General features: G+C 36.5%; 2 protein-coding genes and 1 long non-coding RNA gene across 3 annotated transcripts; 1 reads left to right on the top strand and 2 right to left on the bottom strand.

Moving 5' to 3' along the window:
* Window positions 1-27490: 27490 nt before the first annotated feature.
* On the bottom strand, window positions 27491-30043 carry LOC125229306. The gene is made up of 3 exons (XM_048134107.1): window positions 29400-30043; window positions 28723-29043; window positions 27491-27882 (listed from the first exon to the last, which is right to left on the bottom strand). The coding sequence occupies exons 1-3, from the start codon at window positions 29987-29989 to the stop codon at window positions 27702-27704; spliced, it is 1092 nt and encodes a 363-aa protein (XP_047990064.1). The 5' UTR covers window positions 29990-30043; the 3' UTR covers window positions 27491-27701.
* A 126-nt stretch (window positions 30044-30169) lies between these two features.
* LOC125229832 lies at window positions 30170-51217 on the bottom strand. Its single transcript, XM_048134774.1, has 5 exons — window positions 51205-51217; window positions 32898-33267; window positions 32205-32443; window positions 31421-31493; window positions 30170-30467 (listed from the first exon to the last, which is right to left on the bottom strand). The coding sequence occupies exons 1-5, from the start codon at window positions 51215-51217 to the stop codon at window positions 30170-30172; spliced, it is 993 nt and encodes a 330-aa protein (XP_047990731.1).
* Window positions 51218-67751: 16534 nt separating this feature from the next.
* On the top strand, window positions 67752-69438 carry LOC125229687. The gene is made up of 2 exons (XR_007177439.1): window positions 67752-68055; window positions 68385-69438. It is a non-coding gene; the product is annotated as an uncharacterized LOC125229687 (long non-coding RNA).
* Window positions 69439-72089: the final 2651 nt, after the last annotated feature.

The raw sequence follows: 72089 nt of genomic DNA on the forward strand, positions 1-72089 counted from the left end.
ATTTATTATTGAATATCATTTTAGGTTACTGACTCGTCTCAACAAAATCTTTGACAATAGATGGTACTCAGGATCTGATGATGAAGTCAGATGGTAGTCATGAGTTCTCATCAACCAGGTCTTGAAACCATTTCGTTTTTGGGCTCGTTTGATTCACCTCAACAAGATCTTTGACAAGAGGTGATGGTACCCAGGATCTGATGATGAAGCCGGAAGGTAGTCATGAGTTCTCATCAACCAGGTCTTGAAACCATTTCGTGTTTGGGCTCGTTTGGTTCGTCTCAACAAGATCTTTGACAAGAGATGGTACCCAGGATCTGATGATGAAGCTGGAAGGTAGTCAAGGGAATTCATCAACCAGGTCTTGAAACCACTCCGTGTTTGGGCTCGTTTGGTTCGTCTCAACAAGATCTTTGACAAGAGGTGATGGTACCCAGGATCTGATGATGAAGCCGGAAGGTAGTCATGAGTTCTCATCAACCAGGTCTTGAAACCATTTCGTGTTTGGGCTCGTTTGGTTCGTCTCAACAAGATCTTTGACAAGAGATGGTACCCAGGATCTGATGGTGAAGCCGGAAGGTAGTCAAGAGTATTCAATAACCAGGTCTTGAAACTCTTCTGTGGTTGGGCTCGTTTGATTCGTCTCAACAAGATCTTTGACAAGAGATGGTACCCAGGATCTGATGATGAAGCTGGAAGGTAGTCAAGAGTATTCCACGACCAGGTCTTGAAACCACTTCGTGTTTGGGTTCGTTTGATTCGTCTCAACAAGATCTTTGACAAGAGATGGTAATCACTCTTTTATACTCTGGCGCATCCACTGTCTCAGTGTGTCAACAGTCAACTAAAGCAGGTAGGCGTAGCGTAGAGTTGTATTTCCTTACAAAAAACTAATACCTATATGTGGACCTTCCTGTGCTCCATGCAATTAAAACAACATAATATTTAAAAACCGGCCGAGAGCGTGTCGAGTCACGCTCAGTGCCTACACTGAGCGTGGCCCGACACGCTCTCGGCCGGTTTTTAAAGCCGCGTTAGTAAATAGTCGCTCGGCTCTTCCGTAGTTTTCCATATTTTTCAAAAACTACAGAACCTATCAAGTTCAAAACAGTTTTCCTAGAAAGTTTATAAAGTTCTACTTTTGTGATTTTTAAATATTTTTTAAATATATGGTTAAAAAGTTAGAGGGGGGAGACACACTTTTTTTCCTTTAGGAGCGATTATTCCCGAAAATATTAATATTATCAAAAAACGATTTCAGTAATTCATTTTTAAATACCTATCCAACAATAAATCATACGTTAGGGTTGAAATGAAAAAAAAATCACTTCCTACTTTACGTGTAGGGGGGGTACCCTAATAAAACATTTTTCCACTTTTTATTTTTGCACTTTGTCGGCGTGACTGATATACATATTGGTACCAAATTTCAGCTCTCTAGTTCTAACGGTCACTGAGATTATCCGCGGACGGACGGACGGACGGAGGGACAGACAGACAGACATGGCGAAACTATAAGGGTTCCTAGTTGACTACGAAACCCTAAAAACACATTTTAAATATAAAAAAAACTACTTAAAATTAAAGAAAACCGATCTTAGTTCCATTATATATATGTACCTAGAAAACATCATCATCTTCCTTGCGTTATCCCGGCATTTGCCACGGCTCATGGAAGCCTGCGGTCCACTTTGACAACTAATCCCAAGATTTGGCGTAGGCACTAGTTTTTACGAAAGCGACTGCCATCTGACCTTTCAACCCAAAGGGTAAACTAGACCTTATTGGAATAAGTCCGGTTTCCTCACGATGTTTTCCTTCACCGAAAAGAACCTAGAAAACATATCATATACAAAATGAAATAAAACTAAGAAAACGGATTATATTCATTATACGCGATATAATCTGATTCCATAAATTTATTTCATGAGTAACTATCGCGGTGACAGAAGACAATATTATATACACAATTTATTATATTATAAAAGTTTTTTAATTTATTTCTTCCAAGGCTACACACGTTTTAATAAAAAAAACTGTGATAAGTTTAATAATTAAACTAAAAGGTCAAGTATTTATGCACGAAATCATGTATGCAAATATGTAATATATATGGTGGTGTTTTTACGCAAGTATCAATAATGGTTAGTCCGCAACGCTACTGACGGCGTGGCGGTACCGACCATGAATGCTATCCCTTTCGCTCTAGCCGCACGTAAGGTTGGTTCGAAGAGGATCGCACGCTATGTCTGTACCGCAGGCTACAATCGTTATGCTTCTGGTTATAGTGTGCGTCTGCACACAGGCGCACGCCAGCGCCGCCGGCGTCGAAATGCGAGCAAGCAGATTTTTTGAAAGCGCTCTTAAGAACTTTTTTATATTTTTTGTATTTCAGTCGCTCATACCGCATTGCATACAAGATAAAATTGCTGTAAAACTTATTTCTTATCGTACAGAAACGACTGCTAGAGATACTATGTAGGTATATATTTTTAAATTAAAAGAAAAATTGAAAAATTCACACCTCCGGTAGGACTTGAACCTGTGATCTGCTCAGTCGGTTAGACCTGCTGCAGTATAGTAGATTGCAGGTTCAAATCTACCGGAAATAGGATTTTTTGTAATTTTTCCTTCTGTAAAAAATTAAAATTTTTGGGATGATCTCTATTCTGTTGACAATAATTAAAAATCCTGGGTCACTACATAACGTTCCACATAAAACTAAAAAGATACGATGTCAGCAGTTAATTTTTACTAAGCGCAACAATGTCTAACACAAGTGGCATGCATAAACTAGCTGGCATAAAACTTGCGATACCCGGTATTCACAACAGCGACAGGTGTTTTTTATGGCGTCCGGTGATTTAGCGCTTCCAAATTCACATTAATCCGACTTGGACGTGAATAGAAAACGACCAAAAGTAAACATTGCGTTACACTTTTTAGTGTTCCCGAAACTAGTACCTACATGGAAAATAGGTCAGTGACGAGGTGTCAATCATTTTTGTGAGTAGGGTAGAACAAATGGAGTCTAATCATGACTGAAAATCTGTCGATATTTAATTTACAACGATGTCACCAGCTCCCTTGGTACAATGCCTCAAGGATCTATTAGTCTTAGTTTCTATCTGATGACGACTTTGCTGGCCCGCACTGCTGTGCCAGAATGACTGACCGATATACAACTAATATTGCAGCTTGGGATTGGAATAGGGATAGGGATAGGGATATGGATATGGATAGGGATAGGCATAGGCATTGGGATTGGGATTGGGATTGGGATAGGGATAGGGATAGGGATAGGGATAGGGATAGGGTTAGGGATAGGGATAGGGATAGGGATAGGGATAGGGATAGGGATTGGAATTGGAATTGGGATTGGGATAGGGATAGGGATAGGGATAGGGATAGGGATAGGGATAGGGTTAGGGATAGGCATTGGGATTGGGATTGGGATTGGGATTGGGATAGGGATAGGGATAGGGATAGGGATAGGGATAGGGATAGGGATAGGGATTGGGATTGGGATAGGGATAGGGATAGGGATATGGATAGGGATAGGGATAGGGATATGGATAGGGATAGGGATAGGGATCCCTATATGGATAGGGATAGGGATAGGGATAGGGATAGGGATAGGGATAGGGATAGGGATAGGGAATATAGGGATAGCGATAGGGATAGGGATAGGGATATGGATAGGGATAGGGATAGGGATAGGGATTGGGATTGGGATAAGGATAGGGGTAGGGGTAGGGGTAGGGGTAGGGGTAGGGGTAGGGGTAGGGGTAGGGGTGGGGATAGGGATAGGGATCGGGATCGGGATCGGGATCGGGATAGGGATAGGGATAGAAATAGGGATAAAAATAGGGGACGGGGACGGGGATAGGGATAGGGGAGGGACGGGGACAGGGACGGAACGGGGACGGGGACAAAGATAGAGACAGGGACGGGGATAAGAATAGGGATTGGGGTCGGAATAATCGGTCGGCAATCGATATTTAGGCAGTGTAAAATGCAGGTGGCCCAGTGGGAAGGTATTAGTAAGTAGGCATCGGCGAGTATCCTGCATCCGTAAACTATTACATTTAATGTGCTGTAAGAAGATCGTTGTTTGCTTGCCTTTTATATGTTTACGTTTGCAATAAGTATAAGCAAAATGGAAAAAATTGTAAGCGATAATGCAAGGAAGTACTTTTTACCCTACCGACCATAGCGTCGAGATACTGGCTATGTGGGTTGTATGAAGTTTCCCCAGTATAAATATTTATATAGGTAAAATACATACATATTCGCACCTACGCTGTGGTCGCTGTGTAACAATTCTACAATCATTGCAAGAATTTCTTTTAAAACAATATTAATATGTGTAAGGTACAGTCAGCCAAAACCGGACCGTACAGCAAATGATATTTAAAACATCAGGCCGTCGCACTTACAAATAGCGCGAAAAGGACAGCCTAATGTTTTATCGCTTATTGCGCGACCATGCTATCGGTACAGGCTCAATTTACAGTACCTTATTAAATTCTATATTTAGTATGTTGTGATCTAAATAAAAATAGTAATGGTGGAAGTGACCGTTTTATATGAATCGTTTACACCGGTCATTGAGAAACGCCCGCTCGCTATCGCATATTGCGTGTCGGTGCGTAGCTATAGAAGGGCTATTTATTAAGCCGTTAACGTGAAAAATCGCTCCCGGGTGCGCAATGATGGATTAAACTTTTGGCGTTATTCGTATGTTTCGTGCTCCGAGTTTGGAGTTGTAGAAGACACTGTTACTGTAGGCGTTATCTCAAACAAACGTGTTTTACGACGTATACTGCGCGGCTGTTCAATGTTTGTTTCGTGCGAAATTAAGGGCAAAATTATAGCTATTACGCATGAACTAAATAGCATTGTTTTATTATTACTGAGTGAAATATATATAACATGACGGAAATTTAAACAAATGGAGAAGAAACTAAATTCCAATGCATTCCTTTCCAAAAAAGGAGAAAGTTCAAGATTTTAATCACAATGTAAAATGCGTTACTTTTTAAATCGAATTGCTCGTGATAAACCGGCACTGAATCCTAATCATGTGCTGGGCCGGACTACTTATGATGTATGACTCATTACAAAGTCAACACATTACTGTCCTGCGAGTCGAAAACACGTTCTTCCATAATTGAATACCCGAAGTTATCCGCTAAAAACTACTGCACTAACCACAATAACAATCAGAAAATACGTGTCCGACACACGTCCGGTATTTAATCTTTTCACACTGATTAGTTTTTGCCAGCCTTCTCCAAACCATTTAGATACTAAAAGCATTTGTTAACACCATCGCGGCTCGTCTCTGATGCGAATAAAAAGCTCTAACAGCATTCTAGTGGCTTCGCAGAGACGTCTGGGAACATTTCCTGAGCGTATCTGCATCGCCAACGCCACTCCAGACATGCGGGGATCTCTAACGAGTCGGCAACGGGAGGTTTTAAAATGTCGACGAAATATACATAAAAAAAGCCACAAGATTCGTGTCTGGAACGTGTAGCGAGTTTCGTTAGCCAACTCCGCGTGCCGCAAAAAAGTCCGACAACAAATAAGGGGAATTTTAATAAAACCCGCTGATGCGAATCGAAACAATCACACTTCGAATTTCATTGTTAAGGCGACAGGACGATAAACATCTCGAGAACAATAGCTTGCTCCTATACAGGTTGTAAATGAAACACCAGCTGTTTTCAGGGTGGCAAGCTCGTCAATGCGAATAAGATTTTGTTCAATACGGAATTTATGAAAAAGCTGTCGAATGCTTTCTGAATTCAACATTCAATTGAGAACGAAATGTCAGTGCATTGTTTTTATGATTGAAAAGCTGATACGTACAGCTTTGTCATCATTCATCTTGTTAACTTTTTGTTACCGCGATATTATGTTGTACTGTTCCGAAAAATATTGGATTTAAACAACTAAATGATTTTCTTAAGTCGGACAAATCTCGAGCATTAGAAAAAGCTTTGAAAATCTCTTCACCCTTTAAACACATGTCTTTAAGCCTATAGACAAGCAGATTCCGGTGTCCGGTTCTAAATTAGTTACAAAAATACACATTTCGGTGTTGGGCGCGCAAAGGAAGTAAAAAGGGCGCCGGGAGACGGCGGCGTCCATAATTGTCTCGTGTTTTGCTCGTTTTGCGCGCGAAGTGTCGGAATGATTGTTGTTTCCCTATGGGCGCTGACCGCAGTCCTGCATCGATTGGGATGGTATTTATCGGTTTGCGTTTTATAAACAAAAATAAAATAAATATCTAAAAAAGTTTACTGAGTAAACACAAAAAACTTTATTACAACTACTGGGCTGGTGCCTCTTTTAATCCATACTAATCCATACTTAATATTATAAATGGGAAAGTGTGTGTGTCTGTTTGTTTGTCCGTCTTTCACGGCAAAACGGAGCGACGAATTGTCGTGATTTTTTAAGTGGAGATAGTTGAAGGGATGGAGAGTGACATAGGCTACTTTTTGTCTCTTTCTAACGCGAGCGAAGCCGCGGGCAAAAGCTAGTCATACATACATGACACTTGTGTCAAGAGACACCTCTCTCCACCTAATTAATCGTGATAGTTGCGTTTGGTGGGTTAAATGCGTCTATAGATGATGCAATAATTTCTAAAGCTAAAATTTTGGAACTAATGCAACCTTCTGTGTTCGAAGTATGATCACTATACTTTAAATTTATATGGTTATCATTATTTCTAGTACATTCCGTTCAGAATTATTTTGAAAATAACCCCGATTATTCTCCGTTTACTTTGGTGATTACAATAAATAGGAAAGTATAATATTCAATAAAGAAAAATTGTAACCATTTTCTTCCACAGATGCAGTACTACTATGCAGTCCAAGTCACAAGTGACAAGTGGCCAGGAGCATTAACAACTCCGCAGCCGATCGCCGCAGTCCCTTGAAAGATTCAATGCGCCGAGAAACAAGCCAGCTCACAATGGGACATCGATTATTTTGCCACCAGTAAAAGTACACTTTAGACATAAATATTGCGAAGGAAACTTCGAATTGTATCGAACATTAACTTTTTGGTGCAAAACGCGTTCGGGTTATTCAAAATAAGTACAGAAAGACCGCACCGAAACCAGTTTCTCATACAGACGTACCAATTTTCCTCCCTGAATATTATCTTTATTATTATCTTTGTTTATTTTAGTAGTTCGATAAGTAGGGTAGAGGGTATTTTTACTCATGTCTTAAGGTATTTATTCTGGGTGCGCCAAAGTTCATATAAAATTGGTATATAGATTATTGGTAGTCCGAAATAAATAAATAAAAAAAACATTAGTGTATATTTGATGACGAGACTATTCAAAAAGTTAAAAACAATTTTTTTAATTATTGAAAAACTGTTAAATATTTCACACTCATAATAATTATCTGTTTTAAACCTTCAAATGAGTAATAATAGAACATTACGATGTAAGTGCAGAAAATAGGACATTGGCAACTACTGGCCATAAATTGTTATTTAATTAGTTACACTACTGTAGGTATATAAATTATAAACTGAAATACAAATACAACATGTTTTTATAAGTACTTAACTATTTAATACTAAGTTTATAAATATACCTATACAAAATAATAATAAAAAATAAAAGAACCTTAACTATAAAAAACATTAACAAACTACCTAAATTAGTGCCGAAGGGAGTGTTTTAAAGCGACATGAGTTACTAATTTCCTTTTCTACTTTGCGCACTAGTGCGAAAAAATAGCAAGGGCTGAAAATTAGGACTAGATTTGTGTCAAGAATCAATCCTACCCCACTCTTTTAATTTTTAACTTTTAACGAAAAATTATGTTTAAATATAATGTTGCTGTTCATAAATAAAAACTTATTAAATATTTAATTCTAAGATACTTTAAACTCGGTGGGCGTAAATGCACTATTACTCAGAATTATGAAGCACTTTTTACTCACTATTATTGTGCGTGAGAATGTACTCGTATATTGAACACATATTAATCACATATTACCAACGACCCGTTTAACTATAAAGTTATCGTCAATAATACTCATGTACAGTCGCCATCAAATATATCGGAACTGTCAAGCTCTCACAAATATCGGAACACACCTCAGGCCCCGTAGCCGAATGGCATTTCTGCGACACGAAACGCCACCGAAACGCCGCAGAAATGTAGTCTGGCTCTGTCGCGCCAATACGCAAGAGCGATAGAGATAGATTGTTACGAGAGAGATATGTCGATATTATCGAGAGCGTTTGTGCATTCGGCTACGCACACTGTTGTTAAGAGGTTAGAGTGCTTGTTTCAATATTTGTGAGAGCTTTGGCTGTTCCGATATATCTGATGACTGTATAATGCAACACAAATCTTCTAATAGGCTTAGTAAGATTACGTTTGGTCAATCCGTTTGAATCAGCAACCGTTTTCTGGCTACGCATCGAGGGTTGCCACTTATGTTATAGAGCAATTCTAATAAGTTGGCAACGATTTCGATAGCCCTGCTTCTGGAAGGGTGTAAAGTAAACGTACGTCATAATGTCGTCAATTATAAAATAACATTTGAATCGGAGAGCCTGACAAAATATTTGCCAACATATCTTGGACTGACTAGTTTAGTTGGTAACTAAACTCTACATAAACGGATAAACTTGAGGAAAAATATCTAGTAATACACAGACACGATAAAAATCTTTGCCTGTCGGCCGTAATAGTAAAACAACAGATAATTCTGGGAACAGCTTTCACTGTAAATACACAACCCTATCCACAAGTGCTGATTGATGAATCTCTTGACATTCAAGACAATACGCACAAAACATCAATAGGCACATCGATAGATCGATACCGATGACCTTACCGAGTTAAGATTGTGAGATCACTACAGTTGATGATCACTCGTTTTGAAAGCAGCAGCCCCTTTTGAAGTCTCATGTATTAATAAATCACAAGTTGAAAAGATCTTTTCCTGCGCAATCTAAGTTTAAAAATTATATGTAATTCTATAAGGTGTGTGTATTTTAAAATATGACAAACAAATTGCTGCCGTGGGCGTAACCAGGCTCAAATGGGACTGGGCTGGTCATGTCTACATGCATCCAGAGTATCCAGACAGATAGGATAGCGTAATTACCAAGTGCGTGCCGAAAGCGCAGACGCGGCAGACCTGGACGGAGATGGCGGGATGACCTGGACACCTTCTTCACATCCTGGTGTCAGTCAAAATAAAACCTAACCAGAAATATATGACTATTATCAGGATGGCACTATTATTCTGATGTATGGGGTGACCATAGGGTGACAGTTCAGAATAGTATGAAGAAAATACAATGGTTCTAATGAAACACTGATTCAAACTTTCACGATTTTTACACATATTTAAAATTGCAAACGGGACTTAATCGCGTATTTACTATGTTTTAAACACTATGTACTACTATGTTTTAAACATAGTAAATACGCGATTAAGTCCCGTTTGCAATTTTAAATATAGTTCTAATGAATTTCCGCAACATGGCGCGTAGCGCGTATATTTTTGGTCAGGCTTGGCCCAGCGCAGTAGGCCACTGTTATGAGCTATGAAAAAAAGATACTACTGGCTATAAGAAAAAAATATACGATACCTAATTGAATAAAGAACCTTAAGTTTTAACTAAACATAGTATTTTGTACGCATTGCTAATTTTGCTAATACAAAGCTTCATGACTTATAAGCTTAAAATCCTTATCTTCCACGGCCAGTAAAGGATTTTCAGATAGCCGTTTTAGCGTTACAAAGTATCCAGCGAGTGTGGTGAGGCAATCAATTAACACCTACTTGTTTTACGAGTGCCTTAGAAGGCGATCTTAACAAGCTACAATTTTGTGATTTAGACTTACTTGATTTGTGGTGTCTGGTTTTATTACGATTTATGAGATTATGGGCAGATTATCTTACAGATTATTCATATGCGCAACTTGTTTAATGTTTGGTTAGATCTGTTAGATCGGTTTTGTAAGAATTTATGGGTTGGTACTTGTAATCGTACCTACCTAAATACGTCATATTTATATATTACTGGCTTCTTCCTCCGACTTTGACTGTGTAAAAAATCATTATGATGTTGATTGATAAAAACCGGCCAAGAGCGTGTCGGGCCACGCTCAGTGTAGGGTTCCGTAGTTTTCCGTATTTTTCTCAAAAACTACTGAACCTATCAAGTTCAAAACAATTTTCCTAGAAAGTCTTTATAAAGTTCTACTTTTGTGATTTTTTTCATATTTTTTAAATATATGGTTCAAAAGTTAGAGGGGGGGGCGCACTTTTTTTTCCTTTTGGAGCGATTATTTCCGAAAATATTAATATGTATTATCAAAAAACGATCTTAGTAAACCATTATTCATATTTAAATACCTACCTATCCAACAATATATCACACGTTGGGGTTGGAATGAAAATAAATATCAGCCCCCACTTTACATGTAGGGGGGGTACCCTAATAAAACATTTTTTTCCATTTTTTATTTTTGCACTTTGTTGGCGTGATTGATATACATATTGGTACCAAATTTCAGCTTTCTAGTGCTTACGGTTACTGAGATTATCCGCGGACGGACGGACGGACGGACGGACGGACGGACGGACGGACAGACAGACATGGCGAAACTATAAGGGTTCCTAGTTGACTACGGAACCCTAAAAACTACCGTAGGTATAGGTACTCTTATTCGATGCCCAAACTATATCCTCATACAAAATTCCAATTCAAGGTAGGTAGGTGGTTAAAAGGTTAAAATTTCTTTGTCTAAAAAAGAGTTGTTTTTCATTAAGATAAAATAGAATAGCTCACATCACAAAATCTACTTATAAACTTACATCCCGTCCAATCAACTTTTATGTAACTTTAATAAAGTACAAAATCCTGAATGCCCGCAACCCTTTTATACGTTCAAATGCACCGCATTCAAAAATACATAATGAACACAGGCAACACTGGTACTATTTTATGAAGGTAAGTACAGCTAATATTGTTGATACAGTATACACGCTCTTGAAGCATGATACTCCAGCGTCGAGTTGCTCGTTGTGTAAATATACTGCACCGTTATCCAAGCCTTCATTATTTTAATTAGTAAATTTTACTTCAGATTTCACTACGAATATTTCCTGGTAACGTGAACGTAGCCTCAAGTGGACGTTGTTCATGATAAATTTTAACATTTTCACCTAAATGTGTGGTTTTTGTTTCCGTTCAGTTTTTAGTTCTCATGGCATCTGTCCATTGGGACAATTTTGCCAGTGTCAAGGTTGTGGGAAGAAAGAAATCCTTTGCAGGTCTTGATCGGTTTCTTGCGAGTTCTTGATCGGTTGAGAGAGCTATAATCCTATGGGAGAAAAAGAAGGAGAGCAGAAATTATATAGAAGGAGTGTTGGAACACTTGGAACAATAACTTAAATATTTTTAATTTTTCCATAGAGACAGGGAATTATGTAATAAAACTACGAAAACGAATTATATTGCGTTAAATTATAAGACGTATCGAAACCTTTATAGCATTTGTGGTCAACGGGTGACGAATTCATATACAACGTCCGTTTTCATAGCTTTATTTCATGAGTAACTGTCGCGCTCACCGAAAGGATAAGCGTTTAGTTAACGAAGTTTCAGCTATTTGTATCAATAATGAATTTTAAGAACAAATTAAATTATTTTCATAGAAAATATTTTAACTTGTATTTTTAAGTAGTCACACTACTATTATGTTATATGTAAACTCAGGGATGGCAGAATTTGCAGAATCGGAAATGTCATATACTTGGAAATTTCGACCCTTGCCTTCGTGTACCGATGGTCGAGTGGTTCAGGCATCCGTCCGGAATACGGAGTAAGCTGGTTCGATTCTATCTCGGAACACTTGGAGGCCTTGGTCACTTTTTCTTTGTATATGACATTTATTTAATGGCTTCGGGCACTTCCATCGCGACAGATACGGGGCCACTTTGGTGCCGTGGAAACTAGGCAGAGCCCTGGTATGGGACGCTACTTGCGTAGATACCTTCGCGCAGTCCCATATCCAGGCGACCCGCACTCAGGCCGGTGGTGCGGCTGACCAGGCCCAGATTCTCAAGCGCCGCAAATACTCGTCCTTGCTTAAGGACTACGAGTTTGCGGCGCTTGCTATGGAGACACTGGGTCCTTGGTCGGCCGACATGAAAGCCTTTGTGGGAGCTCTGTCGGCTCGGCTTATCGACTCTACTGGAGACCCTAGAGCTGGCGCGTATTTCTCGCAACGTATCGCACTGGCGATACAGCGAGGAAATGCCGCCAGCATAATGGGCACCATGCCGCAGGCGGATTTGTTAGATGGTTTTTTCTTTTTATAATTGGGTTCTTTTATTTTTATTATTATTTTCTAATTATTTCTTTAGTATTATTTATTATAAGCTTATTTTTAAGTAGTGATTTAGTTATAATTTAGTTTTATTTTATTTAATGAATTAATAATACAACCCGACGTATCGAACCCATTATCAACGTGGTCAAATTAAAAGGTGACGGTAGATAAATTAATTTCAACTTATATAATTATTCGTCACCATAGCTTTTTTCATGAATGACATTATTGACGATTGCGCAAATTGAAGGCTTTTTTCTATTTAAATAATTATGTTTCAAGTTTTTGATTGAATAACGAATATTGAACTAAGCCGGAATATATTCAATATGACAAACAAAGCTAAGCAAACATTGTCACAAAATATTATACCAAATAAACCGCCGATTCAAATAAAATGTTGATGGAATACCTGGCAACGTACTGTAGAACATAAAATAGTACCCGTGTTCCACAGGCGGCAACTTATTGACAGATGTTATTTTCTGTGATGCGGTCATAAAACGCGGGAATCCTATCTTGCTTGGTGTGGATGTATTTCAGCTAAATTATGCCTGAACTAAGGTAAGCATTATTTTAAAGGCGCTTGGAATGAGTACCTAACTATTCTTTGTGTGTTAAAGAAGTACCTGCCCGTCATTTTTTGGCTTGTATAAATGTAGCTCTCAGGTGTTATAAATGGCCTCTTGTTTTATATTTTTTTGACAAAAACACTATTAGTATCAGCAGGGCTAGCACATGATTGGCGCGTAGTATCTCATCGCGACATAGATCACTGGTCTCTTTCTAATTGTATTAATGACATAAGTACCTATGGGGTATTCTTTGAAGTACCTATAGGTAGTCTTTCTTGAGGCGACATAATCTCGCGCCAATCATCTGCTAGCCCTGCTGATTCGAGAACGGTAGGTATGTCATTGTGTTCTAAGTAATGATTATAATTATGTAGGTTACATTCTAATTTACTTTAATATCTCTGCCTAAATTTAAGTTCACTATTATTATTAAATGAAGAACTAAAAATACTGTTCTAAAATTCATTAACATATTCAACGGCATGTATAATTACTAACAGATATTTTCTATTTCAAAATTCCTAAAAGACAATAGAATTTTTCTTTCGATAGAGAATACAAGTATAAACTTCCCAAAATTGAACACCGTTTAGAATAATAGGAGGCCTTCAGACACTCGACGTTGATCGATCTGAGGCAGGCGTTATCTGGGTGAATTTTCTACATTTTTATGGCCTCTAGTTAGAAGGATCGGGCGTTGGGCGGAAACTAACTATTCAAGAAATTATCAACCCGAATCTAGAGGTTTTATGTCAGCAATATATTACTGTCGCCGCTGACACATGGGCCACATTCTAGATAATACGACGAGATTTTATAAATATTACCATAATTAACCCTGATATTGATCGGCATCCGTTTACTCATTCCTTCATCTTGTAGGTCTTCTGTTCAAATGTTTGGAATATACTCTCAACAGTATTATTTGTCTGTGTCAAAGGAAGCCCATAATTTTACTTTGGAAAAACAAACATGATACTAATACACATAAGATATCGCTGACACATGGGCCACATTCTTTATTTTTTATTACTTTTGTTGTTTTGTATAAATTTAATATTACTTTTTTTTAAGATTAACAATATTGATTTGCTGGAGTTGTTTATGATTGCTATGTTACTTTTTCAACTAACTGGCAGGGTAAACCGAACTTACATAGTTTGTAATAAATACCCCACGGGGGTAATAGTTAGATTTAAATATATATTCATATATACTTTATTTATTTATTTGTATATATTTCTATTTGTACCTACGATTGTGAGATATTATGTCAGATAATGAGTCTTACCTTTCCGATCTTTCTATTCACTTGATAGTTCGGTATGCGAGCCTGATACGCTTGGGGACCGCCTCTCACGTACTTTTAAGGACGATTGCAAACACATTAATATCTGTCACATCAACGCACAGAGTACTGTCGTCGACCTCGAGATATTCTGGTTCTATAGAGTATTTATTTATAGAAATCAATGTGAAGGGCTCACTTGCAGTCCTTGGTGCAGTCTATTGTCCTCCAAATAGTGACTACTTCTCTGACTTCGAATCAGTATTGTCGCCGATCAGCTCAGTGTACGAACATCATATATTAATGGGAGATTTTAATACCGATCTTTTGAAAATCAACTCTAGGTCACGAAAACTGCATGAAATCGTCGAATCTGCGGGTTTAAATATTCTAGCACTTAATCCTACTCACCACAACAAAGATGCTTCTGATTCATGGCTTGATCTCGTTCTCACTTCGTCCAAAGATCACGTTGACAGCGTTGGCCAGTTCACAGCGCCTGCGTTTTCTCACCACGACCTAATTTTCATCAGCTATCGTATCCGGCCTCCCAAACCACAATCAAAATTTGTACAGTTGCGTAGCTTTGCGAGACTGGATATTGAAGCCCTTAAACGTGATGCATGTGCTGTGGATTGGACGCCCGTATTCGCGGCATCCTCGGTGGATGAAGGAGTAGCTTCTCTGAATAAAGAAGTCTTAAAGCTATATGACACTCACGCACCGGTTTGCACTGTAAAAGTAAAACGACCTCCTGCGCCCTGACGAGATTTTATAAATATTACCATAATTAACCCTGATATTGATCGGCATCCGTTTACTCATTCCTTCATCTTGTAGGTCTTCCGTTCAAATGTTTGGAATATACTCTCAACAGTATTATTTGTCTGTGTCAAAGGAAGCCCATAATTTTACTTTGGAAAAACAAACATGATACTAATACACATAAGATATATCTCATCGACACAATGTTTACAACCACACGCTGGAAGATTAACCGTATCTTACCAAATAATGCAAACAAATTATACGCCTTTCGAGACTTCATAACTCCATTTAATTGAAGCACAAACATTTGCAAATTGGAGACTGCAAAAGCATAAATCAATCGTATAAAAACCGCGAAATCCGTATCGTAATTCTCTCCACTTATGGTCTGTTGTCGGTCTTATAAATGCGTCGTAAGCCGAACTATTTGTTTGTATCGGAAGGCTTGATATAAATATGGTCTAAATTGCTGCGATACATCGTTTAATTTTTCAGTGCTAAAGTTAAATTGTCCAGCGAACATTTATCGATGGGCAGCGCTGCGCGGGTGCCGCTCGTTAGTGGCTTGCTTTTTTAAATGCGTGCGTTTCACAGTCGCACGTGCTTACCCGGTCTTTTCAACTCGCAATGAAAAATACACGCTCATTGCAACTGGGGTCTACAATCGACTTTGTAACATGAATTTAAACTGTTTTTTCTCATTTTTAACTCGTCGTCATTTAGTAAATACTGCGCAAATAAACACGAAGGTTTTATCTACATTTATGCTTAGTCAGGCGGTAAATGGTCCCAGCATTACGACCAATAGAAGGCTTTTGTGTATGTCTCGGGGCTGTTATCTGTCTAAAACGTTGCAAACTCAAGAGATAAGTCTTTACTAAACCTCAGTCTATCTGTCCTATAATTTTCTCGTTTCAACCAAAAGCGCTTTATAACCAGACAAAACAGGCAAGCCATTTCGCCCTTGGCCAAATGGTATCTCGTTTGCGGCAACACGATTGCAAATCTTAAATACTTCGCATTCAGACGCGTTTGATAGCAAGCGTTAGATGAGCATTAAACACACAGTACACTACGTGTTGAAAGAAACCCGGGAGAGCCTCGAGGCATCTCAAACTAGCGTGCCTTCTGCGTTCACTACACCACTCATTACCATTTTATCTGTTCGACTTCAAAATACTGTTATTATAACCCGGTAAGGGCGCGCAATGATCGCTCCGGCGTCGAGATGTGATTATTGCGTCGACTTTTTTCTTTTGTTTCAAGTTTGAGAAGTGCTGACCGAACTCGATGAGATAAACATAAGAAGGATTACGACTGTCATTACGGGACGTAATTTAGAACATGAGTAACATGACACTTTGTTCTCAAAGAGATTATTACTCGTATACAGTGTGTTACCAGCAAGTATGCTTTTTTAAAGGAGTGTAAAGTACCTATTTGTAAGATAGTCCTCAATTTAATTTATAAATATATATATTTTTTTTACTTTAAAGACTTTTTAACAAAAAAACATTGCCAGAAATATATACAGCACAGACATCTGTCAAGTAATAAAGGCAATGACAGCTCATAAGTATTATCGATGTGAGTAATGACAATTATGAAGTGCACACATTACATTGAATGTGCGGATTTCGGTAAATTAATTTTGCAGTTAATTTAAATAAGTATGATTTGCTCATATACGCAAACCATTGATAATGGGTCATATTATTATCGGTTTTTATAAATGCCCGTATGGTGGTAACATACTGTATAACGTTACAATATCAACATTTAAGTCACATATGTTTAAAATAGTTGTAACTACCGTTGCCATCGTTGCACTGCACTGAAAACAACGCCCGTAAAAGCGAATTACTTAAATATAAAATTATCTACTCGCAGGATTTGGCTTTATCGCCAAATCTTTAGGTATAGATTATACTCGGGCAACTAATCATTTTAATAACGATATTCACTTAGACTTAAGAACATTAAAGACTCCCTTTGAAAATATATATTCTAGGAAAGTGTCATCAGAGCCAGTTCTCGCATAGCAGAGGCAAAATAGTGGTTGTTCATTAAGATATATGTGGTCATTACGCAGACATTTCTACAGTTACAGTATTACGCTAAAGGCAACATTGCTATAAGTTATTGGCCAGTATTATTGGTGAGCCTGCATTATATGTGAACTTGCAGTAGTAATGAGCGTGTGATTTTCGATGTTGTTTTATAGATGGTAAAAATAATTTAGATTTACGCTACGTGTGTTTCATATTGCGTTGAATTATTAGAACAGTTGTTTATAATACCTATAAGTATTTTTCTCAATTAATCTTTTGTTTTTTGCAGATACAATGTTATGTCAGCTACTGCAGCTAACGTCCTTAACACTATACAACCCGAAGACCCACGATCGATTCCCGAATCGGCTACCGGTGTACTAAATCGCTTTTACTTTATTGCATGATATGTATTAAAGTTTAATAATAGAAAAATAATTTCATAATCCAACGTTATTTTATTTAAAAACTATCTTCTACTAAGATGAATAATGAATGATTTATTTTCATGAAACAATCTGTCTTTTTTAATCTTGACATTATTAAAACATCAATCAATATTCAAACTTTTTCACAAATATCTATCATTTTTCTCGTCACTTCGTAACATTCTAAATTGACCTCATATTTTATTCTATTTCTTTTCTATTTTATGTTGAATACCGCAGAATTCACATGACCTATAGTTTACAAACTTGCCATTATATTTAATGATTGTTCTTTCATCCCTTTTTGAATAATGATGAACAAACGTAGCTTTCTAATACCGAAGGGTCCATTTCATTTATATGTGATACAAATTAAACCTTTCTATAACATTTTTTGTATGACGTGGGTAGAAGCCCTGTCTGCTAAGTGCTAAGCCGATGGTCCCGAGTACAGACCCGGTAAGGGCATTTAGGTTTACTGACGATTCGCCAAAAAACGTTTCCCAAAGTTTCACATCCCAAACTATTATTCCCAAATTATCATTTCCCAAATAAACGTTTGGCAAAACAACTTATCGCAAATTGACATTTAGCAAAACTTTTTTTGGCAAGTATTTGTTTCCCAAAATATTTACTTGGTCAAATCTTATTTTGCCAAATATTATTTAGTCAAATGTATTGTTAGGCAAAATTTCCATTTCCCAATATATTGTAGTTAAATGGCGCACTAGAAATTTGTTTGTTGATTTTATACTGTGTCCAAGATTTGTGTGAAATAATGTGTATGTCGTATTTTTTTTCCTTCTGCTGCAAATGTCAAGGATGACCTGGATGACATTTTCACTTACATGTCCGGATACATTTTATTAAAAAGAAACCTGACGTTTTCAAGACCATTATGTTCTATTAATTTTAATTACATTAACACGTTCACTGCGTTACGGGGGTTTTTGAACCCCGTACACTGTCATCACTCAGTGCGGGTGAGAAAAATCGTGTTCACTCCGCTGGTGCGGAAGCTGTATTTTGGTCATTTTTACAACTACGAAAATGACAAATATACATTTGGATTTCTGTTCAAAAGCATTATTTATTGATATATTAATTATATACGGGGTCTCAGGAACCCCGTACCGACCAGGGGACAAAAATGACCTTCTAGTGCGATACGGGTCTCCGTGAACCCCGTAAAAGGATTTGCTGGCCCGTACGGGGTTGTGGGCACAGTTTCGCTAGTGCAGTGCTTACTGAAATACTTGTTATCGGCAAATTAAAAATGAAGCGCTCGAACCACACGTTAGAACTACTATATTCCAAAAAAAAAGGTTATCCCACAAAATAAACGTCAGAATCACCACAAATTGACATCTAATTACAAGTAGGCAATTAAATATATGTTTTTAATATGTAAAAACGGTGGTGGTTTATCTTATTTTATGTATCTTTGTTACTTACTTATATTAACTACTTTCACAAAAATACAAGAGTGCGAAGTATCATTTTTGATGTGTAATTTTTTTATTAATACAGCATATACATCGATATTTTTATTTCCCATCACTATTAATTTATCGACCTTAATACATTACATGCGTTACGGGGTGTACTAAGCCCCGTATTTTTTCAATTTTAGTGCGATACGGGGATAATATAACCCCGTATTTTCTTTTCTATATAAGTTTGTGAGTTTTTATTGTATCCACGTGCGGGGATAATGAGACGTAGGAAATTTCATACTCTTACAGTTAGTCGAAAAAAATATTGGAAAATCTAATATTTCAGGAACTTACAGCACTTTTAACAGACTTAGGCGTACGGGGCACTTTTATACCCGTAACGCACAACGGTGTAAACTATTACGGGGCGGATTGGGCCTCGTAACGCACTAGATTTTGGGTTAAGGTTTTGGCTTGCCGCAGCGAACGTGTTAAAAAGTCATTTCCGGCGTGCTCACTGTCAACCTAACACGCTCCTCCTCGCTTCGCTCGTCGTCGCACCTAAACTGACTCTGTCACACACGAGTTTTCTGTTACAATACTAATAAAATTATTACATTACATTTATGCCTTATAATATTTATTGTCAAACGTGGTTTTGCATGGTATAATTTGAAGAAACATTTTTTGACAAAAAAAATAGTTGACAAAATAATTTTGTCCAGTAATTAATTTGACAAAAATAAAGTTGAGCAAACTTTTTTGTCCAGCTGAAGCACTTGAGAATAAAACAGAAAAAAGTTTGGGAAATTATAATTTGACAGATTTTAAGTTTGTCAAATGTTAATATGGGTAGTTGGCAAAATTTGTTTGAGAAATGAAATTTGACAAAAAAATCTTCGGTAAATTAAATGGATCCCGTAGAAATGAAAATGCAAATGCCTAAATATTTTCGAAATTTGCGATGTGATATTTTGACCAAACATGTTTTTGGGATATAAGTTTTGCCATTAAAAACGTTTGCGAAATAAAGTTTTGTCTAAATAAAATTTGACTAAGTAAAATTATTGTGCCAAATGATAATTTGACCAAACAAATTCATTGCGAAACATAGCTTTGCCAAACAATAATTTGGGAAATGAAACTTTTGCGATATGATTATTGGGAAATGAAATTTGACGAAACGTTTTTCGGCGAAACGGCAGGACACCGGGCATTTATTTGTATGATGAGCACAGATATTTGTTCCTGAGTCATGAATGTTTTCTATGTAAGGTACAGCGGGGCAAATCTCGACTGGGGGCAATTGTAACTAATCCATTTTTCCATTATTACACTATGATGTTGAGCTCTACTGTCCTCTAGTATCCACTGAACACGCCTACCATATATAACCGGTGGACACTCTATTTAATAATGCGAACATTGTAAAACATTGAAAAATGGACCAGTTACATTTGTCCCCCAGTCGAGATTTGCCCCGTTGTACCTTGTATTTATTTATTATGAATTATAGTTTTCTGACTACCACAACACTTTCTTGAGCTTACCATGGAACGTGGCGCGTGGGTCAATGGGTGTAATGATGATCGAATCGAATCGAATTTATTGCGTCTGTACAGCAAGAGCTCATGGTGTTAGGGATGTGGTGGGGGGAGGTTACCAAAACTGCCCAAGACCGGAGTCACTGGAGAAATGTGATTCGAGCCCTACTGTACATCCCAGTAGCGGGTAACCAGATTTAAAGAAAAAGTACCATAAGACCCTTTCTGTGAGGAAAGTCACATGTGGTATGCATTTATCTTCATTTGCTGTTTCAAAGACTCTAGACAATTCTAGGGTCAAGGTTCAAGTTAGGGTAACTGAATGTTTCTCGTGGCTCTTAGCCAAAACCCTAAGTCTGGGCAGTTCGCCAGGTAATGAAATTTTTTGACGTTAAAGCTCCTCGTATATTGCCTATTTCAAAACGAAAAAGTTCAATAATGAGGCAATGTACACTACATTTGCAAAGTGTGATATGTTGATGTCAACGAATACCTTAGTCAAATATAGAGACCATATTAGATAGGTAATATGATTGTCTTCGGTTAGCGCGATATTTACTCGATCATGAAATAAAACTATGCCATGTTAGAAATATATTATTTGCAAAATGTGATGTGTTCTCAGTAATATATTTCCGTTTTGTTTTCATTCACATATTATATGGAAAATTACTGACCGAAGGGTCAGAGTTTATTGGAAATACAATCAATAATACCTAAGTAACTGTTGACAAGAGTTGTTGTCGGGGCATAACTTTTGGTGGTGTTTCTTAGCGACTCGAAAATCAACATTCCTGTTATAAACAGCACTGTGGGCCCTTGAGCACTCGCAATATCTAAAGCAAGATCCTGTCAATTTTCACATACTCGTACCATCTGCTTTATTATTATTACAAAAATAAACTTAAATCCGTTCAAAATAAGGATATTTTCCGGAGCAACGAAATATGTAACAAGGAAAGAACTGCCGGTCTAGCCGAAGTGACGATCATTAACGCTATCCTGATGATCGAAATGCAACTGGCTCTGTTGCGCCACTTGCGCCATAAGGAAGAGCGATAGAGACAACTATCTCTTCTTCTTCCTCGGTCTCTCATTGCTGAGTATCGCGACCGTATGTCCAGCGTGTCCACAGTGTGCGGTCACAGTATAAGAAAGAGTACTGTCGTACAGTATGGACTCCCACTCCCCGCTGAAAGTGCTTACCTCCTGTCAAAAACGAGACCAGTCGACCTAACATATCTCACTCATACAGACATGGTACGCGTTTATCTACACAGACTGTGTGCGTAAGAACGCGCCTCTTTCATATAGTTGATCACCATTGACCAAGGTGTGGTGAGGTCATGCGTGTTGCGCGCCGCCACTAGCCACCCTCTTCGTGGGCTCATGGGCTTGCCATCCATTCGCCCCACAACGATCACCTTCTCTTGTTCATGCAACTAGCTATGATAACATGAGCGTAAGCGATTGTGACGTTGGCTAGGTACCCTGTGCGCCACTCGAGATTTCGAGCTGCGTTACTGCAACGTATTCTAAAAGGATTTTCCGAGTTAGGAAATTTTATCTTTGCACTGGTAAATTACGTGAGAGTGAAATTGAAGTAATGTAAAAACACGCGGTCAGGTGATGGTGTAGACACAAAGTTTATTATTAAAGGGTTTCCTACACACGGTACGGGTTTGCATCAGTTTGCAGCATATTAATTATATCACGACTATCTAACTACCTATTAAAATATCAACTATACAATATATTTTATATAATGTATTTTAAAATTTGAGTAAAAGATAAGACAGTGTTTTGCGGCAACGGCAAGACTATGTGTCTAGGCTAAAAAAGCCTAACCCCCTTATTCATAAACGTTCACTAAAGTTATCAAGCCGATAATAGTTATTTGTTATACAAGGGGGCAAAGTTGTATTTTAACGCCGAGTGTGGAATTAAAAAACGAGCAAGTGAAAGGATTCTATAGTTGAACCACGAGCGAAGCGAGTGGTTCGAGAATAGAATCCTGAACTTGCGAGTTTTTTAACACACGAGAAGTAAAATACATTTGCACCCGAGTGTAACACAAAACTTTTCCCCTCACTATAGCGAGGAAACTACAACGCAAAAAATGCGTTTATCACTGCTTCCAGTAGTTCCACAGGTGGTAAATCATCTTTATTACTAGATTCACCTACTTTTATCAATTTTAAAGCAGTTATTTTGACTTTATTCAAGGCCAAATTACTTTACCCACTAGTGGATAAAATGCGTTTTTACCCGCTGGTATTAAACGACAAAACACGTGTTTCCGAGCTAGTGAGGGGAAAAGTTCGTTTGTCCCTTTCCGACGTATTAGTGTGAAAGTTTATCGGCTTGATAACTTTAGTGAAAGTTCGTTTGTCCCTTTCCGACGTATTAGTGTGAAACGACGTATCAAACGACGTAAAAGTTTATCAGCTTGATAACTTTAGTGAACGTTTATGAATAAGGGGGCAAGAGTGTGTAGTTACCTAAGTCATTAATATAGCTAAAGACGCATACTAACATACTTACATACATATATACAATCACGCCTGTATCCCATAAAGGGGTAGGCAGAACACATGAAACTACTAGAGCTTCAGTGCCACTCTTGGCAAATAAGGGGTTGAAAGAAAACGAAACTGTGACATTGCAGTGACAGGTTGCCAGCCTCTCGCCTACGCCACAATTTAACCCATATCCCATAGTCGCCTTCTACGACACCCACGGAAAGAAAGGGGGTGGTGAAATTCTTAACCCGTCACCACACAGGCACACATACATACACATACTTACACTCTCTTATATACGCATTGATGCTTTGGCAGTCAAGATATAGACCAGGTACAACTTTTGAATTGTAAAATTGTCTAATTATCTGAATTGACTAAAATACGCGTTTTTATATTAAAGGAAAAAAATGGAAAAATTTACGCTTCCGGCGGGACTTGAACCCGCACCATTTTTGCAATCCGTGCAATGCTCTTACCAATTGAGCTACGGAAGCCACGCCGGACTTCGCAAATCTTTCCATGCCTTTCCTTTTGTACACACGTCTTGGGGTGACGTCTAGCGCCATCTACCCTCCTGCCTTTCCTTTAATATAAAAATGTTTAGAATCGTTAGCAGACGTTTCTGCTTAATAAAAATTAATTTAAAATACGCGTATCAAACCTTCGCTAATATTTAATTACGTCAATAACACATCACTAGGAATGCTCACAACTCATTTCACTCAATCGAGTGTATAACGATTTGCAAGATATATACATGTACTTATGTATATATAAAACATTTCCCTTTAAAATTCTGACTCCTAACTCAACCGATAGATCTTATATTCCAGATCAACGATTCATTCACCTCACTTCATCTCGTTTCCACCAGATGAAATCCTTCAAAGTATCCATAGCCGTAAAATTCATTTAGATTACGGGCAACTCTAAGTTTCGCATGGTTGAACCCGACCACTTTCAACTACGTGTTCGCGAGATAACCAGCATATGCTTTTAGCTTTGATAAGAAAATCTGTGAAAATGTCTTATGGGGAGGGAATTTTTAAGTGACTGCGATAGATCCAAGCGGTTTAAACAAGATAATATATTTGCAGTCCATGGTCCGAAACGATTTTTGTGATAGCGATATTTGTGTCGCTTAACTTCAAAGTTGGGCAAATCCATTCTGCTTTAAGGTTGATTATGTATAAAAATATATATATTCTGAAATAATCAACCTCATAGCAGAAGAGATTCTTCGCGTATGAAGTTAAACGACACATTTCAACTGTGGGCAATATCAATAGGAGACAAGTAAAATACTATCCTTTTTCAAGTAAAATAAATGGGGCACCAATACCAAGGCACACAAATTTAAGAATATACAGATACTTAATTGGGAAATTTTGTTTTCAGGCTACTGCACGCTGCGCTAAACGAAGTTGACCAGCACTATTCAACAGAAAAATAGTATACATAGACATACCTTGGCCAATAAATAAGAAAGCCTGTACCTACACAGTTTAAACAATAAATATTTCTGATTTCAGATCACATTTTTGTTGACCTCGGCTCCGCCTTACTGAGACATTTATTACTTTACTGGTCTAGGTATGAAATAGTACAATACGATATAAGTGCAAAAAAAGGACGTACGAAACGAGTGGCGATAAGTAGATAGTTTTAAATCGACACGAGTTACGAATTTCCTTTTCGCACGTGTATCGTACGACATTTTCAGTATAGATGTCCATCCGAAGTTTCGACCTGACAAGAAATGAACCATTCCCGCACTAGTGCGTAAAAAAAACACCATGTGTACTAAAAATTAATATTTCAAAACTTTATCGCTGATTTTTCCAAAAATAAATATTGGGTTGGCACAAAAGTAATGACACACTCTACAAAACTCTATACATTTCCTTTCTTAAGTTAATTGTTTTCGATAATATTCTAGTATGTTGTAGAACATTCTAGGTACTTCTAATGTGAGGGTATATAAAGCCGCCCTCGTGATTGGTTTAGTTAGATAAATAAAATGGACGAGCGACAAGTTCGAACACTTTACTTATACGAGTACTTGTTAGGCCACAGTGCGCGGGCTGCGGCTGACAATATCAACACTGCATTGGGCGCTGGAAGTACAAGCCATGCCACGGTGTCCAGATGGTTTGACCGTTTTAAATCAGGAGACAGGAGCCTTGAAAGTCAGTCACGCTCAGGGCGACCACCTGCATTCAATGATGACGATTTACGCCGCGAACTACAGTCGAATCCTGATGCTACTATTCGTGAATTAGCGGAAGCACTTAACTGCAGTCACCACGCTGTGGAATACCATCTGCATGAGCTTGGGTATCGAAAAGTTTTGGCTCGATGGGTACCGCACATCCTTACCGACGCCAGTCGTGCAGTCCGTATCGCCATCTGTTAATCACTTTTGCTGCGACCCCGACGTAAAGGATTTATTATGAGAACGATACACGTCGTGCTTTTTGGCTGCCTCGAGAAGAAACGCCACCAACTCAACCGAAGCTGAGCAAAAGAACCGCTTAAAAGTTTTGCTTTGTTGTTTCTGGGACTCGCAAGGCATTCTGTTTCATGAACTATTACACAATGAAACTGTAAACGCTAACAAATATTCAACACAGCTCACCGAACTATCTTCTGCTATCAAGAAAAAACGACGAAGACGAGCCACTGTAATTTTACTACATGATAACGCTCGACCTCATGTCGCATCTACCGTTCGCCAACAGCTGCAGAACTTGGGCTGGGAGACGATACCCCACCCACCTTATTCTCCAGACCTGGCACCATCAGACTTTCATTTAGAGCCCTGAAACGACATTTGCGGGGTAAACAATTCAATGATTTCCATGATGTACAGGTGGAGTTGAACAACTTTTTCGAGGCACATCCATCAGAGTTCTGGGCGAAAGGCATCCAAACTTTGCCGGATCGTTGGCAAGAAGTCATAGATGCTAATGGTGATTACATCATCGACTAAGCTTTTTGTATTGTAATAATAATAAAAAATATAAAACGTAAACCAAGTGTCTCATTACTTTTGTGCCAACCCAATACAAAACGTAAACTCTTAAAATAAAAAGTTGTAAGTACTGGCATAATTTTCAAATATCAAATCATTTATTTTGTAATAAAATTATTAGAGATAAGACGATAGAGAAATCGGTTTTTCATTCTTAGTCCTCATTTTTGTCTATAGGTATTGATATTATCCTCCATACTAATATTATAAATGCGAAAGTAACTCTGTCTGTCTGTCTGTCTGTCTGTCTGTCTGTCTGTCTGTCTGTCTGTTACGCTTTCCCGCTTAAACTTCGCAACCGAATTTGATGAAATTTGGAACAGACAATCTTTAGACCCTGAGACAGAACATAGGCTACTTTTTATTTCGAAAAAAAGGGATGAAGGGGTTGAAAAAGAGGTTGAAAGTTTGTATGGGATTTCTTAATTTTAAATGATAAAACCATGAAACTTTATATTTTAGCACTTGATAAGAAATCATTAAACATATATTTAAAGTCACATACCTACAGGTCGAACGCGATTAATTAACATTATTTTTACCTTTAAAATAAACATGGTGGGAAATAAACATTAACTAAAAGCGGGTAGATTATATTTATTTGTCTACCCCGAACATTTATATAAATTAATATCGGGTAGTTTTGTGTTGTTTACATCTCCGGTGACATTTTGCTAGGACGTCAGTCTGCCGCGACCACGGCCAGTGCAACCTGGCCGAAACGTTGGGAAAAAAGGTAAAAATAATGTTAATTAATCGCGTTCGACCTGTATGTGACTTTAAATATGTGTACAAAGCGCGAGAACTTAAAGTGTTATATCATTAAACATCTTGATAAGGGATAGGGATAGGGATAGGGATAGCGATAGGGAAAGCGATAGGGATAGCGATAGGGATAGCGATAGGGATAGCGATAGCGATAGCGATAGCGATAGCGTTAGCGATAGCGATAGCGATACGGATACGGATACGGATAATATGGGTATCGTTAGCGGGATACGGATAATCGGTCGGCGGTCTCTTACAATCAATGTGCTCTAAGACGATCGTTGTTTGCTTGCTTGAAGATTACGTTTGCGATAAGTATAAGCAAAATGTAAAAAATTGTAAGGGATAATAGAAAAAAGTACTTTTTACCCACCGATCATAGTGTCGAAATACGGGCTATGTGGGATGTTTATAAAGGTTTCCCCAGCGTATATAGAATTACCTACGCTGTGGTCGATGTGTAATATTTCTACAATCATTGCAAGCAAAAGTATTATGTGCAATCGAAATAATCGCAGATAAATATACCTACAGAGAAACCTACGGTCCCTACGGATCCAAATGAAAATCTTAATGAATACTTTTATTACGCGGGCGAAGCCGCGGGTAAAAGCTAGTTGGAAATATTTTTACATAATTCGATATATTATTTTAATCATAGCTAGGTTTGATTTTTTTTTCATACTTGATTACTGTAAAAGTTTATCCCAAAAATTGATTTCGTACAACCTCCAGCTCAGCCTTCAGCGCAAAAATTTACAATTGTACATAATTTGAAAATAACCACAATTATTTACATCAAATTGTGTCAAAAATTTCCATGATTTCAATGTTCTTGAAGGAAAATGAACCCTCTTTCCTCTTCAAAGCGTCAGAGACTTCATTCGATGTCAAAAAGTGACGTAGCCGCATTGAAATTACATAAATCGTTATCACAGAAATTGAATAAGTAATTATAACGAGGGAACTTGATACACCCGCGCCAAATGTACCCTTCGCTCTTGAGTGACCGTATGCCACATACTTCATCGACGTTGCAGTACTGACTTGGCAGGACCCGGCTGAAAATCAATATAATTAATTATGATACACATATTATATTATTAATATTTACTACCTATTTTTCTCGAGAGGATGGATGAGGATCGAAATGTGAAAGAGCATACCTGGGTCGCCAAGCAGGAGGACGACCTGCCGAACGCCCTAGGTATCGCTGGAGCGACATGGTGGAGGCGGATCTGTGTGAACTCCAAGTCAAGTGGCGAGAGGTAGCGCAGAACCGAGAAAAGTGGCGCTGTCTTGTATCGGAGGCCAAGTCTCATTTTGGGGCACTGAGCCAACGGAGTAAGTAAGTTTAGTAAAAAAAAAAAAAATTGAAATCAAAAACTTCCGACATAGCGGACCGATTTTCATGGATCATGGCTAAGAACACTCCCGACTAATTCAGCTTTAAACAAAAAATAGACTAGACAGACACACACACAGACAGACAGACACGTCAAACTTATTAACTTACCCGTCGTTTTTGCGTCGTGGTTAAAAACATACAAAAAGGAAAATAAAAGAGGAAATAATTACTTATCATTTAGTACAAGTTAAGGTGTCCCTTGCAATTAACTTTTTCTGGTGATGATAGAATCATTGTCAATAATATCACCAGATAAATAATTAGGCATTTTCAAATTCTCATCCAGTCTCAATAAAAAAGAAAGAGAGATGGCATTGTGCGAAGAAATATTACATATTTAGATAAATAAATACATATAATTGGGAAACAAATGACTAAAGAATAAATATTTGTGTTAATCACACAAATAAATTCCTTAACCGGGATTCGAACCCAAGAGAATCGGCTTCGCAGTTTCACTGATCCTAGAAATGCGTATATTCAAAAAACTTACTATTTCCCTTCGAGACAGTTAATATCTGGTACCTCATGAACCGTTTGATTAACTTCGCAATGTATACAAGCCATTTGATTATAAACTGAATTTCTTAATCTCCTCCCATGGGTCAACTCTTGTACATTGTACAGCCATTCTGTCTTATTGGTATAGGTGTATGGTAACTCATGCATTGGTATTGAGTTGCAGAGGTTGCATGAACAGACATATGTTGTGAGGTTTGAAAGACGATTGAAGCAGCCGCGATCCACTATGCCGAAAGGTGTTTGCATTGAATAGCATCTATCGTTACCATTATTACAGCGTATCAAGGGAAGTCTGCAAAACACACAAATAAAAATCTCTCATACTTAACGTATGCGTTATATACATAGGTAAAACTGGGCGCCCTCTTAAAATAGTTGGGCGAAATCCGACGCACGCGGTCCAAAGCCGGTCCAAAATATTATAGAAAAAAAAACCTCAAGATACAAAACAAAAATATTTTACATAATGTCAGTAAGTTATATAGTACAGGAATAGTAGGAATTAAAAAGAGGCAACATCGTAGTGGCGTCCCTTTCAAAAAAGCAAATGTATTAAAATGGGACGACACTATGGTGTTGCTAGTTTCTAAATTCTACCCTCTTTTTTGAGGCTGTAGTTGTCGCATAAGAATGTAAAATGGGACTCACAATTTGCTTGATGGATTATTGCAATCCTTGTTATTCACATTATCACAAAATATGCAAGCTAATTTTCTCATTTGTTGATCCATCAAACCCACATCTCCATCAGGGTCGGACATAGCAATTGGCCCAAGGGTTTCGCTTTCTAGCTCATCTTGTTCTACTAATTTACGTTTTGGCAATGTTTGTTTTGCAAAAGATTTTCGGTCTTGTTTTTGTGTAGACGACGCTGCGCCAGAAGCAGAAGGTAGTTTAGTACTTTTTATTAACTTGTATTTCTTAATTATTTCAGGATCGGTAATTTTAAAAGTGAAATGTTTTGTTGAAGGTGATGTACTGTTTACAAACATTGCAAGAATTTTGTTTCTTTTTTTTGTAATGTGTCTAAATTTTTGTAACAACTCTTGTGCCGGGGCAACTGTCAGATTAAATTGGACGCTTTTTCCAGGTATTTCATTAGAGTTAAAGGGTACCTCATAAGGTTCAAATATTTCTTTGATATGGCCAAAAAAATCCGAAACCAAATCACTTTGCACTTCCTCAGTCACAGTGGTTGAAATCACCGTAGTGGTATCATCATCGTCTGCCATGCCCATTGGGTAAGCTAAAATAATGTCGTCATTTACATTTGAAATATTACTTATATTGCAACTTCCGTATGTTATTATAAAAAATATGTTTAAAATTGTATAACGAGTGCTTATTTTCGACATGACGCCCAACTGTGACAAGAATATAATGACATTCTTAATTGTCAAAATGATAACAAAAAGTTTTCACATGTTATAAAGGTTTATTATCAAAACAAGTAGCAGTATAGGAGTCGTTGATCGTCCTGTATTTGACCTTATTGCAGGAACTGAAACTAGACGCCGCGTCCTGTTCATTCGTTTCACATATTCAAAAGGTACATCCGTGTCCCAATAGTTTTTGTCGTTACAATCACTCTTGTTGCAAAATGTGTAGAAAGAATTGTAAACTCCTTTATCAGCACATCCTCGAGCTACTGACCCTTTAACCTTATCCAGTTGAGTGAAACATATTTGTTCATCGTCGCAAACTGTATACTCTACACTAAAAAAACGACACATGTAAGGTAAATTTTTAATGTTCGCGGGAAACGACAAAACAGTGATAAGCTTAAAGAAAAATGTACAATTAAAAACATGAATTCGGTTATTGTAATTTTATAACACCCCAAGGAGAAGGATTTTTATATCCTGCACTGTAGGGGTGTGGTGAAAATGATGTAAACTAGTGTATAGGCTAGTTTCCTATACTTAAAATAAAATATTTTATGCAGTGCACGAAATAAAGCACCACATAATTAGAAGAAAAATATGGGCAGTAGTTATGTTTAAACATAATTTTTATTTAATAAGTCAAAGAGAAAGATATAAAGTAAATGTATTGACCGTGACGTCACTCCTCAGTATTTCATAGTAATTCCATATTACCAAATCGTTTTGACAGTTCTTAAAAAGAAGCTGATTTGACTAGTAGGAAACTAGCCTATTACGGCCTCCAGTAACTATAAGAAGATCATCCCATCCCATACATTAAAATATGACCGTGTAAAAACTTGTATGGTTGTAGTATGCAAGTTCTTACACACATTAGATGGCACCACAAAAAATGCCTTGTTGCCATCGATTATTTGTAGATTGGCGTTAAGTGTCACTTTCGAGCCACAAATCTATGCCAAAAGTGACACTTAACGCCATCTACAAGTATAATCGAAAGCGGCAAGACATTTTTTTCGTGGCGCCATCTATTGGTGTAGGTTAGCGCGTTCTTAGACGGTCGCATTTTAATGTATGGGTTGGTATGATCTTCTTCTATTTAATATATGAAATAAGCTAGGCATCCTCTCCAATCGCGGCTAAAACCTAAAACTGAGATGACTGTAAGGTAAGTTGGTACCTGATTGGCTGATAGGATATTTTTTTTGCCAAAAGTTAATGCTTTTCAAATGGCAAAAAATAACATTTATAACTATAATAAAAATAAATAAATAAAAAACTTACCTAGTACCGTCCATGCAAGTTTGAAAGTAAGTTGCACCAGTCGTATTGCAATATTTACACGCTGAAACAACACCTACGAAAAGACGAAATAGGTTAAGACTCCCAAAATAAGTATGTAATATTTAATTATTTAAATTGGGTCTTCCATAAATAACCTAGGCATTTGTGTAAGTACAGCTTGACAAAAAAGAACAGAAATAGAACTAAAATGTTTTTATAATAGCAACACTTAACTGTTCTCATTGAAAATTGTCAAAGTCTGTCAAAGTAGTTGCTATATGCAAAACGATTTACATAGACATTTTCTACTTTTTATTTGCCAAACTGTAGAAAACAAAAGTCATTTATAAATTCCAAAAATAGTACATTACGATACAAGTGCGGAAAAAGGAAGTCTGAAACGAGTGGCTTAAATCAACACGAGTTACGGATTTCCTTTTCCCATGAGTATCGCTTGTGCGTGTGTATCGCAAAACATTTTTCAGTACAGATGACCCTCCGAAGTTTCGACCTGACACATAATGAACCACTTATCGCACTAGTACGTAAAAAAACCCCATCTGTACTGAAATAAAACATTATGATACAAGTGAGAAAAAAAAGAAATTCGACGATAAATTGAAACACGGCCGAAGGGAGTGTTTTAAATCGACACGGATTACGACTCCCCTTTTTGCACGTGTATCATACGACGTTTTTCAGTACAGTGGGCCCTCCGAAATTTCGACCTGACACTAACTGAACCAGAACCACTGAACTGAACAAACAGTCATATAATTAATACCTGGCAAGCCTGGTTGCTGCAATCTTCTGTTGTCGAAAGACCAATCATTTATGTTTTCATACACGAAGTACTCGCGTTTATCGGCTGGTTTGTCGTTACATAATGTGCATTTGCAATAAAATGTTACATTGAGCTGATGAGGATCATAACACCCACGCTTTATATACTTCGGGTGAAGTTCTGTGTAGCATTCGCTATGATTGCGAGTGAAAGCGGTACCGCAGTCAACGATAGGCACACTGAAACGAAAAATAATGTTTAGTGAACGGAAACTACGGAAAACTCAACACAGAGGATGTTGACATTTATTGAACGGATTAAGACACTGCTTTTCTGGCTAAAAACACAAGATCGTACCCTTATTTTATGCTACAGTCGAAAACGTGTCATATATCATTGTATTCAAATTTGTCCTGCGACATCATTGTATTTATGTAGGTATTATGTAGTTTCGAGTACGAAATATTACACGTTTAGTTATCGTGTGTTACTATTTATTACTTGCGATGTCTAGCTAGTTTATACTATTTTAAAACATAAAAGTAGCTACCTACTCTTATTTATGCACTTAGATACTCAATTATGCCATATAAAACTGTGATTTCCGGGTTCACCGATTACTACCGTACCGTGTGCAAACCTCAGTTTAATATTTGGTTTGACTTAATTACAGAATAATATATTAGAACTTACTTAAAACCACTGTAACAGTTTTCGTCATCATAAGTTATATTCACACCTGAGTTTGAGCCGTAGCAATATAGACATTGGAGTACTTCATCCAAATCAATCTTATCTGCTCTAGATTTTCTTTTTAACGCACTTGTTGTCTCATTGGATTTATTTCCTTTGTCTTCTAACAATTCTTTATACAATTTAATATTTTCCACTGGAGTTCTCCTTAGTCTATAATCATCAAAATCTTCATCGTCGTCCCCGTCAACCAGATCTGTAATTACACTTTCTCCGAAATTTTGTTCGTCCCAAAATGACACTGGGCCTGATGCAACATTCGCCTGTTGTTCATTATTATTTTCAATGTCTCCCCTGATCCCTTGAAACACTGAAAAGAAAATAAGACAACAAACAGGGTTTTGCATATTTAGCTTCATTAGTCTTTTGTAAAAATGTACAAAAATATTTTGAAGGTTGAATGTAAATTGACGTCTGTCATATTGTTAAATAACTGTGAAGGGGCTGTGATGCTGTGAGGCCATCGGGCACCCTTTAATGTAAACAACAATGCTACCAACATAATTAAAGTCAGTTTAATGAATATCGCGGTAGAGGTAGCTTGGCCTTAAAATAAAATAGTAGATTGTGTCGAGATTGTGTCACAAGGGCACAAAATGTCATATTTACGGCAAGATAGTGCACTGAAGATTGAACAAAGTCAAGGACTTTATAAGTGAATCCTCAGAGTAAGGGCCCATTTAGACGGTACGAGAACTCACATACGAGTTTTCTTACATTGCGGTATTTGATGGCTGTGCAAAATTTTATGTAACCTCAACGGTCCGCAATGTAACTAGAATCGCATGCGAGTTTGCACGCCGTCTAAATCAGGCCTAAGGCTATAAGTGAATTAACGCTCCAGGAATTTCCTAGAATTTATTTTGTTCCTCACCTAGCCAGAAGTGTTGCGTTGATCTCTCCTAGCGGGAAATATAAGTGCACTTTCCGGGTAGGTAGGTGATAGAAAAACGTTTATGAAATTTTATTTGATGAAAAGTACACAACAAAACGTATCACGCACTTCCTCGATACTCGCTTACCTATTCATACATGTCTGAGGTACAAAATTATTCAGATTATATGAATTTATTCACACGAAAATAATGCTAATATCCTAAAAGGAAGTAATAAAACGGCGTTACAAGGAAACACTTTTTTGAAATGAAAGAGTCCTAAAATTGCAGGAGGTAAATTACACGTTGTATGTTCAGGCCCATAAAACAATAAAGAAGAATGGACTATTACCTAAATTACTAAATTTTACCTACAGCGTTGATATTAACTTTGCGCAAAAAATACCGACCAAGAAAATTCAATGAGGAGGCACACTCAAAGGTTACGACAGATGGCGCCACCATATACTAATATTACCATGACACTTGCATTGCACAGATAAAGAATTTCATACGTGAGAGCGAGAAGATATGTTTTTTCTCTCTTACATATGAATGACAGTGACATGCTAATGAAATTCCGCAACATGGCGCGTAGATAGTCATATATTTCTGGTCAGGTTTTAGATCATTGATGTGTTTCATCCATTGTCTGATTGTCGGTGCCGCAATCGCATAGTTTCCTGTTCTGAATTTAGTGAACGACTGTACCCAATATATAATTATCTTAAAGGGGGTACCCCACTTTAAGATAATTATGTATTATTATAAAAAAATATGAAAAAAATATCCAAAACAAAAAGGAGGCACACTGAAAGACTAGGACATTTGGCATAACTGCAACTATTGCAGTTACGCAATGCAGTATTTGCTGCTAAGATATTGTTATATAGAATATAAAAGAATAGAAATCATTTATTCTGGCAACACATCAATAGGTGTAAATCAATCGATAAAATAGGATAAAAATTAATAATAATAGGAAATACCGTAGAAGACTATACTATTATATTTAATTTTAGCACGTTGCGTCGCGTCGCCTTAAGAGAGAAGAGAAAATAAACAGGGGGATGATAAAAAATAATATTAATAATTAAAAACAATACGATGATCTATGGCTTAAATTCATAGACATTGTTTCTACAATCTATGCTTTTATGTCAGTTTATTGTTTGACGCAAAGAGTATAATAATAGTATTGGTTTGACGTTACTATCAGCGTGTCAATTGGAAGGAATTGGGACTTTTTCTGTGATTGTGAGTTTGTTGTGATATATGTAATAATACAGTTTTTTATAAGTGCATTCTTTCTGAATATCTAACGGTAAGTATTTCTTTGCCTTACCAAATTACCAAAATAATTGAATTAATGACACTATAACTGGAAACGTAATCGATACTTCGATATCGATACTAATATTATAAATGGTAAAGTGTGTGTGTCTGTTTGTTTGTCCGTCTTTCACGGCAGAACGGAGCGACGTATTGACGTGATTTTTTAGGTGGAGATAGTTGAAGGGATGGAGAGTGACATAGGCTACTTTTTGTCTCTTTCTAACGCGAGCGAAGCCGTGGTCAAAAGCTAATTTTTAACTAAAGGTAAGGTTTACGTTGACAAATAGCATTGATAAATAGAATACCGTAAAACACAAACAAGCCACCAGAGACCAGCGAACCCTTGCAATAAACAAGACTAAAATATGCATCCAATAGCAAAGCTTAAAAGGCGTTATAGCTCGTGTTAAATCAATTACAAGTCGACACCTACCGACTGTGTCTAAATCGTAATCATAAACCCTGTGTATAAATAACTAGCCCAGTCCTCTATTAAACACCGCTGTGAGTAAAAAAACCGAATAGGCGCGAGACGCACTCGCACAACGAGGGTTCCGTACAAAACGATCGTCATAAGAGATTTGAATGATTCACGTTTGTTTTTAATTTTGCGTGATCATGAAATATGTAACTGCCTCGAAATATCAGGAGCTGGACAAACATCAAAAAGGTAATCACGGTCAATATAAGTCTAATGCATAGCTGGGCATTAACTCGTTAATCCGTTAATCGTTAATTAACGAAGTTAACATTTCGATTAACGGATTAACTTTTAAGTTAACTTTAAAAAATGTTATCGGATTCGTTAACTTCCGTTAAATTTCATCGAGTCCGTTAATCGTTAATCCAGCACCCCAAGCGGCTTATTGCGCCGCGAAAACTACGTTCTTACTGCTACTGTAAAAGCCCGTAATACGGCAAAACCTAGGTTTTATCGGTAAAAGCAGATCCGTCGGTTATAAACAGTCTAAATACCAATTGGCGACTTTGGATCACTTATTCGAGATCTTCTAAATCTTATTAGGCGTGCTAGATCGATCACTAACCTGGGAATAGAGAGCAATCATCAGGCATGACAGACAAATCGCGCAACCGACCCATCGAGTTAGAGTTCGGCGCGGGCCTTAGATTACTCTACCAAGTTATCGTGGCCTGTGGGCCATGGAGCTTAGGAGGTGGAGCATCGAGTTGTCATCTCAAATCTCAATCTGAAGAACCGACGCACCACGATCGCGACCGCATGAATGACCCAATAATTACCAATCCGAAGTAAAACCAAGTATTTAGCCAACCAACGGCGGTAAAAGCCCGAAGAGACCGTAATTATTACATTTCTGTTTTTTGCCGATTGGCGTCACAGGTTTTAATGGTTTTTGGTGGATACTTAGTAAATAGAAATACATAATACCTACAGTGGAGTCCTATTTTTAACCGACTTCAAAAAAAGGAGGAGGTTCTCAATTCGACTGAATGTTTTTTTTTGACGTGTTAACGGATTATCGATTAACTTTAACTTCCGCTAAATCTACCGAAATGTATCGCTTTAAAGATTAACGAAGTTAACTTTTTAAGTAACGGATTAACGATTATCGAAGTTAACTATTTGATTAACGGTGCCCAGCTATGCAGACATTTTCGTCATCTTTTCTGGCGCGGACTGCAAAGAAATGGAATGCGCTTCTGCCATCTTTATTCCCTGAAAAACTAAACCCCAGTTTAGACTCTGTTTCACTTTCCATCAGCATGTAACATACAGCATGACAAGGGTTTTTTATTTGGTTATTGAAAATTTATTGTTTTTGGATTGTTTTCTATACTTAAAGTAAAATATAACATTGTTTTCCAAATTTAATAGTTCTGAATAATCAGGAGGTACCAGCTATAAATGAAGATACACTGCAGTGTAAAAAAAATACACGGATCTATTTTAACGTCGAAGTTTTTTTTTCACAGTTTTTCTTCGACATTTTCAATTAAAAGGGTACTAAACTTGCCATACCTATACTTCTTACTTGACTTCCACGCGTTCTCAATATAAAGGGTTTTGACAGAACAAACAGGCGGACAAATAAACGGACAAGAAAATTGCTCTTGAGGTTCACTTTCCCTTTTCAGGCACGGATCCCTAAAAATGGCTGAACCAGAGCTAAACGAGACTTGATAACATCTATCCGTACGTTATTGATGCGCTGAGAAAGGCGAGGCTATGAAATATGGAAGAAGGCAATGGTTATTGCATATTAGTTGCTTTGTTAGTCGAGCGTTAGCTTTTCTCTAAAGAATTATGAACAACGTTGTAAGCTAAGTGAGATACGATTTAATATATTTTTCCTCTCACTAGCTCGGAAACACGTGTTTTGTCCTTTAATACCAGCGGGTAAAAACGCATTTTATCCACTAGTGGGTAAAGTAATTTGACCTTGAATAAATTCAAATTAACTGCTTTAAAATTGAAAAAGTAGGTAAATCTAGTAATAAAGATGATTTACCACCTGTGGAACTACTGGAAGCAGAGATAAACGCATTTTTTGCGTTGTAGTTTCCTCGCTATAGTGAGGGGAAAAGTTTTGTGTTACACTCGGGTGCAAATGTATTTTACTTCTCGTGTGTTAAAATACAACTTTGCCCCCTTGTATAACAAATAACTATTACAAGCGAGCCGTTCTCGTTTTATAGTAAGATACAGTGAGGAAAATCTCGACAGGGGCCCATGTAACTGATGCATTTTTTCCATTATTATACTGTTAACTTGAGTTCCACTTGTATCCACAGAACACGCATGTCATACATATATACGTATAGTGGTCTCTCTATTTAATAATGCTAACATTGTAAAACATGGAAAAAAATGGATCCGTTTCAATTGCCCCCCATTGGAAATTGTCCCACTGTACCTTACGTGCATTTGATACTATAGTGTTTTTAAACTCTCAATCAAATCTAAATACCTATAATCATTGTGTTAAAAGCCATCATGATGAACAGAATAATAAAGTCATGGCAAGATAATTTAACACTGTCAACATGACAGTTACTTTGACAGTCCTCAGGTTCTAGTGTTATTTAAAACGTCAAACTTCTAAGAAATTATGACGTTTAATAGTTTAACTGTTGCTGTTTCTCAAAAATATATCTTAAATGGTATTTAACTTATAATCTTTATAGCAACATGTTCCTAGTACAGTCCGCATCATTAAACATAAAGATAGACTATATATCGAAGCCATTGTAATGCTTTACCTTAATTAAATTAACATATATTATGGGACCAATGCTGAAATATACAATTGTAATGCTTTATAGTTGTAGACAATAAACTCTTGGCAAGAACAGCCTGACAGCGCTGAATGTTGATTGGCCTGATATAAGCGGTTAGACCCTTTTAGGAACGCACTATAAACTTATGCATCGGCCTTTGAGCCGATGGCCGGTACTATAATTCAACCCAATAATGATTCATATAAATTTGCAAAACGAGCGAGAGGTGCAAACTGTGCGAGTGAGCGATGTACTTGAATAATTTGCAAGAGGACCGCGGGCAGAGTTTATAGTGTTGTACTAAATGGTACGAAATGTATCGATAAACTTTTTTTTTTGAGATGGTTAAGAGCGCTCCCTGCGCCAATGACCTTCGATTGGATTCCATTGATATTACGATAGTTTCTTTCAAGATAGTATCGTATTTAAACAGAACAGTTACTTCATAATTCCTACACAGTTCATTGTTTCTGTGATATTTGGCATCAAATTTGAACAATTTTAGAGTCAAAAAGTGGTTCTTTGGTCATAACTTTTGTTTTAATTACTTTAAAATTAAAATCTCTCTTATTTCTTAAGAAAAAAGAAAAAAAAAGTAATCCAAACATATCGATTTCATGTATGTAACACCCTTCAATAAAATGAAATTTAGATAAAAGTGTTTTTAGACCAAATTAAAACAAATCATTAAAAAAAATATGTTTTTTTTTTTAAATATGGTTCTTACGAATAGAGATAAAAGATTGAAGAACCGATGTCCCTTGATCTTATAATTCTACCTGTAGTGCAAATTTAGGAGTTTCAACTCAAAACTTGTCAAGAAACGATGAAAACCATGTGGAGCCTCTTAAGAAGACTAGACATTTTTTGGATAGCCTTCATGGCAGTGACTTTGTATTTAAACTGATGACAGCTATTAAAATTGCTCTATCTTAAGAGATGTTTTCTATTTAGGTAAATATGTTATCAGAAAACTTTCGTTTCTATGTCCACAACTTTTATTTCATTGATTTAATGATCTTGCTGTGGGAAGTGTGGGAGTATGTATGTATGTAAAAGTGTCCATTGCCCAATATTTGTTTAAACAAGTATTCACAACTTCGCCTGAACTTCAATAAGCTTTTTTGTTTATTACACCCCCGTAAACTCCCATTTATGGTGCCTGTTTTAGGGGACTGAATAAACCGATAGACCGTAAACGATAAACCAGCCTACCATTGTTGACACGAAGAACTAACTGCGATACAAAAATATCTGCAGTTCAAAAACATCTTCAAATACATTTCACACTTTTCCCCGCACTATTAACGCGTGTCATTCAGTTTTTATCACCATGATTAAGTTCGGGTTTATTGAAGCATTACTCGCCATCGCCGGTAATTGCAGGTAGTTACGATAAAGCAAAAATAGGCTTAAACACTATCAGCGGGATATCTGTCAAGTGGGACTAGCGATACGGATCGTAATTGGTGGGCGGAGGGTGCACTTGTTTTTATTAGTATGCGTTTTTAAAAGGTCTGCCATTGCTTTTTGTAATAGTGCTTACACGGCATATATTTACGTCGTGCTTGGCTAAGTTTCATGCTAGCGGATTTTCGGCTAGACTGGGTCTAGTGCACATGTACAGTCAACCAATTGGAACCCTAGGCCACTGTAGAACTATGTCATAGTGACGTTATAAATCAGATTGTAAGAAATCTCTTACTGCTTGTCATTTTGACATGGTTGTAGAGTGGCCTAGGGTTCCAATTGGTTGACTAATACACTTAACACAATACATGTGTCAGCCGGCCTAGTCGAAATGACAACCGTTGACGCTAGATGCGCGATCGGTACGCAGTTTGGCCCTGTCGCGCCAATACGGAATAGCGATAGGTAGATAGCTACGATAACGATAACGATATTATCGTAAGCGTTTGTGCATTTGGCTTAGCAAATTGAGCAGCATCTGCCAAGGAGAACTGGTGTACAATCGTTCGTCATTCAACGACCACAACTGCTCTGGCAAGAGTAATTCGACTGAGAAGACGGTGTAGAAAACCTGTGATAGAAATCCCAGTAGTTGATATTCCGTCAACACATTCAGATCAGATTGTGAGTTGACAAAATAATATAACATTAAGGTACAGCGGGGCAAATCACGACTAAGGTGCATATGTAACTGACCCATTTTACAACAACAACAACAGCATACAATCACGCCTGTATCCCATGAAGGGGTAGGCAGAGCACAAGGGTTGTCAGAAAACGAAACTGTGACATTGCAGTGACAGGTTGCCAGCCTCTCGCCTACGCCACAATTTCACCCATATCCCACAGTCGCCTTCTACGACACCCACGGGAAGAAAGGGGGTGATGAAATTCTTAACCCGTCACCACAAGGGGTACAATCCCATTTTACAATCTTTTACAATGTTTGCATTATTAAATAGTGTCCACCGGTTATATATGGTAGGCGTGTTCAGTGGATACACGTAGAACTCAACATCATAGTGTAATATTGGAAAAATGGATTAGTTACAATTGCCCCCAGTCGAGATTTGCCCCTTTATACCTTACTTAATTGGCTTGAAAGTTATTGATTATTACTCAGTGTTGCTCAATATTTGCATTTTCATAAAATACGACTATAATGTATCTAAAAGACTAGTGAGATTTCAGTAAATATATTGCTTTACAACCGTGCAATGAAATGGATAAGAATATGTCTTAATATCAATCTTTATCTATCAAATACATATTAGTTTCCTTTTGTACTGTGCATGCAGTATTTTCGCTTTATCTTTGAAAAAAAAAGAGAAACTTTCAATATAGACAAACACTTTCATCAAATAAATAGGTATAAATTAAAACCATTTATTATATAAATCATACGTAACTCGAGTACTCATTTATAAATTCAAATGAGTTAGAGTGGTCACCGAATTATTCTACTAGACTAATTCAATAAGCAACCCTCGTTTCAAAACTCTCAGCATAAATAACATGGCCTAGCCAAAAACTAGAATTTGTTTAACTACAATTGATCAAAGCAAACGCTCAAAAACAAATTTCTTACTAATGAGCTCTATAAACAATTTTAATTTATGCCTGTCACGATCCTGTAGCCCGAATTTCATGAGCCTGTTTTTACTTTATTAGCATCACATTTTGAGCCCTTTACAAACTCTAATCTGTATACAGAGTGCGTTCCTCTCATCTTTTCTTAGTTAGTAACTCCGGTCCCCACTCAACAATTAGGTCGGAGCTAATTTCTTAAGTCAAGTTATTCGTTCCTTTTGAACGATTTATTGCTACCCGAGGAGCACAAAGTTCACTGAAATCTGTCTTCGAAGCACAATTTAGTATAATTTGAAAATCTGCAATGTAAAGTGTTCGAAGCAAACGGTTTGTTAATAAATTAGGTACACAAAATATTAATTAGCTAACAGGTAAATTTCATTATGTTTCAGCTGCGAGCACAGAAAGCTTTTAACATTTTTGTGCAGTAAATTTTCTGGAGTTCGTTATGAAAGTAATTTCGTTGACTTTGACTTTAAGCTAGGGTATTATGTTTCCAAACATTGGGAATGGGGTGCATGTAAATGACCATCAGTATCGAAAACAAAGACTTATCAATTTCGTTTCAATCACCAGTAATTGTAAAGATAATGCACGCACACACCTAATCCACACACACTTGTAGCTGGACGCTCCTATTGCGCAATGCACGCGCATCATTTCAATGTATGTGTACACGCGAACGATAAGCGAGCGCGATCGCGCACGCACACAACGATAAATAGCGGGAACGCCTCGCCTCGTTTCCGAGAAAAATGTCTCACTGAGTGAATCGTTTTGTACACCGTTCATTGCGGCGCAAAACACTACACTGTTTACAATATGTTCCTTGTGTAGCCGCAATGTATAATGAAGTTTTAAAGCACAAGCAAACGTAAGGTTACATGGTACAACTCGGAGTATTACGTTGAATTCGTGTTTTATGTGAAATAAAAGGAAATAAATAGTATTTACCTATGAAATGTTATCCTATCGGCTTGGAAATTATTCAGGTCACTGCGATGTTTGCAAGTTATTATTGCACACTTCGGCATTTTTGATAAAACTCGTTTTTCGTCGGTGAACAGCGCGCGTGTACACTCGATGACAGCGGACGGCGAACTGGCGGCGGTGTAGGCCCAATGGGCCTACATCTGCGACCAGGTTTCAATGTTATCCGAAACGAGCGATTTACGTGCTTCCTAAATAGATATGGTTTTAAAGCGAGTATTTTTCAAAATATAACCCCTCATGTGCCGTCGGGTATGCCAAGTAAGTCTTTGCATAAATCCTCATCGTAATTTAATGTCGCATAAAATCACTGGTCAGTTCACGAGAGCGTGCAGCCGTGCATCCCTTCACCGCGCCGGCATCGCGCACATTTTTTAGGGCCCCGCACGTTAAAAGACTGCATGTCATTTGTCAACTTTTTTCATTTGATCGGTACTATTGAAAAATAGCAGAGTGAATAGCAATTTATTCACATTTGTAAAAAAATTCAGACTGTTTTTTGTTACATTTGATAAATTGTAATGAATGTTGAGATGAAAGGCAAATGTACAGAGAACCTTTTTTAACCGACTTCAAAAAAGGAGGAGGTTCTCAATTCGACTGAATGTTTTTTTTTTTGTATGTATGTATGTTACTCGATATCTCCGAGAATCGTGGACCGATTTTCAAATTTTTTTTTTGATCGAACGGGTATAACCCCGAGATGGTCCCATTGGCACCAAGTCGGGGTCTGATGATGGGATCTTGGAGAAATCGAGGGAACTCTTCAAATGTTATAGGCACATGTAATGTTCTTAGTGTATTTTTCAAAGGTACACCAGTATTTACGCCTGATGGTAATAATTTTATGTGGCTGAGCTGATGATGGAAGGTTAGGAGTTAAAGGATAATTCTTTCACTACTGTACATATATTCGGACTGATACATATAATATCACTAGGAACCACTAAAAATCAACAAATAAATTAACTTTTTAACAAAAAATAAAACCGCCTTCAAAAAAAGCGTGTTACAAAACACGGAGAAACTAAAAAGCCAAAAATAATAAACCTTCGAATTCAGATTTCTTATCGGATTGCAATAATTTAAACATCCAAATTATAAACAAATCAATTATTTTTGGAGTCGGGGCCAGCCTGCGTATGGTTGGGTGGGGCAAACAGGAAATAGCAAGGCGACGAACAGGTCTGGTACCGACTACAAAAATAATTGATTTGTTTATAATTTGGATGTTTAGATTATTGCAATCCGATAAGAAATCTGAATTCGAAGGTTTATTATTTTTGGCTTTTTAGTTTCTCCGTGTTTTGTAACACGCTTTTTTTGAAGGCGGTTTTATTTTTTGTTAAAAAGTTAATTGTTAATTATTATGTAGCCATACAATTCCAACAGAATAGGTAACTGCTGATACCTATATGTTATGACATCTGCATAAAATGTATAACCCGCTTAAACTCTCAATTGACTCGCCATTGTGGTGTCAATTGAATATTATTTATTTATTTTAACTTTATTTCACAAAAGAAAAATCCTGCAGTACAAAAAGGCGGACTTAATGCTTTAAAGCATTCTCTACCAGTCAACCTTAAGGCTAAGCAGAGAGATTGTGAGCTGTATTATGTTAGTACTTATATACATTTTTTTACGTTTCATACGATTATTTTTTCTGGTCCCTCTGGTGCTTTTCTGGTGGCTCTGTGTGTCTACTAAATATATTATTTTTTTATATACTCGGTAGCAAACAGGCATAATAGCAAACAGGGATAATTAAAAATTATTTTTCTAAAGAGAACCCTTTCACAAAATCCGATTTAACTTAGCTGGCTGACATCCACGGTACTTTATATTACCTGTAATTTTATATTAACTGAAACACCATGGACAGTGGGTGAAACCTGCAGTTTACGGTTTCATTTTGTGCATAAAATGTATGTTTTATTTTTTTTATTACTTTTTGAATTCTAATGAAAGTTTGAAGGGACCATCCCTTTGTTAGAAAAGTCATATTTTTTTTTTACAAATAGCTTTTAGTGTCAATAATGTTTGTACAAAATTTGGAATTCGTTACTTTTATAGTCTCGGAGAAAATAAATAAACCAGTTTTGGGTTTAATCGGGTATTTTTCACCCCAGGGGGTAACAGGGAGATGAAACTTTGTGTAGGATATAAACCTCTTAAAAAGGCATCATTTGATTATTAGTTTCGACCCAAAAACGCTGGGGGAAATTTTTATTAGCTTATCCTGATATACCCTTTGTGTCAGTCCCATTTTGTTACACAGTGTTATCGGTTGTCTCCTTTTTCTAGTGTATATCAACGACTTACCGAAAATCATTGAAAATCATTGCGTACTTTTTGCCGACGATATCTCTATCTTAACACCTTATAACAACACTTCCGACCTTAATTCTGAAATAAATAACATCTTGACAAAAGTAACCAAATGGTTAACCGACCACAACTTAGAAATTAATTTTTCAAAAACTAAACTTATGTCATTTCATCCACACCAAAAAGATCCCCTGAACATATCATATAGCTTTAATAATACCCCATTGGAAGTTGTTGATGAATTTACATTACTCGGGATAGTAATAGATAAACACATCTGCTGGAAACCACATATAAAAAATATTAAAAGTAAAATATCAAAATTTGTTTACGCTTTGAAAGAAATTAAAAAAACGACCGACTTTACAACGGCACTTCAGACCTATTACTTATATGCCTATAACTGGTTAAGCTACGGTGTAATTTTATGGGCAAATAGTACGGACGCACCGAACCTATTTATTCTTCAAAAAAAACTTACCCGAATTTTAGTTAATGATCAAGAAATGAACAGCTGCAAACCCTACTTTAGAGAACATAATATTCTAACTCTTCCTTCTATTTATATACTAGAAATGTGCAAATTCGTTAGGAACTACCCCGAATTATATACTAAACGGGAAGATGTAACAAAAAATCGTTCTATGCGTTACAAACACAGACTTTTACTTCTATCGTCAATTAAAGATGTTCTCAACTGGTCCTTTCGTCATGTCAATAAAAATATATAATAAATTGCCAGACGAAATAAAAGAGGAAACTACTGAAACAGCGTTTTTCCGCAAACTGAAAAATTTATTAATTAGGAAATGTTATTATACTTTAAATGAATATTTAAATGATGAATTTAGCGATATTTAGATATATTTTAGCCATGTACAAAATTATACTTAAGTCTAATTATAAGTGCCTTTCTCTCTATAACGTGCTGCGCCCAACAGGGTACATAATGCGATCTGTATATATATTTATATCCCACCTGTGTAACCATTATGTGCAATAAATGATTGAGTATTGAGTATTGAGTATTGAGTATTTTTGTTCGTTTTCATACAAAAACGTTAATTAAAGTTAGAGCCACGCAGTACACAAGTATATTACGTTATATAATTATACTCATGTTTTAGAACAATATGTAATTAGCCGTCGAGTATGCAAGCGCATTTGTGTTTGCTTTTCATTATTCTCGCTACATTTTGACGAACAGCCCCCATTTTGTTCCCAGGTTAAAAATGTAAATCCTCTTCCAGGCCGCGGGCTTAGAAATTAAGCCTACTGTAATGCAGTAGCCACGTTTTTATTTTAAAACTGAATTCCTGCATGTTTTGGGTTAGTGGCCGGTGGATTATTTGGCTGAAATTATTTGGCTATTGTTTTAAATATTCAAATTTTGAATTACTATTTTAGTGTCTAATTATAATTACCTTTTTAAATTAACAAACAATTAAAAAATAGGGCATTTTTTTAAAAGATACAGGTGTCAATCTGGTCACGCATGATAATTCTGATTATTATGATAGTATTATCAAAAAAATACAGTGCATTATAAGCGGCAATTTTTGATACAATTTGAGGTTATGTAGGGGCCTACGTAACTATAGAACAAAATTACGAACAGTAATTTGCCTGTGACTTTTGTCACTGAACCTTCCTCAAGACATAGGTATATAGGTCTTAAGATATATAGGAAGGTTAAAGAAATAAATTAGATTTTTTCTTCTTAACTCACATCAAGACAGTTATAATACTTTATAATTATTATTAAGATACCTCAACAAAAGGAAACAGTACAATACGAAATAATTATGATAAGTAATCCTAAACATAAAACGTGTTTATCAAAGTTTAAATGATTATATTTAATCAAAATTGTTGCCGTAATTACCTACCTAAGAATTTATCTATTACAGGTCCTTGTTCAAAGGTAATTAATACCGTTTGATTGTGGCGTTACAAACGCCTCACATTGTCGTGAATTGCCTATCATAATTTATGGAAATTAGACTGTATTGTAACAATATTGCCGTTTAGTGACAATATTACTGGAATGTCCTTAAGGTGGGTCAATGGTAATTTATGATTATGACTGTACTTATCTAATATAAAGATTGAAGCTAATATAATATTTTTGTAAGTAAATAACAATAAACAATTAAAACAAAAGTCACCATTAACATTTCTATTAAGAGCGACGTGTGAGCGTAATCAAAATAATTATTAAAAAAACCGTGTGGTACCGGGTTAAGAATTTCACCACCCTTTTCCTCCCGTGAATGTCGTAGAAATTGACTGCGGGATATGGGTTTAATTGTGGTGTGGCGATGGACTAGAACCTGTCACTGCAAGACCACAATTTTGTTTTCTTTCTACCTCTTAATTGTCAAGAGTGATACCTACTGAAGCTTGAAGAAGAAGTGTTTTGTGCTCTGCCTGCGCCTTGTGGGAAACATTAATAATACATAATTATACCTACATATTTGTATAAAATTAATTTGGAGACGAACTAAAATAACCCATTACCAGTTTTAATTTTCTTCGACAAAATCCTTTCGAATAACTACTAAAATCTTTTTCCTATTTCTTTATAAATAGTTGGCGTAAACTCTAGAAAACACCCCGTCGCTATCTGCTATCTCCTCTCTCGGGAAGCGGCGAGCAAAAAACATCGTATATATAAATGTTCCGGTAGCTTACTCTAGGGAAGCAAAATACACTGTTTAAGAGTACTCTGTAGTTGAGCTTTTGCATGAAATAATCGTTAGTTTTCTAGTTTTATTAGTAACAATTATAAGTCTAGTAAGCTTTGGGGTTTAGTAGAAAACGTAATAAAACTCTCGTGAGCAGATAACAATGCGTGGCAATTTGTCTCAACATAATTATGTTTCAGAAATAAAAACTTATTTGTCTTTTTATTGTTACAGGTTTGTCTTTCAAGCTTCATGGAGTGCTGGTGAGTACAACTCATATCATTCTTTCTTGTGTTCGTAATAACTAAACGAGTGTTGTTAGGACATATTTTTATTTTAATAAATTTAGTTTTATATAGCTGTCCAAAACTGTGGTTGCTAGAATCGCATAGGTATAAAATCTACCTCAAAACAGAATTCATGCACTTTCCACGACAAACTAATTAATTTTATTTAAATATAGTTTTATGAAATAGACAAAAAATGCTTGATAAAGATCTCACTTCCTTAGGAATGGATATCTTTTATAAAAGTCTAGATACAAAATAAATGGTTAGCGACTAAAACTAGCTGCTAGTCAGTTATTAAGAAGCACAAGTGGGAGTGACAGGCAAGGATAATCTAACTATTGTGATTTATCTACAAGCTAGAAGTATCTAACAACGTGTCGAAATGATTGGTTGCAGTCACACTTCTGTCGCTAGTTGAGTGCTAGGGTTTTGTAAGTTTGCTGTGACTTAAAACGCAACAGGAGGGGTCAATTTTCCATACAAACGCTCTCGACTATTTCCTCCCTGGTTTTAAAAGCTAGAACATTGTTTTTTTCAACACACATTATGATTATTTTTATCTGTGTCAGACCGTTTAGATTTTTTTGGTATTTTGATTTTTATAGACGCTAGAGCCCATCAAAATTTCCCAAAAACGGCCTTTTTCATTATGACGCATTAAAGGTGTGATATTCAAAATTGGTAAAATTTAGCCAAAAACTAAACGGTCCGACACAGATTATTTCATTGTTATTCAGATTCTCAAATTTCGTTCTGATTGATTAAGTTTTGGAGGAGGAAACAGTCGAGACCGGCACCTCGATTTTAAAGATTTTTATGCAATATCTTTTAACTGAGTTGTTCTTAATGGACAATTATGTTTTGATAAATCTAGTTAATAACACGAGTGTATTTAATTAAAATTACCAAATTGAAAGGAGCCCCGCTTTCAATTTGGTAATCCTTTCCATTTTATCATTTTCGCTCCTGTTGCGTCTTAATGATTCTACTATAGCCTTGTGAGGACTGGTGACGTATGACGTCATGCTATTCAGGTAAATTTTAATTAGGTATGTACATAGATGCAAAATACTTTATCTGATACATTTATGATATGAGACAGGCAGAAATGAGAAAAGGGTAGTCGCGAGCTTATGTCTAATTACTTATATCAATTCTTTCTGCACAGAATTCATTCTTATAATATAACCATGAGGTTGAATGTCATTGAGACCTTCAAATATTTACTTAATTTTTCTTCTCTCTAGCGTTGTCTTTATATCGTACGCCGTTTTTCAGTACATACTTACCTATGACCCTTTGAAGTTTCGACATAGGTAACTACATAATGAAATGAACCACTTCACGCACTAGTGCGATAAAGTAGCACCCTGTGACTAAAAATGGGCCATTTTTTTCAAAGTTGTCCAGTGTCCACCCCACTTTTTTTTTAGATTTGGATTTTTTTATGTTTTCCACTCAGAATCGCGAGCTCTTTCAATCCTAATAGGAGAAAAAAAGTGTCCCAAGGTTTTTTTCCCATTCCGTTACCACTTTTTCATACATTTTGTATGGCGGTAACGGAATGGAAGGTTCGAAGAAATGTATGGAAATCTTAGGACATTTTTTTTCTCCTCTCAGGAACGTAAGAGCTCTCGATTCTGAGTATGAATCGCGTAAAAAATACCCATGTTGCAAAAAAAGTGGGGTGGACAACTTTGAAAAAAATGGCCCAAATACGTATAAAACTAAAAGTATTTCGCGTGATACTCCTGTAGATAAAATTGACTACGCACATGCCAATACTTATCCTTATTATTACTTCAATTATGATATCCTAGGGTATAGTGAAAAAGGTCACAAGCCCGAGGTGGGACTTGTGCCCTTTTTTACCGAGTCAATTTGAGTTATACCCTTTTTCAGATACCCCACAGATATAATTACGGGCACTTGTAGTTCACTCACAGATCAATTATATCGAGAATTGAATGCGCATTGTAATTGTCTCGCTTGAATAATTAGTGTTTTGACAAATTGATTCATTTGGGGGATTAACACGGGCAAACACTTCTGTGTAGGTACAGTCACCTACATTTTTAAATATTTCAGTATTTAAGTTGGAAAGAAACGCTTTTGTCTCCCTCTGAATCTTAGTCCTTATAAGCTCTCATTGCTAATTACTTGACTACTTGGTTACAATAATTATGATCAAGATTTTTTTTTGTTCTTAGTTCACCAGATCTTACGAATATGTTATGAAGTATGTTGTGAGAACGACAATCAAGTCAGGTACGTTTCCGTCAATTCCATGGCACAGATTATTAATAAGTTACTAACGTAACAGATACTTCACTTACCGGCAAAACGACAAATACCTACGCTTTATATAACTAATACTAATAAGTTATTACGTAAAACTCAGAAGAATAGTTGGTAGGTAACGTGCCACGCGACTACACAGGCGGGCGCGTGGCGCCCCTTGGCCACTTGTTACCTCAAGGCAACAACTACTATTGTCCCAGATTTGTAAGAACCTTGACACATGACAGCGTCCACAATACGTAAACTCTCGCAACCTAATGAAATTTTAAATAAAATCCTGTAATAATATTTAAAAAAATCAAGTACTTAGTAACAATATTTCGCTTACTTTAAACATAATCTAGTACATGTTACATTTTTGCGGATCTTCGTTAGTGAGTATTTTACGATATTAATTTATCACGCAGGATTTACTTATTATGTCATTTATAATTCATTTTTAAAAAAGTGCGTCCCCCCCCCCTCTAACTTTTGAACCATATGTTTAAAAATATGAAAAAAATCACAAAAGTAGAACTTTATAAAGACTTTCTAGGAAAATTGTTTTGAACTTGATAGGTTCAGTAGTTTTTGAGAAAAATACGGAAAACTACGGAACCCTACACTGAGCGTGGCCCGACACGCTCTTGGCCGGTTTTTATTTTTTATTTTTAAACTAGTGCTGTGGCAGTCTGTCATTTCGATTCAAATGACATTTCAGTAAGTTAATATAAATCGTATAATTGTTTAAGCGCCTCCTTGTACATAGGGCCTAATCGATTCAGCCAATTCGAAATTAATCGTTAGATTTGGCAAACGATACGTCTTAGCCACATCGCAACATACTTCAAAACAAATGTGTCAAAAATGTGAACTTACAAATCCGGGACAATAGCGGGTCTGTTCTTAACACGCGACCGCGAGCGAGTGACGGAAGCCTGTCCAGTAGGCCTAGCACATGATGGCCGCGAGAGTATGTCGCCGCGAGATAGACTACCCGTCCTTATGTCATTAGTACAGTTAGAAGAAGACGTGTCATCTATCTCGCGGCGACATACTCTCGCGGCCATCATGTGCTAGGCCTACTGGGGTAAGCACGGTTCAGAGATATAAAGAAGCTACACTTTTTATTGTAGCTTACCTTGATGCGTCATGACCCATCAGAATCAAAACTATAACTTTTTGCTGTCATATAAAATAGTCTTTACGAACTTACATCATAATATAAAAACTCGTACAGCAACCCCTCGTATCTGTAACTAATATCACCTATTAATTATATGATTAACCTCTTGCGTCACCGAATTCCGATGGGTTACGTCATCTTACGCTGGCCACTGCCTGCCTGATAGGGTTTCATTCAACCCTCTTATCATAAAACGTCTCACATACTTAAGAAAATGAGGTTGCTTATGACCTTTTATTGACAAGTAAATTGGTTTTGCGGTCGATTGAAACCATGTGATGAGAGGAAAAATTAAAAGGTACTAAGAAACTTGAAAGATTGGTCTACTGTTTGAGAATGATGATGTTGTTTCTCCTTATAAATGTTACTTACCCGAGACTTTAATTTGTTACAAGAAATGTTTTATGGTTTTCTGACATAATTCAATATTTTGCCTGTTTCAGGCCGCATAGTTAACTTGCCTTGCTCTTTGGCTTCGTAATGAACGAAACGCACTAAGTACCACTGTCGCATCTATACGGAAGAGCAACAGAGAGGCATATAAAACGTTATATTATCATTCACTGCGCAAGCGACTGTAATATTGGCTAATATTTAACTGTTTCTTTCTCAATTAAATTGTAACTGTTGTAACTCATTGGAAATATTTACCACTTATTTCAAAAATCAGCGGAAACGCCCGACCCATGGCAATGGGTCCGCGCCAGCCGTCGCCCCGTTAGCAACACAATGTTAGAGAAGCCAACCCCATCGCCAAGCAGGTGATTGTGAAAGACGGACCGGAATTTCTTCTGTTTCCCAAAGTAAATAAATTTATCTGCTTTGTCTTTAAGATTGTACACGCAATGGCCTGCAGCTCATCAATCTGGTTAAGATTTATTGACAGAGTAAAGCCTTGCGTTGATGCAGTGGTGTTTTTTTACCACAATTGGCTGCCGTAACGCGATACCGCCGTGGTCAGCCTCCACAGTCCAGTGCCCGCTCGGCGTTCCCAGGCTTTCTAGACACTTGCACAAAGTACACATACCTCCGTAGATGGAGAAACAATTTAGGGCTGTTTAAAACTCATTCTTATCACGTTCTAAACAGTGTTTTGTATAGACTGATCCATCGGCAACGCGCGATTATTTTTGAAGTCTTTTTGTAGTAATTTAAATTGGAGATAGGCATATTTATCGGAATAGTGCATATTTATGATCCCTATAACAGATCTTCTTATTCGTTATTGGCAAACAAATTTAATATATCTTAGTACAAATATGAAAGACAACAAAATTGCAAGAACTAATTAAAATTAAAATACATGAGACGTTTTAATATATCCATGGTTTGAATTTGTGCAGTATTATTTAGACGACCGGTCTGGCGCAGTCGGTAGTGACCCTGCCTGCTACGCCGCGGTCCCGGGTTCGAATCCCGGTAAGGGCATTTATTTGTGTGACGAGCACAGATATTTGTTCCTGAGTCATGGATGTTTTCTATGTATATAAGTATTTGTATATTATATATATCGTTGTCTGAGTACCCACAACACAAGCCTTCTTGAGCTTACCGTGGGGCTCAATCAATCTGTGTAAGAATGTCCTATAATATTTATTTATTTATTTATTTATTCATGAAAAGAGGAAATCGGTAAATACCAAACCGAAAGCAAGTCAACTCATCTTAATCTTGAAGATCTAAGTACCTAATTCAGCATCGACTTGGTACATTGAAAGTGCCCGTTTCAATTAGTTTGTTAGACTGATAATCACAGACTGGCTCACTAATTGTCTTAGATTGGGCCCATGCAATTACCAAAAGGACCAATACTCCCGTTGTGTAGGCGTAGTTGCCTCGTGAGAGCCATTGTTATTGTGAACTTATGTATGGTAAGAGACATAAATTTATGCTTAATCTAGAATCACGATTTTATTATGAAGACATGTCACGGTAGGTACGTAGGTACTTGTTAAAAAAACATGCATATTCTGGAACTCATTTGAAAATTATACCTACATTTTTAACAGCATTTCCATGACATATGAATATTCATTCAAGTGCACTGTTTCGCAGAATGAGCGCAGTAAGACGAGCTGAACCCTCGGACAAACGAGTACATCTCGCTTATCCACAAACATATAGTCACGCCTGTTTCCCTGTGAGGTACGTAGAGACCACGCATTTACACTACGATCCTGACGTACCTCTTTCATTTACTTCGCTTTCATTCTTCATACGAGCTCCGGTTTAAAGTGCTCCTAAAAAGCTCCTGACATCGTCCTTCACTTCCTTTAGTTTATGATTAGTATTATTGTTTTTATTTTAAGAGTGTTGTTAACAAATATATGCATTACATTCAACAAATATACATATTCATCCTTCCTTTACTATTTTATCACGCCAGGTCCACAGGTGTAGGTTTCATTATAAATATAAATATTGGGGGACACGATTTAGCTCTGTGGGGGACACCTTAGACAGATCAACTTAGCCCCAAACTAAGCCCCCAACTTAGCCCCAAAGCTTGTATTATGGGTGCTAAGCGACGATATACATACTTTAATAGATAAATATATACTTAAGTACATAGAAAACATCCATGACTCGGGAACAAAATATCTGTGCTCATCACACAAATAAATGCCCTTACCGGGATTCGAACCCAGGACCGTGGCTTAGCAGGCAGGGTCACTACCGAACTGAGCCAGACCGGTCGTCATTGCTACTTATTTTTTAAGTACCTCAAATCATGTTGGATTATTTATGTCATTTGAATATGACTCCAATGATAAATAAATAGTTCACAGATAGATACGCTGGTTCGCCGCAACGCTCAACTAACCCGTTCGGCATGTAGGTAGTAGGAATTCACTGCACGCTAACCGGACGAAATTGCCAATCAGTTAATGACTGTATACATACGTATAGTTATATACAATGTAATTAGTGATAGGTTGTAATTGAATCATTTGTGGCGCACTGCTTGAACAGTATACATTGTCTATTATCTCAAGTGTATGCTTAATCCTTGTGTGCCTGTGATGTCACAGTAGCTCGGGAAATGCTTAAATAATAATTTGTACTTGGGTAACATGTATTGCTCCTATAGATAGACACTATAGACAGTGGCATTTATAAACCTGAAATAAATGTATGTAAGTAGGTTCCTTTGGGTCTCTAATCTCTATTAGTTCCCATAAAGTGTATTATGTCATAATGTATTATTTGTCCACATTTTCCTTCGTCATAATTAAATTTGTTTTTTCTCAGAAACGCGTAACTTTTCAGGATTGCCAAACAAACCTAACCTAACCTATCTATAGATGATCTTAAAAAAAACCATCTGACTTTCAATCATTATGTCAAACATGGGAAATAATTATGTAAGTTGGACCCTGCAGTTAAGATTAGTTTCCTGCACCTAAGTAGATATTAATATATACCTTACAATTAGGTACTTCCAGCAATTTATGGTCAGTTCCGTTGGTATAACTCTTGGGTCGTCTCATTCGCTTTTCGTCACGTTCCTAAATTTGTCCGATTCTGCTTTCGTCAGCCAATCCGTCTCGTTCTTGACTCGTCATAATCTTTTTTCAGCATGTTCGCTGTTAAATCTATGTTTTTCGTGTTTTTTCGCAGTCTTAGGTCGGTACTAACTTAAAATATGTCCAAATACGAAATGACGAAAAACGATCGAGTTGAAATAAGAAAAAGGCCAACAACTGATTATGGTCAAAGACGATAATGAGTGCAAACTAAGTTAACGAATGAAGAATGGCTGACGAAACCAGAGTCGGACAAATTTAGGAACGTGACGAAAAACGAACGTGTCGACCCAAGATTATACCGTACCGATCCATGTTACCTTCATTTACCAAATATACCGCGGACAAAAATGAATTAAAACTCACTCTATCAAGTTTGCCGCAAAACAAGCATGCCAGGTTCATGGTGATGGTGGTTTACCGAAATTACCACTTTCCTCTTTTTGCCGAAATTATGTAACTATTTTAAAAGCGCTCTGAACATTTTTTTGTAGTTTTATAATAATATTTACTGCAAAGTACCTACTACCCAGATGCTCTAGTAGCTTTTTGCGAATGAAAACGTTTTTAGGTTCCAAGCAAGCAAGTGCTATTTTTCTTTTGTTTTATTTATTAGATAGATAAGATGGACATATATTATCCTTGTGGTCAGTATTTAATCAGTGCTTTAAAAATAATTCAATTTAAAGGTTATGTAATTGCCTGGCATATATTCAGTAATTAAAATGATCCAAACCAAAGATATCACCAATCCCTTGACAAAAATTTTAAGTCAATTTTATTGTATGTTTTTTTTTTCTCTTCTTGTTGTTCTGTGTTGCATTTGTAATTGTGTGTTATTGCAGCATTCAAATAAAGCTTTTATCTATCTATCTATCTAAAAAGAAAGTCGCACATACAATAACTACTAAACATGTCAGTAATTACTTTTAAATCGGGACTTAATCGTGTATCCCTACATATTAAACTGACCTCCAACGTTTTAGGAACGGCGTTGTCCGTGGTCTTGGAGACAAAGTCTTCTCCGCGATTAAGTCCCGATTTAAAAGTGTGCAATAATCGTGAAAGTTTAAAGAAAAATGTCAGTGTCAAAATTATTATCCGCCGCCGCGGTCCCGGGTTCGAATCCCGGTAAGGGCATTTATTTGTGTGATGAGCACAGATATTTGTTCCTGAGTCATGGACGTTTTCTATGTATATAAGTATTTATATATTATATATTTCATTGCTGAGTACCCACAACACAAGCCTTCTTGAGCTTACCGTGGGCCTCAGTCAATCTGTGTAAGAATGTCCTATAATATTTATTTATTTATTTATAATATTCATACAGTTTCTTCCTTTTACATCTACATATTATATTCCTACAAGTACTAAATTGCATATAAAACGCCGCTTTGCTGCACGGATTCCGTGCCAAACATCTGCTGCCATTCGATTGACGGCCGCGCCAGCTGCATGCGTTACGGATTAATTAATGAAAAGGACTCGAATTGATTGATTTTGTTTTGCACAATCATTTGCAGTGACGAAAATAGGCATTAGTGGTAATGCGTTGCGGTATAATGCATATTTTGGTACAAATTTGTACAGAGATAATTTGGAATGCTTTATAATTATTATGTGTCGCAATTGAAACGTTCCCCTATGGGTACATACGTGTTGTGATTGACAACTTTAAAATCTATGGCATTTTACTTTATAGTCACAAAGATAATCTACATTTCGTGAAATTAATTTTATGCCTGGCTTTGTAAGTGATTATTGATGGGTCTTCTTCTATTTTATACAGAAAAATATGACTCAGTATAAAAACAGTGTTTAAAATTCAATTGTTTTTACTAGATAGCGAGCATTTCGAAGAAAACCTTTGAAAAACGGAATTAAAATATTCGCAGTAATGCAGTAGCCAGACTAGAGCTTTAGGTGGAGCTTAAAATAGTTTCCAGCCAAGGGCTTAACTATTTTCTTAGGCAACAATAAACAGCAAACAAATTCAAAATGAGCAGTAATTCAAAAGCAAGAACAAGTCCAATGCAAACACGGTGTGAAGTCGACAAAGCGTATTCTAACGCGGCGGATCCTCTAACAGCCTTTGTTGAGCTCCGAGTGTTGATAGAACATTTCGCCAACGGCTGGCGACTTAAGTTACGAAGGTCGGACCGTTGTCTGACTTGGACAGTAATTATACACAATTTAAAGAAAATAAATTGATTTTTTTGGCATGCTTGGACTTACTGGACTTAGTGGTGGAAAATTTCGCTGGCTTGGTTGAAGTCTTGGTGGCTCAGTTGGCAGAACGCTGGAGTATCGATCCAGTTTCCGTGAGTTCAAGTCTCACCCAAGGCAGACATTTTCCCCTTCTAAATTTAATTTCTGTAAAATCTGTATTTTCACCAATTGACAACATTTATGGATCTGTTATATTATTAACTGTTTAAATTAGAATCAATTCAAATAATGTATATTGTATTTTTGGTAGCATATCCTGCCCTGCTTATGCCAACTTTGAATTCTATAATTTTTTTTACCTTAAGTATTCTATTAACAATAATTATAAAAACGCTATCGCTCGTGAATTAATCCGTATCTAGTCAGTTTACATAACATAAGGCCGCTTGTGTCCTTTCACAGTGCAGTGTTGCTTTTCATAAAACGACTTACACTTAAATTTCTACGAATTATGCAACAGGGTTAACATTTATATAGAATTCAGTCTTCTGCTTTTAGAGAACTTATTTCATCGAACAAATCACTAACATTATCATTTTATACTAAGAATATATCAATTTTTGATTTTTGACAAGCGCTGGTGGCCTAGCGGTAAGAGCGTGCGACTTTCAATCCGGAGGTCGCGGGTTCGAACCCCGGCTCGTACTAATGAGTTTTTAGGAACTTATGTGCGAAATGTCATTTGATATTTTGCCAGTCGCTTTTCGGTGAAGGAAAAACATCGTGAGGAAACCGGACTATTTTCAATAAGGCCTAGTCACCCTTTGGGTTGGAAAGTCAGATGGCAGTCGCTTTTGTAAAACTAGTGCCTATGACAAATCTTGGGATTAGTTATCACAGCGGACCCCAGGCTCCCATGAGTAAATGCCGGGAGAACGCATGTCCGATGAATATAATCGATTTTTGATCCTTGAAACCTCCATTTTGGAAATAATTGATGGGCTTATAATCCTTTAAGATGTTTTCTATCTCCTTTGTGGAAAAAAAAAAACACTTCGTTGAGAGTTTTTCAATTATTTTACATAAGTAAACGATTTAGTTTTTATTCAGTCTATTTTCGGACTATGAAAGGCCGTTTCATTAATTTCTTTCATAGTTTCTAGCGAACTTTACATTCATAAGCTTATCACTTCAGTCAGAAGAAAATTCATCCTACATGGGAAAATACCTGTTCTAGCTAAATCCATACTAATAATTATAAATGGGAAAGTGTGTGTGTCTGTTTGTTTACAATGTTTGGATTATTAAATAGAGTGTCCACCGGTTATATAAATGGTAGGCGTGTTCAGTGGATACATGTAGAACTCAACATCATAGTGTAATAATGGAAAAAATGGATCAGTTACAATTGCCCCCCAGTCGAGATTTGTCCCACTGTATGTTAGCTAATAATATTAATAGCTTTTACACACAACATCATCTACTGTAACATTTTAAGATTCGATCATATCAACTTAGAACTCATTATTGATGATTTCATTTTTCCAAACCAAAGTTTTATAAAAAAAGTTTAGATTTGACCTTAATAAAAGATAATATTTAATCGAAGTTCACGCTATCTTGACTTTAATAAAGGTAAAGTTTAGGTGATCTTCAGGATTGGAATCGAGATAGTTCTACTTTTAAGTGGAACGGAGTTGCTAACAAGTAAGATTTAAAAGTGGATCAGTTATTTTAAATGTGAACACCTTGAGGGAACACATTGCACATTGTGCATTTTGCATAATGTAATTTTTCCTCAGTCACCCGTTGACAACGAACGCTGTAAAGTGTTCGAAACGTCGGGATGAATTTTAAATTCATTATACGCGATTTAATCCGTTTCCATAGTTTTATTTCATGAGTCATGAGTAACTATAGCGGTAACCGAAGACAATACCTTGAGGGAACTTGCAGCTTATAATCTGAATACGCACTCTTTCGGAAGTTTAGTCCAATGCCTCACGTTGCTGAATAATTACTGCATAAGTACCTATTTTAATAATATAGACCGAGATTTGCTTGTATTTTCGTAAGAATAACCCTTGAAAAAGTGTTAATGGTAGGCGACAAAGTGGTTATTTTTGCTTAGAAAAGGTATTATCAAAGAGGATCAAGTATTATAGAGAGTTACTGTCAAAGTAAAATATGTAATCACAGTGCATAGACTGTCATCTCTCGACAAGGGCTTAAAACTTTTGACATTGTGTGCCCATATTCTTAACTTGATATGTTTTACAATGTCAATTATTAATATTAGCGCCATCTAGCCGAGCGGCCCCCAAAGCTGTAACGCCATCTAGGCCACCGTACCTTTTTCTGAGGTACGTTTTTTTCTTAGACTGTGGCTGTCTATACGGAGTTACATAATAATATGTCTTTGGTATTATACACGTATGTATACTTCCCGGATGGGCCCTACTTTGATTGCTACTAGGTTATTGCCACAGAACTTCATTGAAGTATTACATGAGTGGAGTTGGTTTAAATTGGAATATGTATAGTATAAATAAAAATAAATACTTTATTATGTTCTAAAGGCTACAAGACTTTTTTAATCACAGTTATAAAGCTTTCCTGAAAATAAAATCATTAATTTTCTAAACAACTCCTAACAACAGTTATTTTCATAGTTTACTATTTCGCTCGTACTTAACATTTAGTTCTGAATGCACAGGTAAAGCAGTTAATTTTTACGATAATCTTCTCATGCAGTAGGCGGCAAGAACAAACCAACTTACACAGCTACTTTAAGCTTTACCACAGTAGTATCATAATCAGTACCTAGACTCCAAAGTAACAGAAAAGCGCTGGTGGCCTAGCGGTAAGAACATGAGACTTTTAATCCGGAAGTTGCAGGTTTGAACCCCGGCTCGTACCAATGAGTTTTTCGGAACTTATGTGCGAATTGTTATTTCATATTTGTCAGTCGCTTTTCGATGAAGGAAAACTTCGTGAGGGAACTGTGCTAATCCCAATAAGGCCTAGTTACCCTTCCAGTTGGAAAGTCAGATGGCTGTCCAGTTACAACAAGAAATGTATTATAAATATATTTCCTATTAATGAGGGATATTTTTGTGTACGACCCAGTTTGGAGGATCGTGCATGTGATAATTTGTTGAAGTTATGAAACTTATGAACATCTCTATGTAACAATAAAAGGTATAGTGCTCATATATAATCTACATATCCCAATAATTAATGCAATGAAGATGCACTGAGGTAACATAGAAACCTACTGACGTATATACTCCATCCAGTTTTTTAGCTAAGAATACTAATATATTTGCATTTTGTTCAAGGTATCGTCATTTATAGGTCATTTATTTCGTCATTTATAGTCATAATTCTGCTTTGCACATTTTTCTGCTCTCCTAATGCTTATAAGTGGCACAGAGAACTTGCAATGCATGTAAGCAATCTTATCAGCTAAGAATACAGTCATTGTTCTGCACTATTATTTTTCTGCGCTCCCGTTCTAAGCTCGCAATATTCCGCACTATAATGAAATCGCCTGTTAGCACGCGGCTGTGAATATGAAGGCTCAGATTATGCCCCTGATAACACCGTAAACAAGGCTCACTTGTGATTTATGTTGCCCACTGAACCGGTGCAATGCACTGTGTATTTGTTTTTGAAGTGAAAATAATGTAAATTTTTTGCATTTTATGTGACTACCGCATGAACGCCCGGTTGTTAACGTTAACGGTTGAACACGAATTAAGTAAGTACCTACCTACTTTAACTAGTTAGGTTCAGTAAAGTGAGTACCTATGGGTGTACAAAAGTTGTCTTATATCTCTTAATTCATCCACATAATCAATTCACGGATCAAAGGGGCACAATTATTATTATTGAGCAACTTCTTCGTGTTCGAGGATTTAATTTGACACCATTAACATATTAAACATGTAAAATCGGGTAACTCACGTAAAATTGTCGATCCAACGGTCGCAGCGTGCTGCGGCCCGCAATCTGCGTCGGGATACCATCGGCATCGTGCGTGCTCAATGAAAGTGCTCCTCGTTACGGATCGAAACATGTCGAGCGATCTTCGACAATTTTACGTGAGTTACCCGATTTCACATGTTGTATATGTCAGTGTTTTATTATTAAAATTGACACGACATAGCGGATGTCAAGCACCGTCGGCAAAGGTCTGCAGTCTCTGAACATGTCATGGATAAAGTCAATCATGCTATAAAGTTTGACAAGTCTCTGGTTCTGGCTAAGGAGAAGCGATATATACCCAGAATGTTGCGATCAAGAAATATCCAAACTTTAATAGAGAAGATGGCTTTACTTTACCACCGGCTTGGGATCCAGTAGTACATCTGATAATGGAACAAGCACGACGAAGGCTGTGAGGCATTTGTGTTGTATGGTGTTGGACATTTGCAGTTTGTTCTTTGTCAATTTTGTGTATAGTATGAATTTTTTGAAACGAACGTTTCTAAACAAAGGCATTGTTCCTTTTGTGTTGAGCGGGAGCTTCTGTTTAGGCACGTGCTAAGACAACAAGTTAGTTTAAAAAGCAACTGTATCCTGATAATTGTAAGGTTCAAATCTGTGCAGTAGCAAATTTGAGATAGATTGTTTTGGAAATGTGAAGCGATAGACCACACCGGTATAGTTGCAAGTACACAGCGCTTCTAATACATACTTTGATACTTGGTGGTGGTGGTGTAAGTAATGAAACACGTAGGTATATCACTGTTATTTTTTATTAATGATTTTGTTAACAATCAACAATTATATATAGCAATATATAAATAATTAATTACATAAATATTAGGTACAAGTCTTGATATATAAAATAACATAAATAACTAAACAAACCGTAATTTAAATTATTAGGAATGTTTGTCTAACAATTAGGAATATAAAAAAATCAATAAAAAAATTTAAATTGTAATAACTACAGTAAAAACAAATAAAATAAATACTTTAGTTACATACAATAAATCTAAATTTCAAAGTATAAATAATACAGTACGAAAAAAATGTGTATGTCTATAGACTTGTACCTAATATTTATGTAATTAATTATTTATATATTGCTATATACAATTGTTGATTGTTAACAAAATCATTAATAAAAAATAACAGTGATATACCTACGTGTTTCATTACTTACACCACCACCACCAAGTATCAAAGTATTAGAAGCGCTGTGTACTTGCAACTATACCGGTGTGGTCTATCGCTTCACATTTCCAAAACAATCTATCTCAAATTTGCTCCTGCACAGATTTGAAGTTTTGAACCTTACAATTATCAGGATACAGTTGCTTTTTAAATTAACTTGTTGTCTTAGCACGTGCCTAAACAGAAGCTCTTGCTCAACACAAAAGGAACAATGCCTTTGTTTAGAAACGTTCGTTTCAAAAAATTCATACTATAGATTAATTGGTTAATTATTTTTTAACATAGTAATGGTAATTTTTTTGAATATTGTATAACTAGCTTTATTAATAGTGTGTGAACCTGCCTTACAAATCTATATTATTTGTGGTCATGGTTCGTTAATATTTCTTCTATGTGGGTAGCTTTTGTACATTGTAATTTTTCCTCAGTCACCCGTTGACCACGAACGCTGTAAAGAGTTCGAAACATCGGCATGTATTTTAAATTCACTATACGCGATTTAATCCGTTTCCATAGTTTTATTTCTTGACACGATTGTTTGATAAAAGTTTGACGTTTAAAATAAAAAGAAGAATCCTAAATATAGGAAGGAGGGTAGATCGCGCGCTGTCTACGCAACTTTGACATCCACCCGCCTTCGTCAGTTTTCCGTGATCATGATGCGTGCAACTGCGTCGAAATATCGGGAGCTCGACAAAAATCAAAACGGTAATCACGGTCTAATATAACGCCGTGGCTTGCGTGGGCGACGATCGCGCGATAGTCGCGCGACGGCGATGCGACGCATACGAAATCAAACCTTATCGATATGGAAGTGTGAGACGCGACGGCGACGGTCGCGCGACCGTCGCCCACGCAAGACGCGGCGTAAGTCTAATCCTAAATATCGTTAGGCGGATAGAGTGGAGGCAGATCTCCGCGAACTCAGCATCTGCGAAAGCTATGATATTGCTCTGGAACGAGCAAAGTCCAAAGAGTCCAAAAATCAATTTTGATCATCGCGCCAACAAAGTAAGTATGTAAGGTATGCAAAGAATTCTATCAAATATTTTTTTTTTACGTATTTCTAAGATAAAATACATAGGTAGTTATGTCATTAATTTATTAGTTAACAATATTAACTGTGTACATGAAAGTATAGAGGGACTTATAAAGCTTTATCAAAGCGCCCTGAAGTTGTCACATGGTACCTTTCTCAGACAATATGTACACCGCCGTCCTATGTAAACTAATCCACGATCTATCACAATGACATATTATAGCTGCGGTTATACTGGTAGGCAGGTAAACTGTCGGTGACGACCGGTCTGGCCTAGCGCGTAGTGACCCTGCCTGCTACGCCGCGGTCCCGGGTTCGAATCCCGGTAAGGGCATTTATTTGTGTGATGAGCACAGATATTTGTTCCTGAGTCATGGATGTTTTCTATGTATATAAGTATTTGTGTATTATATATATCGTTGTCTGAGTACCTGTAACACAAGCCTTCTTGAACTTACCGTGAGACTCAGTCAATCTGTGTAAGAATGTCATATAAAAAAAAAAGACGTGAAGGATAGCTTTATAGCATTATTCAACTACATATTTTAATCGTTTGTCTTATTTTTAACCGCCTTCCAAATCTCAAAGGAAGGGGTTTTCAATTCGTCTGTTTTTTTTTTAATGTTTGTTCCTCGATATCTCCGTCGTTACTGGACCGATTTTGAAAAAAATTTTTTTTTGGTTGAATGTATATGCATACAGATTGGTCCCATTTTTCTCAGAACCCAGTTCTGATGATGGGATCCTGAAGAAATTGAGAGAACTTCTCAAATCTGAAAGGCATACATATGGTGATTTTTGTGGTTTTAAAGGAACAGCATGTGTGGAACTCCTGATGATGGTCAGAATGGAACTCCTCAAATCTGAACGGCACACTTATAATGACTTTGGTATTTTTATAAGAACAGCATGCACTTACGTCCAGAACAGTGACATTTGGTGCAGTGGAACTGCTGATGATAGTCAGAACGGAACTCCTCAAATCTGAACGGCACATTTGTAGTGACTTTGGTATTTTTATAAGAACAGCATGCACTTACGTCCAGAACAGTGACATTTGGTGCAGTGGAACTGCTGATGAAGAGTGAGCCGCCCCTGGTTAGAGTTCCGTTCTGGTAATCATTCTCATCTGTTTTAAGTACTTCAGAATCATCCAGATTTCAAAATTGGTTCAGAAATGACGGAGATATCGAATAACAAACATTAAAAAATATACAGACGAATTGATAACATAATCCAACATTTGAAAGTACATATTTATCACCAGAACCCCAAAGGAAGGCGGTTTTTTTTTCTTAAAAATATTTGTACGTGCGTTTTATAAAAAATACAGTGTGAGTTTTTAAAAGTATCTCATGTGAGAATTACTAACAAAGTACCTACCTAGTTATCATGCATTTTTTCCGGTCCTACATACTTTAAAACCTACAAATTACTGACATTTGATTCCCACCCATTCTCAGCTTTGTAATTCACAATCATTTATTTCCTTACTCATATTCTTTTACACTTGTACTTTACTCACGTACAAATAATACCTACTACATTGAGGCGTACAAATTATCGCTTGCGCCGCCTGGCTGTTTTACATCAGAAAATGCCGAATTTGAATTCGCACGCGCAAAGCGACCTTAGTGTGGTCGCGGTACGTTATTGAATTGAGAAAGGTGGGATGGTGGGGAAGTCTTTTTGCTTTCGCCGCGGGGTCAGTGGTCGAGGAATAACTCGCTAAGACATGATCATGACTGGTGGGCTTATATTCCACACCTCGTTACGTGTTAACAGCCATATTCGCTCACGACGCTGTGTTTATCCGGCCAACTTCAAAATGCCTCGCCCTCTGCTCATGACGAAAGTGTAATGGTGCCTACGTGATAGGGTAAAACCATTGATTTTGACGCCATATCGACAACAGTTATCGGATCTTTCGTCAGGTTTACAGTTATTGAGCGAGCTTTAAGTTTTAGTGTCCTTGATAGTGAACGGTTTAGATTAGTAGTATAGTGCAATACTTCGTATTTGTAGCGTAGCATTTTTCCGTATTAGTGCGATAGAGAGATACAAATATGTAACGATACGCTACTACGACGGAGCGCTTAGCCACTTGTAATCGCGCCCATATAGGTACAGATTTGAGTAAACATTCATAATTGAGCCAGTTTTAATTTTCCTTAGGTTAGATATACATACTATATGAACAATGTGTGTGTCATGGTAATCAAGATCTCATCTCATCATTGGTGTAAAAAATATGTAGAAAGGTACAATTTCATGGGATTTATTTATTCAATTCGATAATCCATCCCATAGTCACTAAGTGAGGCTTTTATTCTGACACTGATTATTTATTCAAGAATTTCGGAAATCTGCAATAACATCCATGCTAAAAAATGCCTAACTATATCAAAACAATATTTCACCATGGCAAAGATATTGAATAAATAAAAAGTTTAAAATGTCAGTCGTTTTGATGCGCATAATTGTAAAATCGCGTAGATCAGTTTTATAGCAGACATTAACAACTAGTAATAAATACACGTGTCTTTTACGCTTTATTTTATAACATAACGACCTTGGTTTTTACCCCAGCCCAGAATGTAGGTTACTTTTGAAGATATTTGATTACGGATTTACTTCAAACAACATAAATTTTAAAGTTCACGTAACGTTTCTCGTTAAATCTTTCCAGGCAACTGACGTAGAACGTTAAATTACAGTGAAAATTTTCCAAGGAGCTAGAAAAAGATTTACAGTATTCTGAATCGAATTTTAAAAATACTTTAGCTCGCAAATCAATTTTGAACCAGGGTAAGTAATCACATAAAACTGTTTATGTCTTAAATAAATTTATAACGTCAAACTCAAGTTATTTATTTTCCTTAAAAATAATACCTACTTACTGTATTATTACCTAAAACAACAGTTATATTGTTGAATTTTATTTTTGTTTTCAAAATAACTACGGAAACTCGATTCAAAATGACTTATAAATTACCTAAACTAAAAATGGCTCCAATAAATATATATAGAAACTCTGCACGTGTTATTGAACCTTACCAACTTAGGCTCCCTGAATCTTTACCACGATTTTTCGATATTTCAGAATTTAAAACCGAAATAAATTACACATATGAAAGAAAAAGTGACCAAGTCCTCTGGTTTTTTTTTCAATAATATGTATAGAAATTTATTTCGTTTTATTGATATACATAGTAGTGTGACTACTTTAAGACAGCACAAGTTGAAATATTTTCAATAGATTATAATTTAACTTGTGTTCATTAGAATTTCAGAATGTTTTACTCCCAATGTCACGGAAAATATGAGGCGCCCCTATTAATTTCTACTCCTTTTTGTCAGGCTATATATACATATATACAATGTCATACGTAGTACATCTAGACTCTAGAGTGTCTTCAAGGGTAGACTTTCGCGCGAGAGCGTAACTTGTGCTAAGCCGGCAGATGCTCTAAACTTATGACTCCTCAAAACTCAAACTCAGTGTAAGTTACTATAGACTGTGGCCCGTTTCTCGAAAGGTACAAGCCTTGTATTACAAGTGTGTTTCCATGACAACCCATACGATTTGACAGTTCGAGCACTTGTAATACAAGGCTTGTACCTTTCGAGAAACGGGCCCCTATCGCCAATTCGCCAGGGTAAGTTTTTTTTAAATTAAAATTGCAGAAAGAGGCATATACAGGGTGTCCCAAGACTATGGGACATGAACGGAAAGTACTTTAAATATCGTGGATAGGGTATTTTGCTAAAAGAAGACTTTATTTTATTTTTAAAACTAAGTAAAACTGCATTCATAGATTTTTAAATAATTACATGGTTAAACCGGGAATCAAACCCGCTACACGAGAAAAAAAAATCATTCTGTAATTTTGTCATACCGATCGATACGTTTCATCATAAGGATTATTTTTTTCTAAATAACATAGTGTCGAACATAAAAGGAAGACCATGAATTTTAACATTTTACATAGCATACTCCTTAGCCTTAAATTTTGTCCATGCAATTTTTGAAAAAAAAAAAAAAATCTTTAAATGCAGTTTTACTAAGTTTTAAAAATAAAATAAAGTCTTCTTTCAGCAATATATCCTATCTGTGATATTTTAGGTACTTTCCCTTCATGTCCCATATTCTTGGGACACCCTGTATAGGCTAACGCAGAAAACTTCTTATTTTTTTCGTAGCTCCATGGCGTGATTGACACAATGATCGATTTGCTCACAAAACATCGCTCCTCGCTAGCTTTTAACCTCGTTTAGTTCCCGACTTAGAACGTTTGTTACAAATGTTACAATAAGTACAATCTATTAGCTATTGTCGGCATTCATGTTGCATTTGTTGCATATGCTGATTGTGTAGGTAGTGTAAGTATTTGAGTTAAAAACTAAATAGATATTGTGTAAAGATTTATCAATTAAAACATTTTATTTTTGCTTTTTATATTAAAAAATATTGCTAAAGTTAGACCAAGTCAGCGATTAGGACGAGCAAGTGCTATTTTGAACTTGAAACTGCTATGAAATTATAACATTTGCACATACTTTTAAAACCCTTTATAGGGCAAGTGCCAAATTCGGTCGCACGAGCGACCGTTTATCTATAGGACTCAAATTTGCTTGTATTCATATACTATTATAATCTATACAAAACCTTATTATTTAGTGGATAGATAGTGAATGAACTTCGGTCTCTATGGCGACCGATTATAAAAAAAACAAAACGCAAGAAATTTATGAACGCATCCAAAAGGTGGTCTCAGCGGCGACCGATGAACGCGTCGTTAAAAAAAAAAGGTGCAATGTCAACTCCTCTGTTTACAAAATCAAATTTGCCGTATTTTAGTGAAAAACTAATAGTTAAAGGTATGTAATATGCTAAATTATAATGTTTACTATGGTTTAGTTTAAATATTTTTCGTGTTACAGTAAAATCTTAAGAATAGTTTGTGTTCGAACATTGATAGTAAGCAAGACTAACCTTAAAATCAAATTTTACATGTCTTTATAATTTTCCGTATTTTTATAAAATTATACAAAGTAGAGGTTTGTAAATTTAACTAAAGAAAGCTAAATAAGTGTATTATAATATCACATCATCAAATGTTCGAAGAAATTTGCAGCTTAGATAATTTTTCGTCACAAATGTCGGTTTTTTGCAACTATTTGTTAATATTTCTCCTTCTACTTTTTAGATGCCTCCAAGAAAGAAGTATAAGCTATCAGAATTGGCACAATTTGAAGAAACTGACTGGGAGAATATTTTCGAGGGAATCACAGACGAGCAGGCTGAAAATTCCGACATCGGGGGTGATGAAGATGCTGAAGATGACATGCCAGTTTCATTTAGACCTGTGGTAACAGTACCTACCAAGATTTACCAAGTCCTGATGCTATTAGTGGGGCCAGTTCTGAGAAGAGTACATCTTGCAGTAATGAGAAGGAGAAATCAAATATATTGCATAGCAGGGTGATCAAGCAAGGATCTAGGAGAGGGCGAGCACGCACAGAAAGTTGGAGGATTTGACAGTGTTATGAATGGTTGTGTTGGTAACCAAATGGATGGATCGAGGAACAAAATCAGTGATTATGACTTCTAATATGCATAGCCCTGCAGAAATGGAAACTGTCCTACGGACAAACAAGAAAGGTGAGAGAGATAATTAGTCTGCCCTAAAATTATATCAGACTATAATCATTCTATGGGAGGCGTAGACCGATTTGACCAGTTGATGTCTTCTTAGGGTCCTAGATGTGGGGGGACCCTTATGCTGTAGCGTGGAAAAGTAGACGGTGGTGGATGAAAATATTTTACTTATATTATCTGAGGTTGACTATATGTGTACCTAGTTTTCAGTTCCTTTTTGTATGACTAACTAGTATTCTGCTGTGATTAGTTGTAAGACAAAAATAATTATTTTGATAGTTTTTCTATTTTTTGTATTAGATTTCCAAAGTCTATTTGGATGTAAGAAAAGTATGTTACTAGGATGTGTAGTTTTCAGTAAATATTTAAGTATGTAAGATTAACTACTATCCTGCTGTGATTAGTTGTAAGACAAAACCTGAGAATTTTAAGATTTCTATGAAAGACTGAAGATTTAATGGAAGGTATAAAGATAGTACCTACACTAAGATTTCCCTGAAAGACTGAAAGTCTACTAAAGCTCATTTGTGTTCAAACTATAATTAATTATTTATATGTTTCTTTGATTATCTCCAGTGAAATAAACGGATTTATATAATGTTACCTTTTTTTTTTAATAATTGCCCCAAATACTTAAAATAAACAGAATGCTCATCGGTCATATGGTTGACCGCATTCATAATGTGTTAAATGCTCACTGGTCAAATGTATGACCGCAAGCATTTTGTTCTAGATGGTCACTGGTCATATGGTTGACCGTCGATTTTCTCGCTTTTCCGAAGTTTTCCAGTAAATTTGAGAAATTAGTTTTTTCGGCTAACCGTAAGCTACAACATAACCAAAAACTATAATGATTGGCTCAAAAAAAAGTCTTGCCCTATAAAGGGTTAAACCACTATACTGAACAATAAAAAATTGGTACAACTTTTATTTAGAATCTTGGTAAACCTATGCGATTCAAAGTATTAAAAAAATCTATTTAGAAATATAAAAACTTACATTTGTATACTTTTGTCGAATATAATTATTGTTGCAGAGACAACCCTGCCATAACATTTTGTTAATAAACCGTATCGAATTATTCGTGAACTATGCTTCAATTGATGACTAAAGGTATTTCTGGGAACTCTCCTTATTTGCTCCGCCTATTTTCGTTTTTGTTCATGTTAAGTAGTTAGTTAGTTAGTGCTGTATAATGTCGATTCTAAGTAATGTAACTAAATAAAACAAAAAATGCACATTGTAAATAAGACTAAGCATAAAACTAAATAGCTATCTTTATGAACCCATATCAAATACAGTGATTACTTTCAAGTCATTCAAATGCTGATATCCATTTAGATACAAATATTAAGCAAGCGACAATTTGTAGCTGCTAGTTCTAGGTGTAGTAAGTGTAGTAACTAGGTCTGATTTAATATTATATTCTAGCTTAGCTTAAATTACATACCTACTATTAATGGTTCTAAAAAGTCTTTCGTCACTACTCAAAATTAGTTTATTGAGTTCTTATAAATAAGAAAAGAAGTCAGTAGAATTCAAAGTTTATGTAAGCAAAATCATGTAAAATAAGACCTAAGTTTTAGCTAGCTAGTAGATCTTCATTCTTGTTCTAAAATCGAGCGCCTATAGACTGTAGAACCAGTTTTATTGCAAGATTTAAATTACCCGCTACAGCGTTCTTAAGCAAAAATCCTATACAAATTTATTTTTAAACAAAAACCTATCACGGCCTACGGGATATCAATCTTCAATACATTGCTTCCTAAACTACCTACAACACAGTGAAACTATTTCAATCCGTATTTTACATTCTTACATACATAATAAATTAATAGTTTAAAAAACACTATAAAACACGCTTTTATAAATGCACGTAAAAGCCAAAAATAAATTATGGATCGTTCAAGTTGTCTCTATTTGTGAGCTGAAGTTTAAAAACTATGTGCTTTTAATTATAATATTTGATTGTAAAAGCGTGGGGCGCTGGAACAGGAAAGACTTTTTGTATAACTTGCTGATAAATCAAATTATGCTATGCTACGGGAAGGAGGTTACACAGATTGACGCGCTAACTGGAGTTGCAGCATGACTAGTTAGTAGGTTCTACATTAAACAGTCAAATCAATTAAAAGTCAGTGTTCAAAGTAGGTACCAGTTTGTCGAACTCAGACAAAATATGCGCTAGTAGCGAGGAGAGTCGACAGTCACCGACACTTAGAACGCCGCTTTTTTCCGGTAATCAAAGTACAAAAGGGGAAAGTGTCTACAGTGACAGGATGCAGAGTTCTTGTTCGTGGACGAGATATCTTTGGTTCTTTTTGGTAACCCTTAGGCGGCATATGTAAACGTTATGTTCTTATGCAACTTCATTCGCCAGGAAGTTCGGATTAGTATTTGTTTACAAGAAAGTCTTTCCTGTTCCAGCGCCCCACGCTTTTACAATCAAATATTATAATTAAAAGCACATAGTTTTTAAACTTCAGCTCACAAATAGAGACAACTTGAACGATCCATAATTTATTTTTGGCTTTTACGTGCATTTATAAAAGCGTGTTTTATAGTGTTTTTTAAACTATTAATTTATTTTATACTTTTTAGTCATTAATAATGAAATACTTTTAACATTTATACATAAATTTATTTCAAGTAGGCGGATTTTACATGCCATTTGTGGCTTAACGTGTACTTATTGCTAATTGCTACTTAATAATAACCAGCGGCTACCTTCTTATTACGGTATTATCATAAAAATGTTTATACCTAGTAAGTTATCCGTAAAAGATAGACCCCCTTTATTCGCTCTTAAGGGTCACAGGAAAACCATTACCCAACTTATTTTAAATACAACGTTGATCTTTCTTTCATGCGGGGGGCCTGGCCCCCCGAGCCCCCCTTTGTTTGCTCTTAAAGGTCACAAGAAAACGCTAACCCAACTTATCTTAAATACAACGTTGATCTTTCTTTTATGCGGGGGGCTTCGCCCCCCGAGCCCCCCTTTGCTTGCTCTTAAAGGTCACAAGAAAACGCTAACCCAACTTATTCTAAATACTTCGTTGATCTTTCTTTCATGCGAGGGGCTTCGCCCCCCGAGGCCCTCTTTTCTTTACTCTTAAGGATCACAAGAAAACCTTAACCCAACTTATTTTAAATACAACGTTGATCTTTCTTTTATGCGGGGGCTTCGCCCCCCGAGCCCCCCTTTGCTTGCTCTTAAAGGTCACAAGAAAACGCTAACCCAACTTATTCCAAA

The sequence above is a fragment of the Leguminivora glycinivorella genome, chromosome 9, assembly GCF_023078275.1.
Source record: "Leguminivora glycinivorella isolate SPB_JAAS2020 chromosome 9, LegGlyc_1.1, whole genome shotgun sequence".
In the NCBI taxonomy this organism is placed as follows: Eukaryota; Metazoa; Arthropoda; class Insecta; order Lepidoptera; family Tortricidae; genus Leguminivora; species Leguminivora glycinivorella.

Excerpts from the sequence above, each read along its gene's own strand:
- LOC125229306 (XM_048134107.1), bottom strand. The coding sequence starts at position 29,989 with ATGGGCATGGCAGACGATGATGATACCACTACGGTGATTTCAACCACT. Across the intron at positions 29,044-29,399 it reads AATAATCCATCAAGCAAATT|ACTTCCCTTGATACGCTGTA; the intron begins GTGAGTCCCATT and ends TGTGTTTTGCAG. Across the intron at positions 27,883-28,722 it reads AACTGTCTCGAAGGGAAATA|CCGGGTCCTGCCAAGTCAGT; the intron begins GTAAGTTTTTTG and ends ATTGATTTTCAG.
- LOC125229832 (XM_048134774.1), bottom strand. Across the intron at positions 31,494-32,204 it reads GCAGCAACCAGGCTTGCCAG|GTGTTGTTTCAGCGTGTAAA; the intron begins GTATTAATTATA and ends GTCTTTTCGTAG. Across the intron at positions 30,468-31,420 it reads ACTTGCATGGACGGTACTAG|TGTAGAGTATACAGTTTGCG; the intron begins GTAAGTTTTTTA and ends TCGTTTTTTTAG.